At 38.1% G+C, this 72,089-nt stretch overlaps 1 protein-coding gene across 1 annotated transcript; it reads right to left on the reverse strand.

Moving 5' to 3' along the window:
• Positions 1–31,060: 31,060 nt before the first annotated feature.
• On the reverse strand, positions 31,061–31,588 carry LOC145689658 (uncharacterized). Its single transcript, XM_081763849.1, has one exon. The coding sequence runs from the start codon at positions 31,586–31,588 to the stop codon at positions 31,061–31,063; it is 528 nt and encodes a 175-aa protein (XP_081619975.1).
• Positions 31,589–72,089: the final 40,501 nt, after the last annotated feature.

Genomic DNA, 72,089 nt, shown 5'->3' on the forward strand with positions numbered 1-72,089 from the left:
GAGTGGATCGAATGTGGCGAAAGTCTAATACTGCCAATGAAAAATGTAACACATTTCTACTGTGAAACACGGAGACGAATCAGTTATGATATGGGCCTAGATATCCGCTAATGGAACTGAAAATCTGCAGTTCATTGATAGCACAATGGACAAATGGGTATACAATGAGACATTGAAACAAACTTTGAACCAAAGTGCTGTAAAATGGGATTGGGGAACAAGTTCATATTCTAGCAAGGTAACGATAGTAAGCACACGGGTGGAATTAACAAAGACGGATTAATTTTAAATGTGCGAAATAGGATTGGCAGAAACCATGTTCTTTTTGAAATAAAACCTAAAAAAACCGGTTTTTTCGTTTAAATAATTTGTTCGATGTATTTATATTACATATGGATAGAAATAAGTTTGTTTCATTCGCCATGACCCACTTCGATGACCCACCATGACCCACTACCCACCATAACACATCGTCATCATCTCTGACACATGATCCACGGCCTTTTCTCTACCGACTAAAGAGTAATAAAAGCAGATTGTGAAATTCTAACTAATCGGAGTTTGAATTTCTACGGTCAATCGCTCAAGCACCGCTCTGTTACAGGAGCTTTACGACATAAAATGGTAAAGTGCTTGCCATGAGCAAAATTACCATGGATTTCAATTAAATTATCATGGTCTAATTATTACCTTCTTGAATTATTGATACTTTTCAGTGGAAAAATGTATGAAATTTGAAAGTCCCGAATTAAGGTAAGTAGACCAACATACAGAAGCTTACATTACAAATTTTATGTCTATTTTCCTCACAACTTTATGGGTTGATTGCCCTGTGCTCTAAGCGCTCCATATAATAAACAAGATTCAGCAATTATTATAGTAGAAACCACATGGTAAGCATATATGGATATGTGATGCGAAGTACTGTATTTTATGTTTCTCAAGTAATATCGATCGTGTTCGATTATTTTTACAAATTAACCCACTATCAATTTACCATATATAGAAAGTGCCGGCCCTCACCATAAAGGTGAATTGTAAAAAATGCTAGGAGACGTTTTTCAGTAAAGAGTTAATATACTGAATTTCAGCTCCGTAAGTTAACGGCTTATGAGATATTCAATTTTTTTTTCGCAAAAATTCGGATTCCCACTATCCCTTAGGATATTATTATACTGAAAGCAATATAATAACATCCCAGTTTGGATTAAGGTCTAACTATCTATAGTGGTTTTCAAAGCTAAACCAAGTTTTCTTATCAGCAGTAAAACTGTCATATGGTTGTTAGCGGCCACATGCGGTTTGTCGACCAGTTGGATGTTGCCGGTATTACAAAAGCTTAGCCGCTCTCCCTGTCGCCAGGGTAAACAATGAAGTCTTGAACTATTCTTTCTGGGTGTTGCAAACAAATAAGCAGATACATAAAACCAGAAGAGCCATTTAAAATAGGGATAAAATACATACAGGTCATTCAACAAGTAATTTTCTCTCCTATTATTATTATTATTATTATTATTATTATTATTATTATTATTATTATTAATATGATAGTTTTTACGTCCGAGTCGTTTCGGGCTACTGTGCATTTTCGGTAATGCTCGGAAAATAGAATAGATCCTGGACCGCACGTTGGACCGATATTGTATTTTCACCCGTATCAATCGGGTTTGCCCCAATTGAACCGTATGAATGGGGTTGGCCTGATAAGCCCGTTTTTATGAAAACAAACTTATTCTGTCATGATTGTAAATGATGTGTTGTTTTACTTTATTATCGTAACACAAATTGTTTTAATTATCATGTACGAACTCATAGCAAGTCTATCGGGTCAAATGGTCCAAACAGGCCAAACACGGGTCAAACGGGTTTGTCAGGTCTAAGGATCGAGTAAACCAAACACAAGGGGTATCGTGCGGGTACTGTTTACCCGAAAAGTTGAAGCACTAATTATAGGTTAAAATCGTACTTAAGAGGCTCTAATTGTTTGCATTCACTTTTCTTTTTTTTCTTTTCTTAATTAGCCGACCAACGAACTTCCGGATACATAAATATAAATGCTTAAATCTAAATTATTGCAATGAGCATGAACGTGATTTACTATTAGGAGTTAGCGTAATGCACTAATGTTAGTCTTTTATAAATAGCATTATTATTATTATTATTATTATTATTATTATTATTTCTTGTTTATGCCCTTCATGCAACTTAGAATATATCTCAGATAAAGCACTATATCAAACCTGATTGATTATTTTTAAAATTCTCACATAAAAATAAAAAAAAATCAACAATTGGAATTTCCACTTCAAGAGTTTAAAACATGTCCTCATATTCGTTATCCTCACTTTCTGAGCAAAATTGATCCATCTCGATGACATGATCCTTGTCTCCATCAAAAACATTTTGCAAGACACGATAGCTTTGTTCAATGTCCTCGACGTGTCTTATGTAGTTTCTCCATTTTTCAGGAGTAACAGAGTCCGCTGCAGTTTTACAAAACTGAGATAAGTTCGGATTCTGGACGACCTTTTAAATTGCAAGATACAACACGCCTTTTTATTTCTGACCAAACTTGCTCTATAGGGTTGAGCACGCAATGGTAAGGTGGTAATCTTAAAACAATGTGCCCGTGCGAAAGAGCAAGTTCATCAATTACGAATTTTTTCTTTTCTCTAGGTGTTGTCTCTCGAATAAGTTTCATTAAAAGAGGTTTTATTGGAACTGGCTGAGGCACACTAATTCCATGATTTATCATGTACTGAATTATTTTTTTTCTTTTGACCACGAGGTATTAGGAATTGGGTTGAGAATTCGCGAGTGGTATCTGGCATTGTCCATCAGTATACCTGATGGCTCTTCCAATCGCTGTAACACAGAATTAACAAACCATTCCTCGAAAACCTGTGAGGTCATCGTGCCATGGTAGTCGGCTGGGACATTTAACATGTTTCGATGTGTCACTAGAAGAGCGTCTTGAACAAAGCCATTTCGCCCACCACAGTGCACAATTACAATTCTTTCTCCTTTTGACGCAGGAGTTGCAATTGTGCAATTGTCTGTGTCATCACTCCAGTTTTTCATTTTGCATGTGTTCGTATCGAACCACGACTCGTCCAAATATAGATCACTATATCCTTCTCCACGCAGTCTATTTATTTCTTCTAAGTAGCTCCACGCAACTATTTCTACAGACTCAGATCTGGCCGTTTTACGAAGAACTCTTTTATGTTAGAAACCCATACTTCGCAGTAATATTCGCAAAGTCCCGTCAGAATATGGGAACTAATAGTCCGTTCCGGCAGTCTTTTCTTTCATCGCTTTCCCTAAACGGCGTATTGTTGGTGATTCCCCTTTCATATAGAATTCGTACACCGTTCGTCGGACTAAGTCTCTCGTAAAATCATCTATCTTATCGAAGGACTACTTAATTTTATTGATTTTTTTGGTTTAGTAGGTTCCTTGTATGATGAAACATCCTGAATCGCGGAAATTTTCCTCACTGTGGTTATATTAACACCAGTTGCGTCTGCTGTAATTTTATTTATGTTTTTACTTGGCAAAATACCCCCACTTTTTGCTATATCACGCACATAATCTGTTTTCTCATTTTCGAACCGCTCCCGATCGAATATTCTTTCTTCTTGGTCGGCGTTCGTTCATTCTGATGGCTGGCACCTGAAAGATTATTTTCTTGTTCTGGCAAGGAATGCTCCTGCAACCACGGACGGAAAAATTCAGACATATTGACAGATCACACTCCACTCACTTTGTGCATCCAAAACTAGCTAAACAGAGACAAACAAACATCGTCACCTAAAGAGAGCCAAAGTAGGGACACGCCTCAGGGGTTCTCTGATATTCCCACGAGACGACATACCTAAATTGACATCTGTGCTTCTGTGTAGTCTTTGAAGAAGCGGGAAAAATATATCACTGTGTGCATATTCCCAACTCCATTCTTTAAAACATCAAGTTAAAAGTGTTTTAAGTTCCTAACTGGAATACTTGATTATACAGAAGTTACATCTAATCGTTATATATATATATCCATAAAAACAAAAGTTTCACAATTACGTTGATATTAGTTTAACTAATAACTATACCAGTGACTCATTCTGGGTCAACTTATTATTATTATTATTATTATTACTTGACAGGCCCGTGAATAATACTATAATGACAATTTAAACTTATTTTTTAAAAAAAGAAATGGTGTAAAAAGCATTCTATTAAGTATAAAGTTCCTCATATTTATTAATGTATGCGAGTTAACATCTGAGTAATAAAGCTATCATTACTAATTTCCGGTATGCACTATCCTACTTCGCAGTTTGTCCAGTTTTTATACACGTGATGCCTCAGATTAGAATGAAACTGATCAATTGTTCACCTGCCTAACTATATCATAAAGTGAGAAATAATGTACTTATGAGCAGAACAAACACACACTCAGAATCTTTATTAAGCCTACTGCTAACATTATTATTAGCAATAATAATAACTAAATTCCTGGCGCAACAGCCCTTAGGAGGCCTGGACTTATGCCACTGATTCCTGTAGGATGATGTATTGTCAGCACATTGGCTATCCTCGCCGTTAATGCTGGCTTCATAGACTGCAGTTCGCTACTTTTTTTTCTCTCTCTCGAGTGGCTTCCAAATTCAAGGGTATAGAAGCAAAATCTGGTAAATCCATTTTCAATTTTGTCACGAAACGAATAAAAAGTGACGCCCTTATGTTTCAGAATTGTTGATTTTTTAATGGTCACAGATGAGTCAAATCTACCATCAAAAAAAAAAAAAGTTCAACAATTCTGAAACATGAGGGCGTCACTTTGTCTTCGTTCTCTGGCAAAATTTAAAAAAAAAATTGGATTTAACAGGGTTTGATTCTATTCCCCTGAATTGTCCTCACGACGCTGGGTGAACGCTGCAACGCCAACACAATCTGGTGACAACGAATAGTCATACCTATCTTTCCTCTGACCAGACCTGGCACTGCTTAACTTCGCTGATCTTATGAGTAGTGATATTCCAGTGTAGCTAGGGCGTTGGTAATAAAATAATAAATGCATATTGAAATGGTGAGGAAATTTGCAAGGAAATATAAGGAAGTGCTAAATTGACTCCCTAGAGCTACGGTCCATGACGGATTGTGCCTAACCAATGGCGCAATACAACAACCATCGAGAGCTCCTCCGTGGTTAAGCGGTTAGCGTACACGCCTTTGGCGTGGGAGACCCGGGTTCGATTCCCGGCGGGAGTTCATGTGGTTCGGATTCCACGTTAATCAGTAGGTCCACGTCCCATGTAGCCTCGCTGGTGAACGGGACGTAAAACTCAAACTCAACTAAACAACCACCATCGGCTACACACTGAAAATATTCGAGATAGGAAGATCTCGGCTTTTATACTGTGTTGCTATTTCTTTACGCAGTGCTCGAAGTGGGAGATTTAAAGAAGTATATCATGCATACTCCCCCTCTTCTATTTAGAGCATTGCCTTTACGTTACTTTTGGAGGAAACATAATGCAAAAGCTTGGATCGGGAGTAGAGAAGTTTTGCTCTATTCGGTAATATTTACATGCTTCCCGACATAATTTATATCCAAGTAATTTGTATTTTAAGCTGAATAAGTAGAATAAAATAGCTTTATTCTATTTCACATGATGTGGGCTGATTGCAAAGCCTAACAACCGAAATATACGTTCTTCAATCACGCTAATACTAGCCTATATTAGTGTAAAAGCTATAGATGCCAGACGGAAGAGCCGCAATACAATGCTACTATGATAACCGTAATGGGGTTAGCCATACTGACAGCTGAAAAAAGTTCAATGTGAGTTCGAGCGGCAACGCCGGATTCTAGATACAAAGAAGGATTTATGGCAGGGACAAGTGAACCCTTCTTAGATCTTGACCTTCGAGGAAAAAATTGGTTATTTTCTGTCGCGTAGTATACCAAAAGTCCTTTCATATGACTATGATGATTAGGCACACATTTACATTCAATTTTTTATATAATTTATATATTACAGTGATTCAAAAATGTACTTTTTTAGTAGTTAGCTTCTCTAAAACTCACAGACTGTGTGTCTCGAAAGCCAAGTAGTACTATACATCCTATTGCTATTATTACAATTTCAAATATCAATATCCAAAAATGCCTCAAGTTCTTTTTTCACATAGAGTTACTCATCTCAGGTAAGTAGGCAGAAACAAATGAAAAAGGGAAATGGAGGCCTTGAAAATAAATCTTAATTCATCAGTGTTTAGTAGCATATTTTTAAAATCACGCTCGAGCCTACTCATAGGAGATAAATACGCGGTTCTGGTTAGTTGGAGTTATCCGTTTCTCGCCACGTTGCATAAATATAGCTAAAATTAAGTGCCTCTTGTTCTCAGTGTTCATGGCAGAGCATACTAGCGCCATGGGCTAGTAATTATAATTGCTTTTGGTGTGGGTTCAAACCGTTTATTTTTTTTTAATTTTCAAAATACATTTTCCATTAAAATAAGACGAAAATAGTACTCAAAAAAGTGATTACGTCACGTGTGCAGTTTTTCTATAAGAATCCACAGTATAAGTAATAGTAGGAGCGGGTTAGAAGCCCCGCAGGGCTCGTTGTGTTCCACGTTGATTGCCATGATATAAATTTAACCTTAACTGCTTCTTCATTTCTTTTCTTCAATTCCAACAAAGTGACATTATACACAAAGTGTACTATAACACACAATATATACACAGCAGAAGGTTTGGACAATCGCAAGATGCAACCAATCAGAAAGGTGTTTTTAGTTTATATGGCTAGGGTCGACGGTGAAAAAAATATGCTGTTCAAAAGATGCTGCCTACAATGCAGGGAGCAGAGTGGATCGGTGGGTCAGAGTGATTCATAGTGAGTGGTTAGTCACGGTGGGTGGTGGGTCGCAGTGTGCGAAGAATATAGCAAAAGTAAAGAATATACTTTACAATATGTATATAGTAAATTGTGTAATGAAAATGGAAAAGGCTGAAAGTGCCACAAAGTAAAATTTTCAGTATTCAATAAAAACTTCCTAAAACTGTACTTTATCCTTTAAAAATGTATAAAATTCATTGAAAATACAAAATATATTTTTATTTGTTTTTCAAGATTTGTCTTTTTATTGTACATAATATAACTTGATTTTGCATGTGAAAAGCTTAAAGTGCCATCATATCTTTTTTTGGGAAACGCTGTAAGTGCCATACCTTGTTAGTTAAAAGGCTGGAAGTCCAGCGCTCATTACACGTAAAGGATGAATGTTCATAGTGGTTTGAAAAAATACGGAATCCTTAAAAAAAAAAAAAAACCTCAAACAATTACAAACAAATGTATTTCAAAATTTAAATACAAAGTAATTTGTTAGGCCTACTTTGTTTCATTTTTGCCCTATTTATGTTTTTTACTTTAGAATGTAAAGTTTTTAGAAGATATTACAAATTAATAATCTTATATTTGAAATAAAAAAAGACTCGCATATACATATTGTCTCTCTCTTTCTTCTCTCCTATCCCCCACCTTCTCCTTCTAGTAGTCCGCTAGAAGTCGTCTTCTGCTTCCTCCTGATTGTCGTCTTCTTTTTGCTCCTCCACCGCAGGCTGCGGAGGTCCATGAACAATCGCCCTGTAGAATGCCTTGTCTTCTTCTTTCTCTAGGTATTCTATCATTCCCTCTAGATCCTTTTTCTTTTCTTGAGATATCTTGCATTTAAACTGAATTTTTGGTAACTCATCCACATCGGGAAGGTCTTCAAGATTTGCATTTTTCTTTAAAACATCTACCTTGTCCCAAGTTACCATATTATCATTTTCCTTTGCCAAAACAGATGCCACTTTTACAATACCAGCATTCTTGTGCGAAATACGAAAATGTGAAATTTTACTGATTCCAAGGTTTTTAGTGTTGAGGTACTTGTTAGCAAGCCCTATGAAGTCAATAAAATCCTCAGATTTTATCGAAACAACAGTAAAGGGGTTTTTGACACATGCAGTAGCTACAACATGTTCAAGATCTTTTGGGAACATTGCTTTGCATGTTTTGCGCCGCTTTTCAATGAGACCGAAGTCCTGGTCGCAGTTCATGTAACTATGTCCACTAACCAAGTACTTAAAATCTATCGAGCGATAAAACCCTTTTTTACCAAGTAAATTACTGCCATTAGGAGGAACTGGTTCTTGTTTTGTGCTCCACAGTTGTCACACCATAAAACTAACCTTCTTCTTGTTAACAAGGCCTCAGAAGTGGCAACGTTGAAGAAGCAAGATGATACCTCATTGGCCCCTCGACCACTAATCCCTTCGTGCCACATACACATATATGCAGACCCATGGTTACACACATGAATTCCCAAGTTGTAACATGAGAGCTGCCGGCAGTAAAAAATATCACTTTGTGTGAGCATTGGTACAAACATTACTTGTTGCAAGTCCATACATAAGCAGTTATTATTACTGCTTGGAAGTTGTGGTGATACAATGTCTTCCTTCATACACGCTTGTGCTTTTTCTGCTTTTCTATGGTGTAACTCCTGCTTTACTTTTATGGCATTTCTGGCTTTTTCACTGACAGCTGCTGCAATTTCGTCTTTAAACAAGTCACATTTTTTACAAGTGTCTGTTGCTAAACATTTGAATTTTAGTGGGGGCGCGGTGGCTCAGTGTTAGAGCGTTCACCTCCGGTGCTTGGGGTCCATGGTTCGATCCCAGCTCGCGCCGTGTGGACTTTGTGGTGGACAAACACTGTGCTCGTGGGTTTTCTCGGGGTTCTCCCGTTTCCTCCCCCTTTCTTCATTCCACCATTTCACTCATTTCTCATTATCACCGTCTCCTTTAGCCTAACCGGCATAACCGTGGGACGTTAAACTTAAAGATTTTAATTTGGAAAAGTCTTGTTGAAAAACTTGAGCATAGTATTTGTAAGTTACTTTAGTTGCTGGATTTTGGGCTTTGAAAGGTAAAAACATACGGTTTTTGTTTAGGTCCGGGGATAGAAACTCATTTGTTGTTCTGTTACGGGAATAGTGGCTTTCATACCAGGGAAACGAATTAATGTGGTGTCGAACTAGATTCCAATCATTTTCTGTGAACTTAACTTTATGTTCATGTGAATGTAGATTCTGACCTCTAGTATCTTTGTAAACCAGGCAACCCTGTTTCTTTTTTGTTTGAAGAGTTTGCAGTTTCCTGGGAGTTCCTCCGAAAATCTGACGAAATGTTTTACTACACACTTGAACATTTTTACCCGAACCATCTGGCACACAGTAAGTAAAACTACGATGACCCAGCGGAAAGTAGGCGTTCTTGCAATTTCCATGACGCCTACGGGCGACAGGTACAAGTTGTATATGGTTTAGTAAGTAGGTACCTTGGTTTTTTCATTAACTTTGTAAAAATCCATGAACAGTAACTGTTTTTGGTCATGAGTCAAGTTTTTACAAAAGTACTTACATGAGCAAGTGGCGACATCAGGGGGGGTAGGTTTACCAGGTACGTTTTTTCCTTTACTAGTATAAAGCAGTCCTTTTTCTCGTGCTTTCCTCCTCTCTTTTTGAACGTGGGCTTTCTTCGGTGGAGGGGTTTGATTTTCACTCATTTTGAAATCACAGCAAATGTAAACTTTTCACAAAATACACACTTTAACAGCAAAAGCGTACAAACTATTCGCAGTACGCGAAAACGCAGGAATTACGAAACACTTGTTATTCGCACACGCCCCTCCTACCCTGCCGGTAGAAAATGGCACATTCATCATGGCGGGAGGCACTTTCAGCCTTTTCCACGGCCAGCGGGTGCTATCACGGCGCTGCTCCTTGCGACTGCTCTAGAAACTAGTAGGAATTTTTCTGGCACTTTGGACCTTCTCTAGGTTATTGGCGATGTCGTTTACAACACATTCCATGCAAAAAATCGATTTTTTATTTTTTGGCACTTTCAGCCTTTTCCATTTCCCCTACACAATTATTAAAATACATTATTGACGAAATATATGTACAGTCTTTGTCAGAAAGTCTGACCAACCATCTCTTATACACAGCTGAAATTATTCAAAGAACTGCAATTTTCTTTCCCCGGTTAAGATTTTCATTTAAGCAAAGGTATTAGAATTTTCCACATACAGTTGTCAGAAAATGGCTTCTAAACCAAGGTTCGAGGTCAATTATTTTGAAGAAGACTGTACGTATTTAATATGTATGTATGAAATTTAAAATACACTGTCTCAAACGTAGTATGCATAACAAAAGAATATGTTTACTTACTATTTACAAAATAGTTTGACCGTCCTCTTAACTAAACATGAACAGCCTCTTTTGCCTTTCTCTCTTACCTACTAAGCCGACCACACTATCACAAACTTTTCTTTGAAATTTGCTTTTAGAGAGTTCGCTGTATCATTTCCAAATTTCTTGTAACTGTAGTGTTCGTTCCATAAACTCCTTAATATCTATAATTTTTGGTTTTTCTCCTTTCTCGATAAATTCCTGAAATACTTCAGACAAAACCTGCCTCTCACTATCAGTAAAGAATGCTCTGCCCTTTCTGATAGATAATTCAGTGGATGCGGGTGCAGCTTCCTGGACAATTGTATCTATTAGCTGAAGTGATTGCACATTCCTCATCAAGAGATGATAGCCTATATATATTCTCCGGCGTTGTTAAGGAATGGGTCATTAATCTTGATAGCTTCCCTCGCATTTTAGGAGCCTGTGAATGCACAATACTCACAGCGGTTTTAGGATTATCCTGGATGTTATGTTGCCAACACATCCAGCATTCTTCCATATTTGTTGAATTGAATGGGTAAATTGACTCACATTCAATTTTTCCCACTTTCAATTATGAGAACATAGTCATGATTTCGGCATAAATGTCGGTCGAATGTATTTTATGTAATTTTCTAGCAATCGTTTCGTTTTTTCTTCCATGTAAATATTTGCAGGACCTCTAGCAGCAGCAGTTTTATGTTCAGAGACTAGCACTACATATATTTTCCGTCTTTCACAATTTTCTGAGTCTTCCATTAAAAGATCATTATTCGAAGACAGAACAGTAATGAACGACCCCTTTTTAAATTCTTCTATTTTCATATTTACTATTCTGCAAGTCTTTGAGCAGTATTTAGTAACATGCACAACAGTAGGTAATTTCTTATGTTTATTTGCAGATAGTGTAAAATTTTTGCAGTCCCTTAAGTACATCTGCGCTGTTTGAACAATTTCGCTGTTGTCAAATTTCATAATTTCTGATGAAGGAATTGCATTTTTCCTTCTTCTATCGCGAATTTGTATCTTCTTTTCGGCTTCAAGTGAAGGACTGATTGTGCGCATTTATTTACATGCAAATTTAGTTCCTCCCTTTCAGTTGGTGTTTTCTTTTTACTTATACGTAAAAACTTCAGAAAGGTTTTCAGGGAGCCAATATATAATAACACAGTCCCAGGCTGTTTTACTTTCATCTTTGTGAAAAATTCCTCATTTTACATAGTCCCTCATTTTTAGTGTTTCGATTCTTTAAAATTATTGGTTTCGATGCTCTAGAGAGACAATTAGAAAAATTGCTTAATTGTTAATTTCGTCTATTGATAGAAATTATTTTAATTTGAACACTAACTGGTTTATTGACCGTTGTAGTTACAGATAGTATAGTGGTAGATCAGTAATCAGTAAGATATGTTATCCCCTCACGGGATACCATCTTTGCTACCCAAATCCACAGCTCAAAAATCAGAGAGAGGAGAGAAAATGACTTACCCTGTAGGTTTCAGTCCCATACTCCAGGAAGGCCAGATCTTCAATCACTTTGTATCGGGGAGACTAGCTGCGAAGAGCGGCGATGAGAGTCAGATGACCCGCTGCTCCCACCCACATTTTTCTTTGGAATTTTATCTTTGTTTTTCCCTTTTATCTAGTTACTAAAAAGCACTTTAATAGTCATTTATCTGAAGGTTGGGTGTTAGCATGCGGGGTCAGGTTCAATTCGGTTGCATACTGGTTTCCATCGTTTTCAGTCATTTCCATATCTTGAACTGTTTTTAACACTTAGAGATAACGAAGAAGAAATTTTTTTGTTTGTCCTTCCTGGCTGGTACGTGACATTACTAATTTCTTCAATAGAAGAAATGCTGGATGTATCAATTATTTTTCGTGTTTGGTTGAGGTATCATTCCCTATTCTTATTCTCTGTTATTGATCCACCATCAATAATTTTTTCCCTCGATAAATCCCTGAAATACTTCAGACAATACCTGTCTCTCACTGTGAATAAACAATGCTCTACCCCTTCTGATAGATACTTCAATTTATTCGGGTGCAGTTCCTTCTCGGGTGCAGTTCGCGTGCAGTTCGGGTGCTTCTTTAAGTAATCCACTTAGTGCAGCTGAAGTGGTCGCACATTCCTCAGCAAGAGATGATAGCCTATTAGTATTCTCCGCTGTTGTTATAAAATGGATAATCACTTATGCTAGCTTCACTTACATGTATGGAGCCTGTGAATGCACAATACTCAGTGATTTCACACATAATCCTCGATGTCATGTTCCCAACACATCCAGCATTCTTCCATATTTGCTGAATTGAATGGGAAAATAGACTTACATTAAATTTTTCCCACTTTCAGTTATGAAAACATAGTTACGATTCGGCATAAATACCGGTCGAATGTATTCTATGTAATTTTCTAGCAGTCGTTTCGTTTTTGTCTTCGATGCAAATATTTGCAGGACCTCTTGCAGCAGCAGTTTTATGTTCAAAAACTTGCATCCATAGATTTTCCCTCTTTCACAATTTTCTGAGCCTTCGATTGAAGTACCATATTCAAAAACAGAACAGTAATAAACGACCTCTTTTTAAATTCTTGTCTTTTCATATTTACTAGTGCTGCACGTTTTTGAGCAGTATTTAATTACAGGCGGCACAACAGTAGGAAATTTCTGACAGTCGGATGTTTATTTGCAGGTAGTGTCAAATTTTTGCAGTCCCTTAAGTACATCTGTGCTGTTTGAACAATTTCACTCTTATCAAATTCGATAATTTCTGATGAAGGAATTGCATTTTTTCCCCTTCTATAGCGAAATGATATCTTTTCACCTTCAAGTGATGGACTAATGTGCCCATTTATTTATATGGAAATTTAGTTCCTCCATCTCAGTTGGTATTTTTCTTTTACTTATACATAAAGACTTCAAAAAGGTTTTCAGGGCACCAATATATGATAACACAGTCCCAGGCTGTTTTACTTCTATCATCTTTGTCAAGACATTTCTCATTTTAAATATTTTCCAATCCTTAGTAATTTCTTCAATAGAAGAAATGCTGGATGTATAAATTATTTTCCGTGTTTGTTGTTCTCTGTTCTTATCCTCTGTTATTGATCCACCATCTATTGATTGCAGCCACGCATCAAAAGCATTCCAGAGTGCCATGTTTAAGTCTGTTTTGCTCCAATTTGAGCATTCATTAGATGAAGATTTTTCATTTTCCTTTGTGAAGTTCAGTTTTCTTTTCTTTATTTCAAAGAGGAGGTTCTTCTCTGTTCTTAAAAGTTTATAGTAGTCTTCACTTCCCTTCTTTATGTTATGTCTTACAGCTAAATGCTGATCAAGTCTGTACACTTTAGATACTCATCCTTCTATTATACACGATTTATAACGTCTTTTTATTTTGTCAGTGCCGTTTTTCGCAAGAGATATCGCATATTTTTTTATTTTCTTGGGCTGAAGGAATGGACATTTCGTAAATGTCTTGGTAACTTCAGGACAGATTTTGATCATACGGGACACTCTTCTTCTGTTCGTAATCCTGTAGGTAAGAAAAATATATTCCATGGAGACAAATTATGGTGATAGTGGCATTTCTTTTATAACATTTCATAATACAAATACGTAAATAAATTCTTAACGACTTTTACATCTAAGTTAGATTCTTTTAATCTTGCTTTTTATCTCTGCTTGTAAATATTCTTGTTTACTGCAAAACAAAATATACACATATCAGAAAGTGTATTTTCGTTCACACAACGACTTCACCTGGTTGAAAATATTGATTAGTTTTCTCCGTCACGTAAGTCAATTTAAAAGGTGCATTTCGCCAGCCCCCCCACCTTGGAGTTTCGAAAAAAAACCTATCCCAATCGTTTGTGCTACGTTTGTGCCGGAATGTACCGCAAAAATTTTCGTTTGTACCACTTCCGGTACGAAGTTATAATAGTTTTAAAGTGGGGGGCTGGGGAAACGGCAGCCACCCCACCTTGGAATTTCGAAACGAAACCTATGCCAATCGTTTGTGCCGGAATGTACCGCAAAAATTTTCGTTTGTACCACTTCCGGTACGAAGTTATAAGAGTTTTAAAGTGGGGGGCTGGAGAAACGGCAGCCTCCAAACTTGGAATTTCGAAACAAAACCTATGGCAATCGTTTGCGCCGGAATGTACCGCAAAAATTTTCGTTTGTACCACTTCCGGTACAAAGTTATAAGGGTTTTGAAGTGGGGGGCTGGAGAAACGCCAGCCCCCCACCTAGTAATTTCAAAACCAAACCTATGCCAATCGTTTGTGCTACGTTTGTGCCGGAATGTTCCGCAAAAATTTTCGTTTGTACCACATCCGGTACGAAATTATAAGGGTTTTAAAGTGGGGGGGGGTGGAGAAACGGCAGCCTCCAAACTTGGAATTTCGGAACAAAACCTATGGCACTCGTTTGTGCTACGTTTGTGCCGGAATGTACCGGAAAAATTTTCGTTTGTACCACTTCCGGTACGAAGTTATAAGGGTTTTAAAGTGGGGGGGCTGGAGAAACGGAAGCCTCCAACATTGGAATTTCGAAACAAAAACTATGACAATCGTTTGTGCTACGTTTGTGCCGGAATGTACCGGAAAAATTTTCGTTTGTACCACTTCCGGTACGAAGTTATAAGGGTTTTAAAGTGGGGGGGCTGGAGAAACGGAAGCCTCGAACATTGGAATTTCGAAACAAAAACTATGACAATCGTTTGTGCTACGTTTGTGCCGGAATGTACCGGAAAAATTTTCGTTTGTACTACTTCCGGTACGAATTTACAAGGGTTTTAAAGTGGGGAGCTGGAGAAACGGCAGCCCGCCACCTAGGGATTTCAAAACAAAACCTATTGCAATCGTTTGTGCTACGTTTGTGTCGGAATGTATCGCAAACATTTTTGTTTGTATCACTTCCAGTACAAAAGTATGACAGTTTTAACTAGGGGGCTGCCGTTTCCAGAGCCCCCCACCTTGGAATTTCGAGATAAGACTATGTCAATCGTTTGTGGTACGTTTTTACCGGAATGTACCGCAAAAAATTTACGTGCCTGTAGTTGGCCCCTCACCTCTTTTAAATTACACCAAACGTTGTACATCGTTAATGCATCGTTAGTGCACGTTAGTGCATTTAGAACTAACGTTAGTGCTATCAGTGTTTACGAGATATTGAAGATTTTGGTGGGGGACCAACTTCATATGAAGTTAGCCCCCACCCATCTTTATGCAGACAGATTTTCACTAAACTTAGCGCATCGTTAGTGCACTTAAACACACTAAGCACTACCGTAAGTGCTACCAAATTTTGGGATTATTCAAGATTTTCGGTGGGGGGGGCAACTTCAGAAATATTAAATTCTATACAAATAGAGGTAGAAACATGGGGTTAACGGTAATCGTTAGATCATCGTTAGTGCACTTAAACACACTAAGCACTACCGTAATTCCTACCATATTTTGGGATTATTCAAGAATTTCGGTGGGGGGGCCAACTTCAGAAATATGAAATTCTATACAAATAGAGGTAGAAACATGGGGTTGACGGTAATCGTTAGTGCACTTAAAAGCACTAAGCACTAACGTTAGTGTTATCACATTTTGAGATTTATTCAAAATTTTTGGTGGGGGCCAACTTCAGAAATATCAAATTCCATACAAAGGTTCAGTATTTTCAGGAATTAGTAACGAATGCACTAATTACTTTGTTAGTGCTTGAAGAGGGCGCAAATTCACGCTGACCACCAAAGATATTTTACTTGTAGCACCTACACTAATTAAGCACTAACGTTAGGGGTTGGTGCACGAAGAAGCACTAACGATGCACTAAGGATTGTACTGGAAATGATCGTTAGCGCTTTTTAATTTGGCAGAAATTGGACACAGTGAAAAACTCCCCTTAAATTTCTTATGTGAGTTTCCTGAGATGTAACTGGCCATAACTACACTAATAGTGAAGCACTAACGAAAACGGCTCTATTTTTTTCGTTACTGGTTGAAGTGGGGCGCCAAGTTCACGAAAGCTTCCAAAGGTTTTTTTACTTGTAGGACCTACATTAATGAAGAACTAACGTTAGGTGTTAATGCACTAAGAAGCACTAACGACTTCAGTAGAAGAGGTCATTAGTGCTTTTGATTTTGGCGGAAATTTGACGCAATGAAAAATTCCACATAAATCTCTTATGGGATTTTTGTGGCATATAATTGGCCATATCTACATCAATATTTAAGCATTAACGGAACTATGAGTGTTTTGCAGAAGCGCTAACGATTCATTAACAAATGGACTTATTTTTCGTTACTGCTTGAAGTGGGAACCAAGTTCACACTGGCCCGCAAAGGTTTCTTACTTGTAGCACCTACACTAATGAAGCACGAAACTTAGGTGTTGGTGCACTAGGAAGCACTAATGTTACAAGGAAAGAAAACTTTCGAAATTATCGTGAACTTAGCCCCCACTACAAGCACTAACGAAAAAATTAGTTTTATACGTTAGTGCATTGTTAGTACTTCTAGAAGATACAAGTAGTTTCGTTAGTGTTTCACCATTAGTGTAGAAATGGCCAATTATAAGTGTCAAAACTCCCATAAGAAACACATGGGGAATTATTCATTGTATCAAATTCCCATCGCATTCAAAAGCACTAATTACCTCTGTTAGTGCAATTGTTAGTGCATCGTAATTGCTTCTTAGAGCACAAACACCTAACGTTAGTGCTTCATTAGTGTAGGTGTTACAAGTAAAAAAACTATGGGGAAGTCAGGGTGAATTTCGCACCGAAACTTTAAGCACTAACGGAAAAAAAGTCCAATTCGATAGTGCTTCTATAAAGCACTAACAATTTCGTTAGGGCTTCACTATTAGTGTAGTTATGGCCAATTACATATCACGAGACTCACAAGAAATTTAGGCAAATTTTTCATTGAATCAAATTTCCGCCAAATTCAAAATCACTAATGATCTCTTCTAGAGCGATCATTAGTACATTGTTAGTGCTTCTTATCGCATCTACACCTAAGGTTAGTGCTTCATTAGTAAATGTGCTACAATTAAAATACCTTTTGAGGCCAGAGTGAACTTAGCGCCCCCACTTCAAACACTAACTAAAAACTTAGTGCCATTCGTTAGTGCATTGGTAGTGCTTCTGGAAAACACTAACAATTTAGTTAGAACTTCAATATTAGTTTAGTTATGGCCAATTACATGTAACGAAACACATAATAAATTTATGGGAAATTTTTCATTGCATCAAATTTCCGTCAAATTCAAGAGTACTAATGATCTATTCTAGTGCATCGTTAGTGCTTCTAGAAAACACTAACAGTTTCGTTTGTCCTTTAATATTAGTGTAGTTATGGACAACTACATGTCACTAAACTCCTATAAGACATTTATTGGTAATTTTTAATTGCATCAAATTTCCGCAAAAGCACTAATGATATCTTCTAGTGCAATTGTTAGTGGTTCTTAGTGCACCAACCCCTAACGTTAGTACTTCATTAGTGTAGGTGCTACAGGTACAATATCTTTGGAGGGCACGATGAACTTGCGTCAACTTCAAGCACTAACAAAAAATTAATGCCATTCATTAGTGTATCGTTAGTGCTTCTAGAAAGCACTAAATGTTTGTATAGAATTTGATATTTCTGAAGTTGGCCCCCATCTAAAATCTTGAATAAATCCAAAATATTGTAGAACTAACGTCAGTGTTGAGTATTTTAAGTGCACTAACGATGCACTAACGATTGCCGTTAACTATATGTTCCTATCTCTATTTGTATAGAATTTGAAATTACTGAAGTTGCCCATCCCACCGACAGTGTTGAATGAATTCCAAAATATGGTAGCACCAACGATAGTGCTTAGTACGTTTAAGTGCACTAACGATGCAATAACGTTCGCCATTAACCCCATGTTTCATCCCTATTTGTATAGAATTTGATATTTCTGAAGTTGACCACCCCACCAAATCTTTTGAATACATCTCAAAATATAGTAGCACTAACGGTAGTGCTTAGTGCGTTTAAGTGCACTAATAATGCACTAATGATTGCCGTTAACACTATGTTTCTACCTTTATTTGTATAGAATTTGATATTTCTGAAGTTGGCCACCCCCCAAAAATCTGGAATAAATCCCAAAATATGATAGCACTAACGTTAGTGCTTAGTGCTTTTAAGTGCACTAACGATTGCCGTTAACTCAATGTTTCTATCTCTGTTTGTATAGAATTTGATGTTTCTGAAGTTTGCACCCACTTTAAAACTATTATAACTTCATACCGGAAGTGGTACAAACGAAAATTTTTGCGGTACATTCCGACACAAACATAGCACAAACGATTGGCATAGGTTTCGTTTCGAAATTCCAAGGTGGGGGCTGCCGTTTTCCCAGCTTCACTTTAAAACTATTATAACTTCGTACCGGAAGTGGTACAAACGAAAATTTTTGCGGTACATCCCGGCACAAACGTAGCATAAACGATTGACATAAGTTTTGTTTTGAAATTCCTAAGTGGGAGGCTGCCGTTTCCCAGCCCCCCACTTCAAAACTCTTATAATTTCGTACCGGATGTGGTACAAACGAACATTTTTGCGGAACATTCCGGCAAAAACGTAGCACAAATGATTGGCATATGTTTAGTTTTGAAATTCCAGCGGGTGGGCTGCCGTTTCCCCAGCCCCCCACTTTAAAACCCTTTAAACTTCGTTCCGGAAGTAATAAAAAGGAAAATTTTTGCGGTACATTCCGGCACAAACGATTGGCATAGGTTTCGTTTCGAAATTCCTAGGTGGGGGGGCTGCCGTTTCCGCAGCCCCTACTTTAAAACCCTTATAACTTTGTACCGGAAGTGGTACAAACGAAAATTTTTCCGGTACATTCCGGCACAAACGTAGCACAAACGATTGCCATAGGTTTTGTTTTGAAATTCCTAGGTGGGGAGGCTGCCGTTTCCCCAGCCCCCCCACTTTAAAACCCTTATAACTTCGTACCGGAAGTGGTACAAATGAAAATTTTTAGGTACATTCCGGCACAAACGTAGCACAAACGATTGGCATAGGTTTCGTTTGGAAATTCCTAGGTGGGGGGCTGCCGTTTCTCCAACCCCCCACTTTAAAGCCCTTATAACTTCGTACCGGAAGTGGTACAATCGAAAATTTTTGCGGTACATTCCGACACAAGCGTAGCACAAACGATTGGCATAGTTTTTGTTTCGAAATTCCAATGTTGGAGGCTTCCGTTTCTCCAGCCCCCCCACTTTAAAACCCTTGTAACTTCGTACTGGAAGTGGTACAAACGAAAATTTTTGCGGTACATTCCGGCACAAACGTAGCACAAACGATTGCCATAGGTTTTGTTTTGAAATTCCTAGGTGGGGAGGCTGCCGTTTCCCCAGCCCCCCCACTTTAAAACCCTTATAACTTCATACCGGAAGTGGTACAAATGAAAATTTTTTAGGTACATTCCGGCACAAACGTAGCACAAACGATTGGCATAGGTTTCGTTTGGAAATTCCTAGGTGGGGGGCTGCCGTTTCTCCAGCCCCCCATTTTAAAACCCTTATAACTTCGTATCGGAAGTGGTACAAACGAAAATTTTTGCGGTACATTCCGGCACAAGCGTAGCACAAACGATTGGCATAGTTTTTGTTTCGAAATTCCAATGTTGGAGGCTTCCGTTTCTCAAGCCCCCCCACTTTAAAAGCCTTATAACTTCGTACCGGAAGTGGTACAAACGAAAATTTTTGCGGTACATTCCGGCACATACGTAGCACAAACCATTGGCATAGGTTTGGTTTCGAAATTCCAAGGTGGGGGGCTGCCGTTTCCCCAGCTCCCCCACTTTAAAACTATTATAACTTCGTACCGGAAGTGGTACAAACGAAAATTTTTGCGGTACATTCCGGCACAAACGTAGCACAAACGATTGGCATAGTCTTTTTTTCGAAACTCCAAGGTGGGGGGCTGGCGAAATGCACCTGGTCGTTTGGGGTGGTCCCGACATTTTGGGAATTCCGACAGCTCTAAGCTTGCAGCTCTGTAGCTCACTTGGTTTTCGAGGGAGGCAAATGAAGTTAGTAGACTCAAAAGGTGCATTCGCCTAATGTCCCCTTGGAATTCGCGTAAAATTGATTCAAATACAAAGTTCTCCTCGGTCCAATGTGTATTGTACTTATTTTAGCGGCCCATCCGGTAAGTTTCATATTTGTGGGCCTTCATATACACGGAATTCAATCATACACTACTATAACGCTCGGACACAAAATTGCTTTTAGTTTCTTTAGATGTAACTGGATATGAATGTAGGCATATGCAATACAAATTGGATCAAGTACTGCTTCTCTGACATATGTTACCCACCATGGCCACCATCTTGGATCCGACATATTAGATTCAACTTTCGGTTTGTCGAACTGTAATAAGTGCAAGTAGTACATCAAATTCATGTACTATTTTCTCCTAAATTCATGATTTGTGTCTGAGCGTTATAGTAGTGTATGATTGAATTTCGGATATATATGGAGGCCCATAAATATGCAAATCACCGGTATGGCCGGCTAAAATTAGTACAATACATATTGAGCCGCGGAGAACTTTGCATTTGAATCAATTTTGCAAGAATCCCGAGGGGACACTTCGCGAACGTACCTTGTTAGAGAAGTCCGAGTGTGTAGTAAGTTATAAGAGCAGCTAATCATTTCTAGATTGTTATCGCATCGGTAGAGGTATTTGTCAGATGAGTTGTGTAAAAATACCTGTCTATAAGGTAGTGTCATGTAAAATACGGTTTCATGTAGCTAAACGTTCACTTGTTTGATAAGAGAGAAAGGAAGAAATAATGCATAGGCGCTCTAAAGGCTAGAGTATGGCAGGTGGATGTTGCTGTTTCAGAGTTTCTATATAACAAAATATTTAACTAGCAGTGATCAGGTTGTTTCAGGGTATTCGCGATAGTCAATGTTGGGGAGTTCCGACCATAGGTGTCCAAACTCGCGAGCCCGACGCTCGTGAGCTCGGCACTCTCGCTCAATCGGGCTCGATCTCAATAATTGAGCGCGAGCCCGAGTGAGTCCGAGTCCTAATGAAGTAAGTGACCTGAGTCCGAGTGAACGTGAGCCCACTTGAGATTAGTGAGCGCGAACCCAATCGAGAGAAGTGAGTGCGAGCCCGAGTGAGCGGAGCCCAATTAACAGAAGTGATCGCGAGCCCTAGGGAGCGCGAGCCCAGCTAAGAGAAATGATCGCGAGTGCGAATAAGTGCGTGCCCAGTTGAGAGAAGTGATCACGAGCCCAGTTGAAAAAAGTGATCGCGATTGTTGAGGCTGCCCAGTTGAGGGAAGTGAGCGCGGGCCCAGTTGAGACAGATGAGCGCGAGCCCGAGTTAGCCCGGTGGAAAGTGGTCATCTATGGTTCCGACACTTCTGCAAATTTGAAAATTCGTACAACGTATTATATTAGTATCAAAGCTAAAGGGTTCAAATGAACCTATCACTATTTTACATTCATAATTCCAGCAGAATGGTACGTAATTATTAACGTAAAACTGTCATTAGGTAAAACTGTCACTCAGTTTGTCCTTAAGAAACATGAAGTACCGTTGAGGCTGCTAGAAATAAAATGTCACTAACTAAAAGACACCCCCTCCATGTAGCGGACCGTCATCGTCGGGGAAGGGGTGGAGCTGAGAGGGCGGCTTCATACGTCATTCATTTATCACCCCTCATCTTCATATCATATCATTGCATGCCCTCTCAGCCGCAAATACCGCTACCGGACTTGCGGGTGGTTGGTGGGAGTCGGGAAGAGGAAGGTCTAGTGGACGTCTTCCTCCACTTGGGGAAGACGTGCACCCACCCGGCCTGCTGTTGTGTCAGTCCAGTGTTTGTGTCGTCCGGCGTGTTGAGTCTTTGAGAATATTAAAAAAAATATATAAAAAATCCTAAAACGAAAAGCCAAAAAAATATTAAAAAAATAAAAGTAAAAAAAAAATCCGCACCTATTTTGTTTTGTTCTTCCTGGGCTGGTGGGGGTCTATCTTTTTGTTGGACAGGTTTCTTTCGTTTTGTTTCCCTTCTTCTTTTTCCGGGGCCACGCGTTTTTGTCGACGGGAATGGTTTTCTTGCACTTCCATTCCCCTTGACCGCGTTGGCCCCACGCTGATCCTAAGGTGTTGGGCGTGCTAAAGGGATTGACAGGGGGTAGCGTTAGTTCCCCTATTAACGCCCCGGTGTGACCTCACACCTCTTTTTTTCTTTATAAATGTTTACAAATAATCATATTTTTATGGGTAAAAAAACATTTCACACTGAACCGGGCTCTCCCTCACGGAAGAAGCCCAAACAAACTGATAGTGAAATTGAGGAACAGACAAGTATCGCGACCCCTGTTGTCCGATATCTTGTAGTCAAAGAGAAAGACGTTGATAGTGCCAGTACCGAGGAAAACCGTCCGAGTGCTATTAAGGGTTTATCCCCTTTTGTAATTAATAAAGTCATCACTTATCAAGCCGGACAGGTTAAAGATATAAAGAAACTACGAAACTACGAAATGGTTATTGGTGGAAACGACAGACGAGAAGCAAACGGCGAAGTTACTTAAGTTAACTTCCATTGGACCGGTGCACGTGACAGTCGAACCGCATCGTATGCTGAACGTTTCAAGAGGGGTGATATCGTGTTGGGATCTCCTCAATGCCACCGAAGAGGAGATCAAGTCGGAATTAGCGGACCAACACGTTATAGAGGTAGCTCGAATCAAAAGTAAGAAGTCAGGTGAACTTGTCGCTACTCAGTCACTGATTCTTACTTTTAGTCTGCCAACGCTTCCGGATTTTGTAAAAGCTGGTTACTATCGTTTAAAAGTTCGGCCCTACATACCCAGTCCTCTGCGCTGCTTTAAATGTCAACATTTTGGGCACACCAGTACCTCGTGTAATGCGAGTGCTGCTCTTTGTGCGAATTGTGGCCAGGGTAGTCATGGTGCGGAACCCTGTAAAGCGACCAAGCCCTTCTGTGTTAACTGCAAGGGAGAGCATTCTGCTTGGTCTCGGGATTGTCCAGCTTATCAGCGCGAGGAGCATATCCGAGAACTTATGGTCGTCGAGAAGATTTCTGCTACAGATGCGAAGCGTCGATTGAAAGAAAGCCTTCCTTCCTCGCTTTCTGTTCCCTTCGCTACTGTTGCTACTATTTCTCGGAAATCTGTCGCTACACAGACCGTCGACGTTTCCACCCAAACGGACTTGACCCCAAAGCGTAGTTCTGACTCGAAGACCCCAGTTGCAAAGATGAGCGAACTTCTTAAGAACCCCGTTGCAACAACGAGCGAACAACCCAATCCTACCGCTGTAACGCCGAGTGAACGTCCGAAAACTCCTCGCGTTACTGTTAGTAGTGGTCTTCGGCGCACTCCAGCCCATCGCCGATCACCTTACATGGCTGGCCTGAAACTTAGTCAGCATATCCGCAGGTTCAACGACACGGTTCTCTCTCCGAAGAAACCGAAATCTCCTCCAGTTCGTAAGCCACCTGCAGCTTCTCTGAAGTCTGACATGGTGGAGGACGAACTCATGGATACTGAGTGGGCTGTGATTGGACCGCGTGGAAAAGTTCGCCTTAAACGTTGATTCCTTCCAGTATGGCGCTTCTTCAGTGGAACCTGAATGGCTTCTGTACTCACCGTGAGGAATTGATACAACTGGTCTCCGACCACTCACCAGTTGTCGTCTGCTTGCAAGAAACCCATTTTAAGCCTACCCAGTCTTTCCTTCTTTCTGGGTACACTATGTATCGGTGTGATAAGCCTGATAGTGACCACGCTGCTGGCGGCGTGGCAGTCTGTGTCTCTGATTCTTTTCATTCTCGGGAGATTCACCTCGTCTCCCGCCTGCAAGCAGTTGCGGTGCGAGTATACTCCTCTCGCCCGCTTACAGTTTGTTCATTGTACATTCCTCATTCCGAAGCCTTTAGCACCGCCGATCTGCTTCAGCTCTTCCATCAACTTGAGCCGCCAGTCTTGCTTGTAGGAGACCTTAATGCCTATCACCGTCTGTGGGGTTCTGTCCGCACTGACGGTCGTGGCCGCGAGGTCACGGAATTTCTTGAGGAGAGTGGCTTGCTTATCCTTAACGATGGCAGTCCTACTCATTTCTCCACTGCCCATGGCACATATTCTTGTATCGACCTCTCCATGTGCAGTGCTGGTCTCTTGACCTCATTGACCTGGAGAGTGCATCCTGATCTTTGTGGCAGTGACCACTTCCCGTTGTTTGTTGAAGGTCTCCCTGTTACTCCTCCTTTTCCTCTCCGCCGCTTCAATTTGAAGCGTGCTGACTGGCGTAAATTCCGTGAGCTCAGTGAGTTTCATTCTCGTGATGATCTCCCTGTAGCTGTTGTGGCAGAGGCATTTGAGCAGACTGTTCTTGATGCTGCTCATGCTTCCATTCCAGAATGCGGTGACAACGTTTCCCGCCGGCGTGTTCCTTGGTGGTCTGCGGAACTCCGTGAGGATTCCAGGCTCGTCGGCTTGCTCTTGCCACTTTTAATCGTCATCCAACAGACGAAAATCTTCAGCAGTTCCGCATTCTGCGTGCTCGTGCTCGCCGTCTGGTAAAGATCTCAAAGCGCCAAAGCTGGATGAATTACGTTACGTCATTCAATAATCGCACACTTATGTCAACTGTGTGGCGTCGGGTTCGCTCCATAAACGGGTCTGCTTCTTTACTTGTCCCAGCCTTAAACGTGAATGGTGTTCTCGAGACCAATCCCTCAGAGATCGCCAATATATTGGGCCACCATTTTGCCACTATCTCTGAGTCAGATCACTACCCACCAGCCTTTGCTCGTTCACGTCGACAGCTAGAGCGCAACCCGTTAAATTTCCGTACCGCCAACCGTGAGGATTATAACGCTCCTTTCACGCTTGTGGAGTTCGATTCTGCTCTTCGCGAATCGTCGCATACTGCTTCCGGGCTTGACCGTGTTTCCTATGATATGTTGCGCAACCTCTCCCGCGATTCTCAGCTTGCATTATTGCAGCTGTATAATCGTCTCTGGGTTGAGGAGTTTTTTCCACCTGCTTGGTGTGAGGCCCTGGTTCTTCCCATCTTAAAGCCAGGGAAAGCCGCAACTAGCGCCACGAGCTACAGACCCATTGCTCTCACGAGCTGTGTCTGTAAGCTGCTAGAGCGAATGGTCAACAAGCGCCTGGTGTGGTATTTGGAATCCAATTCACATCTGAGCAAGTTTCAAAGTGGCTTTCGTCGCTTCCGCTCAACTATTGACAATCTTGCTTATCTTGAGGGTCAAATTCAAGATGCCTTCCTAAACGGAGAACATCTTGTGGCTATATTTTTTGATTTAGAGAAGGCGTATGATACCACATGGCGTTACGGTATCTTAAAACAATTATATGACTGGGGTCTTCGTGGGCATATGGCGCATATTTATCGCGAATTTTCTTCACGAGCGACATTTTCGAGTGCGTGTGGGATCTAGTCTTTCAGAGCGCTTTGTACAAGAAACTGGTGTTCCCCAAGGCAGTGTTCTTAGTGTCACGTTGTTTGCTGTCGCAGTCAACAGCGTTCTTTCGCAGATCCAGGCTCCTGTTTCTGGTCTGCTTTATGTTGACGATCTTGTCATTTTCTGTCGCTCCCGCCACCTTCGCGGCATTACCCGACAGCTTCAACTGACTCTCAATCGTCTCGTTCGCTGGTCGAATGAGACTGGATTTCGCTTTTCCACCGAGAAATCCAAATGTGTTCACTTCTGCCGGCAGCGTACCTGCGTTATTGACCCGGACTTGTACCTCGATGGCACCCGTTTGTCCTTCGTTGATACAGTCCGTTTCTTGGGTCTGGTGTTTGACCGTCGCTTGTCGTGGGCACCACATATACGGAATCTTAAATATTCTTGTCTTCGAGCTCTGAATCTCCTTCGTGTCCTTTCCCACCGCACGTGGGGTGCTGATCGTACTGTTCTACTTCGTTTGTACCGTAGTCTAATTCGGTCCAAGTTAGAGTATGGCTGTATTGTCTATGGTTCTGCTCGTGCTTCTCTGTTACGACAACTTGACACAGTGCATCACCTGGGTATTCGTATTGCTACTGGCGCCTACCGAACCAGTCCCGCCGCCAGCCTGTATGCTGAAGCAAATGAACCTTCGTTAGCGTATCGTCGCAGTAAACTCCTTCTTAATTACTCTGCGCATGTGCGTTGTATTCCAGACCACCCGTGTAGACCATGTCTCCGCGGTGGTGGGATATACGAGCGCTATGCTGCACGTCCTCGCTCTACACGTCCATGGTACATCCGTGCGTGTGAGACCTTCCTTGGCGACGATTTCCTGTGGCCCTCTCTTTCGTTGGTTCACTTTTGTGCTATTCCACCATGGCTACTTCGTCTACCTCGCTATGATTTACGTCTGTCTATACATTCGAAACAGCAGACTAGTCCCCAGGTGTATCAGCAAGAGTTTGCCGCACTGTTAGATCAGTACCCCGATTTTAATGTGTTCTTTACGGACGGTTCTAAGAATGGGGATTCTGTAGGCTGTGCCTTTGTAACCGACGAGGGCAGCTCAGAATTCCATTTGCATCGCCTGTGTTCCGTGTTCACTGCTGAATTAACTGCACTTAAGCTTGCCTTGGATCATGCTCTGACACTCTCATTACGTCGTGTGCTTGTTTGCACCGATTCTCATAGTGTGGTTCAGAGTCTACAGAATGTTTTCAGTATGAACTCTCTAGTGCAGGACATTCTCGTGAGATGCCATCAGTTGCAGCAACAGGGTTGTGTCGTCGTCGTCTGCTGGGTGCCGAGTCATGTCGGCATCCGGGGAAACGAACTTGCTGACACAGCTGCCAAACACGCCGCCTTGGCCGGAGTTGCTCTGGAGCATACCATTCCCTGCTTGGATCTTTGTCGTCATTTTTCCAGCTTGATGCGCTCTCACTGGCAAGTAGGTTGGGACCAGGCCATTGACAATAAATTGCACGCAGTCAAGCCCCTCCTAGGAGAGTGGCGTACGTCCTTATCTGCTCGTCGTCGAGATGAAGTGCTCCTGGCGCGTTTGCGTATCGGACACTCTCATCTGACGCACAGTTACTTGCTGCGGAGGCGGAACCGTCCGTATTGTGAGGAATGTATAGTCCCCCTGAGTATTCAGCACATTCTTGTGGAATGTCCTGAATAATCAGACCTCAGAGAACGTTTCAGATTGCCTTCTGCTCTTGCCCGTGCTTTGGGGGATTCCAGTGATATGGTTCGCCGGGTACTTGAGTTTGTTCATGCTTCAGGGGTTGCTCACGTTCTCTGAGCTGTTTTAGTGTGTTTCCACTGTTTTATTGCTGCTGCATTTTTAACTTCTGTTAGCTTTTATTGTTTTCTATATATTGTTATTGTTGTCTGTTTTAGCTTATTTACTCTTTTATTTTCTCTTTTTCGTTTTCTCTTCTTATATAGCAGCACTTGTTTATTGTATTTTAGTAGTTTATTGTATTGTAGTATTTTAACCTTTTTCTGTTTACGTTTTTAGTCCAGAGCAACCGTGTTAGTCGTGACGGGGACATATAGCCTCGTTGCTGACGTCCCCATTAATCCCCCCAATCATTCATTCATTCATTCGTAACTAAAAGACAGCTAGAGGATTTGATGTGCCTAGAAACACATTGCGAGAAAGGGTTTTCAAAGTAGATGGGTTCAATAATAAGAAGTTTATGGGTTATCCAACCTTGTCAGAAAAACAAGAGAAGGAGTTTGTAAAACGATTTCTGGATTTGGCCTCACTGTCACCGATTTACGTCGGTTACATTTTCTTATACTGATAAAAAAAACAAACTAAATTGAACATCGTTTCGGCAAGAAGTCGGAAATGGATGGATATGATGGATGTATAGCTTCAAAAGCTGGCATCCATCAGTGACTACGGAGAAACGTCAAGGATTATCATTTGCTAGAGTTAGAGGCCCAACAAAAGATACAATAAAATCATTTGCTAAGACTTCGGGAGAGTGTTATAAAAACAATAATTTATGGGATAAATCAGAACACATTTGTAACGTCTTCTAAGATTTTAGTGTATGAATTTGCTACTTACATATGCCACTTATGTTTATACTACCTGTATTGCTGCATTTTTTTTACCTCTTTATTTCTATTTCAATGAAGAGTGGGAACTAACAATAGCAAGTGTCGGAATTTCCCAAGAAAGCTGGGAAAACTCGACATTGCGTATCTGTAGCATTTGCGGAAAATTGAACAGATTACAATTGAAGACTTTGGGGCAAAAACAGGTTAAGTCCAAAAAATGAAAATGTAAAGGAAATAGCTTCATAACGGTTTCCACTCATCCGATTTTCTTCAAACTTGGCACATACATAGTAAACCGAAAATAAATCGAAAGGTATTTTTTGTTTCTTTCAGAAAAGAGGTTAAGGGGGCAAAGGCCCCCTTTTCAAAAATAGCCCCTCTTGATTAAGAGGGTCACATTAAAGAAACGAAACTCTGCCGATGCAAAGATGACTTCAGAGTAGGAAATACGGGTTTTGTCGTTTTTGCGAGAAAAGAGTTTCAGGGGGCAATAGCTCCCTTCGAAATGACAAAGGACTCCGCACAATTATTACGGAAATTCCTGTTATTTCGGTGAGATTGCTTGAAATCGTGATATATATGTCGTAGATGTTGTGTACCTGAGAAAAAGTCTCAATGGGCACAGCCAAAAATCATTGACCGTTTGGCCACTACAGGGCCACTTTTTTGAAAACAGCCGAAGATAACGATATTCTGGATTTCAGTAAAAATGACTGAAAACGTGATATGTTGTAGATAGTTTGATCCTGAGAAAAAGTCTTAACGGACATAACCACCAGTCACTGACCGTTTGGCCACTACAGGACCACTTTTTTGAAAGCAGCCGAAGTTAGTGATATTTTGGTTTTGATGAAAATGGCTGAAACCTGATATATTGTAGATATTGTGATCCTGAGAAAAAGTCTTAATAGACACAGCCACAAGTCACTAATCATTTGGTCACAACAAGGTTACTTTCTTAAAAACAGCCATGCGTAACGATGTTCTGAATTTCTGTAAGAATGAGTAAATTTGTGATATGTTGTAGATCTTCTCATCGTGAGGAAAAAGTCTTAATGGACACAACCATCAAGTGTTGACCTTATGGCCACTACAGGTCCAGATTTCTGAAAAGAGCCGGGTATAACGATTTTGTGATTACAGGTAAATGAATGAAACTGTGATACGTTGTAGGGGAGACCGGGATAAATTGATATAATTTACACTTTCGGATTTTTTGTAATTTATACTAATCATATTGCAGACCTTAAAGTACACACAAATTACAGCTTTATACTTAAGCTTTTCAAAAAACTTGACATCTAACCTTACACCAAATTCCTTGAAACATAGAAACAATTTTTGTTTGATAATTCGCAACGTCTCAATCTACCTCAATAGCGGGGCAAGTTGGTACAGTTCATGGGGCTCGTTGATATATTGCTATACATTAACGATATTTGAATATACTAATCATAATTATGAGCTTTTGAGAATTTAAAATGTTTGTAACTGAATATCGAAAAAGAAAGATGAACTGTCTAGTCAAATCTATTGTGGACTGCTGAATTAAAGCGGGGCAGATGAAAAGGAATATACAAATTTGCCATTTTTCTTTATCCTGTTTCTCACAAACGAAAGGAGGTAGTGAAATGTAACTTAACTTTTCTGGTTTAGAACAACATTAGGCTTATCCATATTTGAGGTAAGAAAAAAATATTTTCAGTGTTGCCATCCATAGAAATTTCAGTGTTTCCAGAATATCATTTAGAAAATATAAGTTCAGGTAGCGACAAGAAAAATGAAACCAACGGCATTTCATGACAGGCTATCTGAAGTGTATATTATCTTTTCTACTTTTCATAACAATATATAGCTACATATAATACTAAAACTAAATAAGAGTATGCCTATTCGAAATTTAACTTTTTATTATAGTTTTAACGACAGTCGTGAAATGGACCTAGCTACTTTATCATTCAGTCCTTATAAAACAGCTGTAGGCTATATTCTGTTTACTACTTTTCATAACAAAATATTTTTATATAAAGATACTAAAACTAAATAAAAGTAGGAATATTTGAAAGTTATTTGAAGACAGTTTTAGCAGTCGTGAAATGGACCTAGCTACTTCCTCACTCAGTCTTTATAAAACAACTGACTATTTCTCTTCACTGTCGGTGGATGAAACTTCCAAATCTGAGTTACAATGAAGGCACATGTATGTTGGACTGTTTTCTTCCCATTTGAGATGAGCCCATTGTTTACACGAAATGCACTGAATACATTTCTCCCCTGGCTTAGAAGCAGAGAAAGGCTCAAGACACCTCAAACACAAGCAATCTTCGTCTTCATCTGAGTCTGTTGAATCGTCATGTTGATTTAAATGTTTTCTCTCGCTTCTATTTTGTGTGAAACCATTTCCTTTACCTTTCTTCTTAGAACTCTCTAAGAACTTTGATAAATTTTTCCTTGCTGTTACCTTGCTTTCCAATCTAGTCATCTCTGGAGTTGATGTAAGAATGGATGATGTCATACGTTGTCTGTTCCTTTCACTGAGCGTTCAGTGGCCTTTGGATATGGTCGAATATCTTGAGAACTTAGGCCTACGGAAGTTGGCTTATTCGATATCTCAACGTTGTCTTTTGCACTGTTGGTGGAAGGAAGAGCTTCAAATTGTTTCTCTGAAGCCGCGTTTTCCATTAGATTCATGTTTGTGGATGTTGATTGATGAGAACTCTCAGGAACATTTTAATAGTATTTATGCCAGCATTAGCTTCGCGATTAGTTACTGAAGATGACAGAAAACCATAATCACTGAACACTTCGGGATTGAATGGTGTTATACCGGAAGCCTTGGAGCCATATAAAATAATTTTTTGTGTTAGAGCGGAAGGAAGAGCAGCATTCACAGTACTTGGAATGTCATAGATTGTCACTGTTTTTCTAGGATTGTTTGTCATCCAATTGTGCACTGCAGCGAAACAGTATCTCTTGAAAGGCCCGAAAACTGATTTATCTAATGGTTGTAAGCGATGTGATGTGTGTATTGGGAATGACAATAATATAATACCATTGTCCTTACAGAAGTTCACAACACTTACGGATAGGTGAGATTCGTGGTTATCCAAAAGAAGCAAACAAGGGCGTTCTTTTGTAGACTTCACATGCTTATGAAAGTGTTGCACAAATAACGAAAATGTCTCTCCAGTCATCCACCCGCTGTCCCAATGCATCCAGGAGGTCTACTGCTAACGAAATGGTCCTTGTAGAAAACCCGGGGGAAAGTAAACATTGGCGGAACTGAATTTCCAATAGCGTTTACAGCAATGGCCCCCGCTCATTGTTAATCCCTGCTCTGCAGACGTCACCCTACGCACTTGACAAGAACCTTTTCCAGCCACTATTTTGGCTGTATTTTGGACTGTTTGCACAGCCGTCTCATCAACATTCCAAATATCTTCTGATACTGATCTTGAGTAGTGAAGTACATACTCTTTCAGCTGAAGTTCCAGATCATCTGTAAGGACTTGTCGATGTTTAGAATAACCGACTCGAGCAATAGGTTTATTTTTCCTTTTCGTTTTGTACCTTAGTAAAGCAATTTTGTCGATACCGTAGGTCTTAGCAGCACCCCTCAATGATAATTGCCCTTCTTTCATATCAGCGTATGCTCTTTCAAATGTTTCAAATGGAATTTCTCCCCTCTTCGTTTTCACATAATTCCGAACCATCTTCTGCTGAAAAAAAGAAAGGAAAAATTAAACACTGCTTGGGGTAAGTTGATACACCGTATCAACTTGCCTCATTTTAAACGTATCAACCTGCCCCAAATGACGCCATCTTACTTGTAACGTAATACGCAAGAAACATGCTCATGAAAACAATCAACAAGAATAAAAATATCTTACATTTGAAGGGTCCAATAAGTTCCCACGCCAGTCGGTCGCCAATGCCTATGCTCCAGAAGCTGAAGTCACACGATGTGAGAACAAAAAAAAATTTACTCCGGGTTATCAAAAACAGTTTTTGCTTAGTAACACCAACACTTCAACACAACTTGAACGAATGTCAAACTCAAACTGATGGCACCTGTACAGTGTTCCTTCTTCTGGAAAACAACGAAGCTGATGGCGCGCACTATGACGTAAGAAGCAGTGTATCAACTTATACCCTGTATCAACGTACCCCGGTCTACCCTAGATGTTATGATCCTGAAAAAAAAAATTCTAGTGCTTTGCAGAGTTTTCCTTTGTCCCTCAAGATGAACATCGGAAAGTTGTCTATGCTTAAATGATGTTGGACGCTAGCTACTCTCCCCATCCCTTTTCCTGGTTGTTGGCTTCATACAATTCCACCAAAATTCCAGAATATCCTTACCTTCTGATGTTTTAAGAAATGTGGTCCCGTAGTTGCCAAATGGTCAGTAATTGGTGGTTGTGTCCATTGAGACGTTTTCTCAGGATCACAATATCTACAATATATCACGGTTTCAACCAATACCACCGAAATTCAGACCTACCTTCTGCTGTTATCAAAAAAAGTGGTCCTTACGTGGTCAAACGGTGAGTGATTGGTGGTTTTGCTCATTGAAGAAAGTTTTCCTCAGGATCCAATATTAACAACATATTATGGCTTCAAGCAATTCTACCGAAATTCAGATACAGTTACATTCTACTGTTTTCAAAAAAGTGGCCAAACGGTCAGCACATATCACAGTTTCAAGTAATTACACCGAAATCCAGAATACCGTTACCTTCTTCTCATTTAACCTTTGCAGAACGAACGGCTCACGAGTTGAACCAGCAGTTTAAATCTCCATCACTTCGCTCCTAATTAATCTAAAGAGATGATTTAGGTGTCTGTCTCTTTAGAAAGGATCAAACTTTCCAGAGGTGTGCATTTCGTTTACATCGGGAGTTTAGCAGCAGAAGGGTAGGGGGAGAAGTTAGATGTACTAGTTCCCCCTCCCCTCAGCATTAGGGGAGGGAAGGGAGACTCGCCCTCCAAAGGAGCTACAAGCATAAAAAGTGGTATCAGTAAAGATAAATAAACATCCTAACTAATGATACCCTGTGTATGGCCATTCTTGCGCACGACAAATAATAGTGTTGCCAACTTCGAGAAAATGTATTTTTATTTTATTTTTTAAATTTATTCTTCTTCTTCTTTTACGGGTTGGGCACGAGGGGCACAGAAGTTACCTCGTTGAAATTTGTCTCGTAAGCTTTCAATACAGAGAGCTAGACCTCTGTGCCAATTAGGGACGTCAGAGTAGACCAAAATATTTCGAAAAATGTGTACAGGGTGATTCTAGTAGGAAACACATTCGGAATCTTTTCTCACTTGGTATTGAACTTTCGCCCTTCACTTTTTTACATGATTATACCCAATGTCTGGCGTACACGGAAAAATATCTTTTCCTGCGTACGACAAATAACTGTGTTGCCAGCTTTTGACAAATTGCCAAAAACAAAAAAAATCTCATTTTCTTAAGAATTTTCGTCTTCTTCTTCTACGAGTTTAGCACGATGAGCACAAAAGTTCGCTCGTTGGAATTTGTGATCCATAACTTTTACAACGAGGTATAGTTCATTTCCCTGTGACAATTAGAAGGGGCCGCCAACGTAAAGGTCTGCGATTTTCTTGAAATCATTATCCGTCCAGTAAAAAAAATGGCCCTATAGTGGCCAAACAGTCAATAATGTATGGTTGTACAAATTGAGACTTTTTCTCAGGATCACAATATCTACAACATATCACAGTTTCAGTCATTTTCAACAAAATCCAGAATATCACTATTTTCGGCTGCTTTCAAAAAAGTGGCCCTGTAGTGGCCAAACGGTCAATGACTTTTGGTTGTGCCCATTGAGACTTTTTCTCAGGTACACATCTACGACATATATATATCACGATTTCAAGCAATCTCACCGAAATAACAGGAATTTCCGTAATAATTGTGCGGGGTCCTTTGTCATTTCGAAGGGAGCTATTGCCCCCTAAAACTCTTTTCTCGCAGAAACGACAAAACCCGTATTTTCTACTTTGAAGTCATCTTTGCATCGGCAGAGTTTTGTTTCTTTAATATGGCCCTTTTAATCAAGAGGGCCCATTTTTGAAAAGGGGGCCTTTGCCCCTTAACCTCTTTTCCGAAAGAAACTAAAAATACGTGCCTATTTATTTTCGGTTTACTATATATGTGCCAAGTTTGAAGAAAATCGGATGAGTGGAAACCGTTGTGAAGCTACCTCCTTTACATTTTCATTTTTTGGACTTAACCTGTTTTTGCCCTAAAGTCTTCAATTACGTTTGAGGTATGAAAATAGTATGGTTATGAGGATGAATGTATAAAGTATTACAGTGTCTGTAATCCTTTCGATGCAGATAAATTAAATCTTCTGAAGACAAAAATATGCTTAGTTTATCGGGACTACCCCAAATTACCTTATTTCTTATTTTGCTGTGACTACTCAAGTTATTAGCTTTATGATATAAAATAAAGCTCGTAATGCTATTAAGCACTTACCTGGCTTTTCATATCCTATGTTTGACTGCAATCTCATGTTTCCACTTCTATCCTTTTCTGCCCTTTCACCCTCATTTCCACTCTCCTCGTATATTTCACCTTCTTCTTTCTCACTTTCACCTTCCTTTGTATCTGGTGAAGATACTAACTGATCATAATACTCCCCAAGGAAATTCTCCATTAATCGGTGTGGATGGCTTTCTTCTCTACTTTCAGATGCTTCCTTTGTTTGTTGTTCAGAAATTGTTGGTTTTGCTTTTTCAGGATTTGTCATTTCTTTTGACTTTTCTTCAATTTGCTTTGTAAGTATTTCTATTTCATTATCTCCAGTTTCAGGAATTTGGTCGTGTTGTTCAGTAGATACGGGGTTTTCTTCGTCCATCTTGTTTGACTCAATCTCTCCTTTTTCTTCTCCTCTAGGTTCACATTCCACAATTGATTGTTTATTCTCTCCTCCCGTTTTCTTACGCTTACATTCTTCTTTCTTTTGAGCGGACTCAACCTTTATCTTTTTCTCATCTACTGCTTCAACACTTGCTACCATTTTAGCTGCACTTGTGTTTTTGCATTGAATCACTTTCACTAGTTGTGTTTCTTCTGGCGTTGTCTCTGATCTCTCCTTTTTCTCATCGTGCCTTCTCATCTTTATAATTTCAGGAGAATACTTTCCTTCGTCTTTGTGTGATCTTCTCCTTTTCTCTCCGTGTCTATTTCCACTGTGTTCTCTACGCCTTTCGCTCCTTTCTCTTTCGTTGTGCCAACTTCTTTTTCTTTCCTTACTATGTCTTTCTCTCCTATGTTTTTCATGCCGTCGACTTCTAGACGGACTGCGTCTTCTGTAATCTTCGTACCTTTCGCTGCTGTGCCTTTCATGTCTTCTTCTTCTATATTCTTCATCCCTTTCTCTCACAACCTCTTCACGACTTCTACGTCCGTGTTTTGTTCTGTGTTCATGTTTTCTTTTTCTTCTTCTCCTTCTTCTTCTATCTTCTTCTTCATATTTGTCACTTTTTGTTATTCTCTTGTAATGCGTTCTTTTAAATTTGTGCTTTATTTCACCTTCACTATCCTCTTCATAATCTTCAGTAAACACTGTTTTAGTAAGTTCATCCCAATCGTCACTTGATTCTCGTAGAACTCTATCCATGGTTTCTTTTTCCTCTCTCCGCTTTGTTGTTGACTTGTAGTTCTCCTATGCTTGAGATCAGTTTGACACGTTTTGCTCCAGAAGAATATAAGTTGTCTAGCTAAAACATAAAATTAGTTTGATCAGATTTCAAATAGACTTTTAGTACAGTGTAATGACATAGTGTAGTAAAAGAAATAATGTATGTGTACTTCTTATTGTTGTGCTCTGTATTCTAAAGGGAAATACAAGATGGCTTTAAAGTCATGAGGATAAAGAGTGTATGTGCTTCTCTTGACCAACGTTATTCTCAATACTCTTTGCAAAACGTTCCATTATGTTTCTTTGAAGCACGATATTAACAATGTAAAAGTTCAGAGCAATTGTAGTATAGGTAATCCAGATATCAAATTTTCATAACATATACATAAAAATTAAAAACTTTCCATATGATCAATTCATGGGATTGAGGTCAAGTGACTGTAATGTCCATTTTCCAATTAAACAACATAACATTTCACCAATGCATACTTCAGAAGCCAGAAACAACAAGTATTGGTCCTCGACTTTAAAACCTACCTGTATAAGGTGTTTATGTGGATCTTACCGACAATTAAAACAGTCAACTCATAGTAATTTTTATTAATATCTGTGGATTAATATCACCTTAAGAAAGTGCTAAATTCAAAAGACAAAAAAGGAGAGCAAAAATAAATGAATAAAATAAAATTAAAATAAAAAATACAAATAAAAATGCTTTATATGATTAAGTGTTAATCAGAAGCTTAGATTGTACGAAGAAGTAGGAGTTAGAAAACAAGAAAATATAGAAGAGAATGTAATTGCTAAGAAAGATCTACAGAAGGACAACAATTCTTACGTAGAAGGTAGAAGTAACTTATTAGATGCATATAATTTAAATATTGCATAGATCTTGTGGCGAAATCCCAACCAATAATTCAAACATGATATTAGTAAGCCTGAGTAGTAGCTAAAAACAGACTGTTGTGAAAATAAACGTTAAACAGAATGGAATAAAAAAATCTATTTCAATTGTGACAATACAAGCAGGAAAACAGAACAAGTGACCAGTTTTTAGATGGTTCCTGTCACCACGGCATGGCGCGTCCTCAGGTTGCGGATCGAGGAGAAGGTCTCTAGATATAGAGGTTAGCTGCGAATATACTGAATAAGCAGTCGCGGACAGACGACTAGGAATGGTCCTCCAGCTTGGGGGTTTGGGTAGGGCTAACAACCTCATCGTGTAATAAAAAAAAAAAAAAAAAAGCACTTGTTCAGAAATAAAAGCCTCGGACAAGGACTGATAACTTGGCACGACCTCAGCAAAATAAAATGGACATGAGATTTGGAACATGGAATATTAGAAGTCTTTATAGGGCAGGCGCGTTAAAATCCGTAACGAGTGAGTTAGAGAAATACAGGATGGACCTAGTAGGAGTTCAGGAAGTTAGGTGGGAAGGAAATGGATCTGTGAATTCCGGAAATTTTACGTTCTTTTACGGGCAAGGGAATAAAAATCACCAGTTAGGAACAGGGTTTTTCGTTCACAAACGAATATTACTATCAATTAAACGGCTTGAATTTGTTACTGACAGACTTTCTCTTATTACTCTTAAGGGACGCTGGTGTGATATTATTGTTTTAAATGTACATGTCCCAAATGAAGATAAGGATGACGATATAAAAGACAGTTTTTACGAAGAAATGGAACGGATATTTGACCAACTCCCGCGATACCATATGCAAATTTTATTAGGGGATCTCAATGCGAAGTTTGGACGAGAGGATATTTTCAAACCGATTATAGGGAACGAAAGTCTGTATAAGGAAAGTAATGACAACGGTGTTAGACTCGTGAACTTTGCAACATCCAAAAACCTAATCGTGAAGAGTACAAAATTCCCACACCGCGACGTTCATAAATACACTTGGACATCACCAGACGGAAAAACACATAATCAAATTGATCACGTTTTAGTAGATAGAAGAAGGCAATATGTCCGGTCGTTTAGAGGGGCTGATTGTGACACGGATCACTACCTGGTAGCAGCGATAGTACGGGAGAGATTATCGTTGAATAAAGGTAATATTCATTGTCCGAAAACGGAGAGATTCAATTTAAAGAAATTAGAAGAGAGCCAGGTAAGAGAGAAATACCAGATTGAAGTTTCGAATAGATTCTCGGCTTTGGAAGATTCGGAGTGCACTAGTGTTGAGGATTTCTGGATTGAAATTATAGATAGCATTAAAATTTCAGCAAAAGAAAAATTGGGACACGCGGAAATACGTAAGAACAAACCATGGTTCGACCAGGAATGCATAAAACTAGCAGAGAAGAGAAAACAGGAAAAATTACGCTAGCTACAAAGTCCGAATGAAATGACTACACAAAATTTCGCAGATATCAGGCGGGAAACTTCCAAAACTTTTAGAACAAAGAAACGCGATTTTCTGAAAGCTAAAATTAAGGAAATTGAAGATAATAGTAAAAATAAAAACATACGGGACATGTATAAGGGAATCAACGAATTTAAGAATGGCTATCAACCTCGTGCTGATATATTAAAGAAATCTGACGGTACAGTTCTCACAGACACGGATAGCATCTTAAATAGATGGAAATATTTCTTTGACGATTTTCTTAACACGCAACCAAAAACTAGTGAGCGTGGAGAAAAGGAGATACAAACCGCAGAACCGTATATTCCACATCCCAACCGAATAGAAGTAGAAACCGCTATAAAGAAATTAAAGAAACACAAATTTCCGGGTGTAGATGAAATTCCGGCTGAGTTAATTTTAGCTGGAGGCGAAAAATTGTGGAACAAGATACACAAATTCATTCTCCTTATCTGGAACAAGGAAGAATTGCCACAAGAGTGGAAAGAATCAATCATTGTTCTAATTCACAAGAAAGGCGACAAAACTGACTGTAATAATTATCGACGCATTTCTCTTCTGTAAACATCATATAAAATCCTTTCAAATATTCTATTAGCAAGATTGACCCCATACGCAGATGAAATTATTTGAGATTATCAGTGCGGATTTAGACGAAATCGATCAACTATCGACAAAATATTTACAACTCGCCAAATACTCGAAAAAAAGTGGGAATACAATATCCCGGTACATCAACTATTTATTGATTTTAGAAAGGCGCACGACTCGGTTAGGAGAGAAACATTATACAACGTTCTTACAGAACTTGGAATACCGAGAAAGCTAATTAGATTAATTAAGATATGTTTAAATGAATCCCAAAGTAAAGTCCGGGTAGGAAAATTTTTGTCCACGAGGTTTCATGTCGAAAATGGTCTGAAACAAGGAGATGCGTTGTCGCCATTATTATTTAACTTTGTTCTGGAATACGCTATAAGGAAAATTAAAGATAGCAACCAGGGCCTAGAGTTGAACGGTATTCACCAGGTTATAGCATATACTGATGATATAAATTTAATAGGGGATGATAGGAGAACAATAGAAAGAAATGCAGAGATCTTACTAAACGCTTGCAGAGACATGGGTTTAGAAGTAAATGCAGAGAAAACTAAATACATGGAAGTGCGTCGGGACCGGAATACAGCAAATTATAGATGCGTTAAAATATTAAATGACACTTTTGATAAAGGAGATATCTAGGATCAATATTTCAAATATCTAGGATCAATATTAACAGACGAAAATCATATTCACGAAGAAATTAAATGTCGACTAAAAGCAGGGAATTCGTGTTACTATTCGGTTCAAAATCTCTTGTCGTCGCGAATTCTGTCGAGGAATTTGAAGCTTAAAATACACAAAACGATAATCATGCCTGTTGTTCTGTATGGTTTCGAAACATGGTCACTTACTCTAAGGGAAGAACATAGACTGAAAGTATTTGAGAACAAGATCCTGAGACGAATATTTGGACCCAGGAGGAACGGGAATGGGGAATGGCGGAAACTTCATAACGAGGAACTACATAATTTATACGGTTTACCCAACATTGTAAGGGTCGTCAAGTCTAGGAAGCTTAGGTAGCTAGAATGGAAGAAAGTAGAAACGCTTTCAAAGTCTTGACTGGAAGACCAATCGGAAAACGAGCATTAGGAAGACCTAGGCGCAGATGGGAAGACAATATTAAGATGGATCTCGCAGAGATTGGAATACAAAGTAGAAACTGGATGCAGTTAGCTAAGGATAGAAGTCAGTGGAGAGCTTTTGTGAACGCGGCATTGAACCTCCGGGTTCCATAGGCCATAGAGTTAGTCAGTTAATTTTAGTAATATTACTAGTATATATCAGGGATTAGAAGCAGAACCTGCTAAATCTATTTTTCAATTTTGTCAGAAGATGAGACAAAAGTTTGTCGTTTGATATATCACTGAAAGATCATTTAAAAAGTAACTTTTGTAGGATTTCTTTTCATTTGGCACACCACTTACGAAATAGCCACCACTTAGTTATGCGTTCTTATAGTCTGATAAAACATCTAATGCTTGTAACCCACAAAATCGCTGAAAATATTAAGAAGAATATAAGGGTTGCTATCTTGGCCAAGAATTAGTTTTTGGATCAGGGACCACAACATTTTTGAACTGCCCCTAATTCGATTTGTCGTATTTTCTACGGAATAACCACATCACACTGAGTTAAGTGATAGTTTTGGTTTGGCTACATATGTAGTTCTCCAGATATAAGCCCTACAAGAAAATTTGTAATTGAAATATATTGGATCTTTTGATCCAAACATAAAAAAAAATAATAATAATGCAAAAAAGTGAGATAGGGTAAAGTTATAGAGCACATTGAATGAAAAGTGCTGTTTTCCCCACCGGGCTCTCTATCATTGGATACAGGGGATCACTCGAAAATTGTAAATGGAAACGTATTAAATTTGATATATCATTGAAAATACCATATAAAAAAAACTACTTATGTAGGAAATTATTTTACGTGTGGAGGTACTGTTCATCAAATGTCGATTATTCAAATGTGAACTCTTGCACAATAGCTGTCAATACAACATGATATTGGGGGAAGCAAAACCAAAGGACATAGCATTACAAAATTTAGACGACCACGCACAGGTGTTCAGTGTATAAGTGAATTTTACAAAGTGAAATATTAATCGCGTGGTATGACGTATAGTAAAGCATCGAAAGTGCCTAAGCGCACATACTATAGTGAAATAGGAATTCAGAAGAGAAGAAATAATATTACTGACATGGACGGGTTACAGATATCTCTACTATCCATTTATATCATAGGTAAGATCGTATGGTCTCTGTGGAAATTGGAATATTTTCTCTAAGATAACTAACTTTTGTACTTTCCTTTTCAGTGCTCATTCTAATTAAGGACACAAATCATTAAGTTTGAAAGTATCACTTTGACTTTGAGACAATAATAAAACTAAGGAGTAATACTCAAAGAAATATATATACTTACTAAATTTGGAAAATACCAAGTGTTAACACTCTCAATCGATGAATCTTCCTGGTCTTCATAAACGGTACCTCACAGGAGACAACTTTTACCAAGAAACGTTGTTTTCTTTATCATACTTTCTTTTAAACTTTCTTTAGTGATTTATCCAATCACTTAAATTTCTATCTCAAATCCTGGAGTGATATCAAGAGAACGATGGTAGGAGTCCTGTGAGACAACCAGCACGCTCCGTTCAATGCACTCTTGGACATGTCGCTATTTCACTTTTTGTTTGATCTTTCAACTTCAGCCGTTAAATGATTTATAGGGCCTGGACGTTTAATCTGACTGCAAGAACTCATATTTAAATGGTGGTTACTTCGTAAACGTTGTCCTACACCCCCCCCCCACACACACACAAACAAAAGAAGTTTCCTACAAAATTTGTTTGTTTTCTCATGATCTTTTCAATGATATATCAAATAGCATACAGTCTCATTTAAAAGTTTCGTATGACCCTTCAATGTTCCATGATAGTTTGCCCATTTCTTTAAATATTTCCTCAACATATGAAAATAATTCAAGTATAGATTTTAAAGATTTCCCTTAAACCTATTCTTCGCTAACGAAGAACGGATATTCTAACTAGTTAAAATATATAAGTTTTTTTTTTCTTTTTGTGATTTGATTCGTAAACACAATAACATGATGTGAATCGTATACAGAAGATTTATCTTCACATTTTAACCTTTATATGTAGCTTGTGCCACAAATGTTGTGTGTGTAAGGAACTTATAATGACGATATTTAAAATTAATTTCTAAGGCGATTTTATTCATAGTTCATAAAAAATTATCTGAATTAGAATGTAAAATCCACTACATTGTCAAATTCCATACACAATTATAACAATTAATTATTAAATAAAACCGAAATGACATAATTACACTGAGTTTGCATTCATATAAATTACAATTTAAATATATAATTATAAGGTAAAAGAAAAAGTATTGTCCAGGGACTAATATGTATAAAACTATTCTTATTAGAATATAAACACCTCATCTAGTTTATTTCCAGGTGGTAAAGTACCAAGGACCGACGAGGCGTTACCACGTTGGATAGAAACAGATATGCGCTATACTAGATAAGATGTGGAGCGAACTTCGCCGGAAACACAAGACATGCGTCTTCCTACCTCCCTAATGAATTCAAGACTTCTTGCATCCCAAGCACCATTGGTTTCAATAGCGATTGGAGTGAAAACAAAACTTCCGAGAAGGATTTTTTTTTTTTTTTTTGCTTTTCAGCTTCTCTGCGATTAGCAACAGTTCTAGCGTTCATTACTGATAGAGGGAGACTTAAATGAGCGTATGTATCAGCGCATGTGAAGTCCCACAATAAAACTTTTTTCTAATTTCTGGGAGGTTTGTATCTGCTAACCTTGCCCACTTATTAGAGCCTTCCTGAACTCAACCATCTGGGTACTAACAATAACCCTGTGGAAGGAAATCTTTGATTAAACGCAGAGATCCATGGTATGATGCTAAGAATGTAGGAATCGCCATATCTACAGCTCGTCGAATACCAAGACCTCCCAAGCCAACAAGTAAACATGCTTGCATCCAAGAGTCGTCATTTAAGGAGCAGTTCAGAATTGATTCGAGGCCAGTTTTCAGGACAGTATCATATTTTTCCAGCAAAGAATTCTCATGTCAAGATGGAAAGCATAGTAAAAAAAAATAGGTTAAACGAGGGATTGATAAAGATGCCAGTAAAAGAAAAAAGGATGAATGGGCTGAAATTGAGGAAAGTCGAGACAAGAATAATTCTAAATTGGATATTTTATTCAATATCACTTTCGTAAGTGCTTCCGATGTGAGAGCAGCACCTAGAAGGCAAGCATTCTGAATTGTTAGAGGACGTATGCCTGGTGCAGCCTCATTAAATCTTCTAAAGATTTCGTCAACTGTAGTTTCATCTGTTCCAAGACAACCCACCTCGCATTTAGAAAAGTAAAGATGTAAGCCAAGAAGTGATGCCATCTTATATATTTCTATTAAGGATGAAAGAACCACCTCGGGTTCACCACCAATTGTTCCATTGTCTAAGTACCAAATGTTCAATTCAGTATTCAGTGATTTAACTAAAGAGTGAATGGTTATAGCGAAAAGTGCTTGGGCCCAGAGGATCACCTTGTTGTACACCTCTGAGAAGAAATAGTGTTTCCGTCGAAAAACAGGGTTGAGCATAACATTGATAAACATACGAATAAATTGAAGGAAAATTATTCATCACTGCTGCAAGAATAGTATCCCGTCGATGCTCATTAAATGGGTTACGAAAATCCAACTTTACAACCGCCTTAGTGGCACTGTGAGTAGAAGAGAAATAAACTCTGGTTGCGTGATCAGCTGCTTCGGCCCCATTAGGAACACAAACACCAAGCTGATAGGGGGATAAAAAGTTATTAACTGGCTCACGTATTCTAAAGCAAATTATTTTTGACGATATTCTGCACCAAACATTCCCAACTGCTATAGGCCGAATACCACCATCCTTTTTTTTTCATAGCTGTAAGTTTGGCACCGAAAAACTGCGGGCGAACTTCCATTGGAACTTCTCCAGAAATAATTAAATTAAGTAGATCACAAAAGGATTTTAGGAGTTTTTCCTTAGATTCCAGTATTTGACAAGAAAGGTCTTTAAGAATTGCAGGACGATGCCCATCTAGACCTCCCGCGCTGCCTGGCAGAAAGGAGTTAATTGCTTTTTGAACCTCCATAGTCGAAACTCCTTGAAAAGTGTGTAGATCATCAGGAAGATCCGGCGCAATGAAATTGCCAGGGTGGGCAGGATGTTTCTCCAACAGAGTCTCTAATACAGAGGTATTCGGAGCCGCAACCGTATCATCAGAAATTAAAAGACGTACTGCTCCACGGATGTCACCATCGGCAAGTTTATTCTCTACAACCTTTAAATTAGAAAATTTGTGGTTTAATCGAGATGTGTTCATCTTTGTTGAAGGCCAGGTTAAAGCGTCATGGCCAATATTGCACCAGAGGCGAACTCGCTGCTTCACAAACAAAGTCAGATTCTTAACTTTATCTGATTGTTTGGGAGCACTTAAGGCAACAAATGGAAATACGCATAGGTTGATCCAGTCTTTTGTATCATTTGAAGTTGTTACAAGAGCTCCCTCGGGGCTAAGTGGTTAGCGTACGCGCCTTTGGCGTGGAAGACCCGGGTTCGATTCCCGGCGGGAGCTCATGTGGTTCGGATTCCACGTTAATCAGTAGGTCCACGTCTCATATAGCCTAGCTGCTGAAAGGGACGCTAAACTAAAATCCGCTCCGCTCCGAAGTTGTTACATGATTTAACACCTCTACGAGTGCATCAGCCACTGTTGTTCGTAGTGATGAGCGCAAGAGTCTTGGTCTTGCAGTTTTTGCAAGAGTCTTGCATGCAAGACCAGGAATCCCGGTGCAAGACCAAGACCAAGACCATACCTGCAAGACCAAGACCAAGACCAAGACTCTTGCACAAGTATAGACACTACTTGATTTTTTATAGAATGTAAAAAGGAAGGGGAAAAATCATTACATCTTTCACGTGAACTTCTTGGCTCCAGAAAAAATACAGCCGGAGTGAATGTATTCCCAGTAGTTTATGCAATCCATGTAAGTCGATCTGCTCCTGTAACATATAGCTCCAGTATGTCGTTTTTTTGAATCGGTTGTTCACGAGACGACTGACAGCATAATTCTATGAATTGTTACAAGCTATAATAACTTCAGTGTCTGATTTACTTTGGTCATCATTTGATCATTCACGACGGCCCATGATTGGATTTTGGGAAATCATACGAAGAATAGTTGTGTCCATAAGAAGTGGATAAGCAAAAATAAACTAGAGTATGTTATGGACACGGTAGTTCAGTGGCAGAGCGTTCACCTCTGGTACATGGGGCCCTGGTTCGATCGCAGCTTGCGCTATGTGAGTTTCTTTGGTGAACAAACACCTTGTGCGTGGGTTTTCCCGTTTCCTCGTACTTTCTTCATTCCACCATTTCTCATCATCACTGTTTCCCTTAGCCTCAGTATAATAATTATGGGACGTTAAAGTAGATATTTCATTTCATTTCAAAACATATTAGTGGTGTTCTTCTTCCAAAACTAAAGAAATGTAGTATTGAACATCGGCAATTCCGTACACCATACGTGCCAACTACATGAGTATGACCTTGGCTCTGAGGTTCAAGCATCCGTTGGAAATTTTTAATGTGTACTTATAAAATTAATATTGAAATAACATTTTCATGACATTGACAAAAACTTAACGCATGTGACCGCAAGTTTGACTTCATAGGTGGATGCTTATACGTTGAATGATTGCTTATCAATATAACTTATAGCCCCCTGAGGTATACGGCATATGTAGGATTCAACGATATAACATTATACAACAATAAATAATCTATATTCACAACTGAGAGTGATTTCGTACTTATTTCAAATAACTTGAAGTTTGATGCCGTTATTATGTATTTCTAATGTAGGTCAAAAGTATTTATATACATTGAGTTTACACAAAAGACAAACAGTTGAGTCGTTTTCAGTTTTTACTCAAATTATTCTAAAATATTGGGGGCCGCGGTGGCTCAGTGGTGGAGCGTTCAGCTCTGGTTTTTGGGGTCCCGCGTTCGATCCCAGCACCCGCCAAGTGAACTTTGTGGTGGACAAACACCGTGTGCGTGGGTTTCCTCGGGGTTCTCCCGTTTTCTCCCACTTTCTTCTTTCCACCATTTTCATTCATTTTTCATCATCACCGTCTCCTTTAGCCTAGGTGGCATAATCGTGGAACGTGGGACTAGCAAATTTAATTTCATTTCATATTCTAAAATATTAAAGAGGTTTAATTATTATTATTTTAATTTTTTCTCTCTTTTTTGGTCAATATTGCTAAACATATCATCATCGTCATAATAATAGCTATTCTGCCATTATTGGCAGGTCACTTGCTGCAGCTGAGAAGCTTCGATGACTGTGGTCCTCAGCTAGTCTCTTCGTCTTAACGTAGCAATTTTCTGTCTTAATATCTTTCTTCAACTATAATCTCCTTCGCCCCCTCCCTCTACCACGTTCCTCAAAATACAGTTCCTCCTCAGCCAATGTCCTCCTCTTAATTACATCTAAAATTCTTCTTTTCTCCCCTACTGCTACTATTTCTAAAACCTTCGCATTCGATTTCCGTTCAACCCAGCATTTAGAAACATACATTGTATTTCCCTCACTATTGACGGAATGTAGGATTGATTATCCCTTATATACAGAGTAAAATTTACTTATGAAAATCATAGATTTCTTAAAAGCAAAACTTGCAAGACTCTTGCAAGCAAGACCAAGACTGGTTGTTCAAGACCAAGACCAAGACCAAGACCACCCGGGTCTTGGTCTTGGTCTTGCATTTGCTCATCACTAACGAATATATAATTGTTTAATTATTAGTAAACTATAATAACAAGTCAAGTAAATACTTATGCGAAATTATTGTTTGTATACAAATAGTTTCGATGCCAGTGCCCGCAGAAAATTGCTGTCTTCTAAATCGTAGCAGCCACCATCACATTCGATTAAACCATAAATTGCCCCATCGTTTGTTTAATTTATTTTGTATATAAGTAATAATTTCATTTGTAATTTGGAAATGTTTCAATGGCTTGCACAGACTTCGATTTAAAATAAATAAATAAATAAATAAATAAAAAGTTAGTTGTAAAATATGCTAGATTGGTTTCCTTTTTCCCTCTACTTTTATAAAGCTTAATAATTTATAGTATTGACACGCGATAGATAGTCATAATGTGCATTTTAGAAAAGCGTCTGATTTCAAATAATCAGCAAACTTATTTTAATATATTAGGCCTAATAATTCTGTAAATGAAATGAAATCTTTAAGTTTTACGTCCCACTAGGGACCGCTAGGGTGATTAAAGGAAACGGTGATGATGAAAAATGAAGGAAATGATGGAAACAAAAAAGTGTGAGAAAATGGGAGAACCGCGAGAAAAGCCCTGCGGTCCACAAAAATAAGCTTAGTGATGGGTAAATTCCCGGGAAGATATTTTTTGGGAATTTTCCCTGGGAAGATTCCCAAAATGGGAATTTATGTACAATCTTAAATAAAATTTCATTCTATTACTATATTATGGTTTCAAAGTTAAGTTCTTTTTTTTTTTTTAATCATAGTAGCTAGGCCTATATTATTAGTTGTCTCCAGGCCCGTATTCAGGGGGTCTAGCCCTCCTAAATTCTGGCTGCCTAAATTTTGCTACTACTTTTTTGCGATATTCTATTCCGATGTTGTTTTATGGTTTCATACGTTAAATTACGTTACCAACATTAAATTTAGAGAGCATTGCCGAGCAAGCGTTAGCGAGTGAAGGCGGATTATAGCCCCGCAGGGCACGTTGTTTTCTTTCTTCGTTACCAACAATTCACTTTCTTTTCTCACATAAATTAGTTCGACTTACCTTTACGGTTTGTACAAATCCCCTACTGCTCTTAGAAAAAAAAATGTGTTCGATACTTTCTTGACTGCATGAACACTACTTTCAACTCATTTCTTCAGTAAATCCTCCTCCTTTCGGCTATTTTTAGCCCCCAATACTAAACAATTACTTTACTTTTTAGTGCAAATGGAAATGGAACTTAAAAAATCATACCATTAATTATATAAAGTACTGTCAAAGAATTTTAAATTTTTTAACCTTCAAATTCTTTAAAACCTAGAAGTAAATCATAAAATATTAAAATAATGTAATTAGTCATATGGTTCTTATAATTTGGAAGATAAAGTAAAGAAATGGAAATATATTCCTTCCCGGGAATTTATAGGCCAGGGAAAAACCCGGGAATATTCCCATTTTTTAAATTCCTTCCCACCGGGAATATTCCCACTGCCCATCACTAAATAAGCTCACATGGCGCAATCTGTGATCGAACTATTCACTCCTTGCACCAGAGATAAACGCTCTACCACTGACCTTGTTTTTAAAGGACTTAAAATATGGAGTAGGTTCATTAAAATGACGGATGAAAATGTACACATAGGGTGAATTTTGTTATTACATACTTCAAAATATCTAAAAAAAAAAAAAAAAAAAAAAAAGCATCAGACGAAAAAAAATTATATTTTGCAGGCAGAAATTTCTCTATGCTTTCTCATCACCGAAGCTATATAAAATACAGAGAGACCATTTAACTTCAAATGTCAATATTTTCCACCGGGAATCGAATATTTCGTATGTAGACGTTACTTTATTTATTAGTTACAAATTTTACTTTAAATAAGTTATATATATATATATATATATATATATATATATATATATATATATATATATATATATATATATATATATATATATGGGGTGGCCCATTTTAATATTTCCAAGGAAATATCTTGAAACCTTTTGAAGATAAATGAACCGAACAATAACTCAAATTGGAAATCCCATAAGGTACGTCGAATGGTATTGTCGCTGTGCCGCCCAGGGTCGCTCTTGATGGGGGCTCAGGGCCCAACTTTAAAAAATTTAAATGTAAATATGTATTCAGTAATATCTCGTTCGTTAGTTTTTTAAAAACTAAAGAGCACTGTTGCAAAAGATTTTTCATATCAGTCACCGTTTTCAAAATGGCCGCCAAGACATGGTGCCTGTATCAGATAAAACGTCAAGTACCACTAATATGAAAACTAGGGACGGGCACGAGTCGAGCTAAAACTCGACTCTACTAAAACTCGATTCGAATAAATATATAATTACTGTAGTTCTTACCATCTAGGCTGAGACTTGCACGGTCGAATTTTTGAATTGAGTTGATTTTGATTTTAACGTCCCTTTCAGCAGCGAGGCTATATGAGACGGGACCTACTTATTAACGTGGAGTCCTAACCACAAGAGTTCCCGTCGAGAATCGAACCCGAGTCTCCCACGCCAAAGGTGTGTGCGCTAACCGCTTAGCCACGAAGGAGCTCTGGTTGAATTTTTTAGCCCAATTAGAAGAAGAACCCGGATAGTGATGTCAACCGGCTCGGCTCGGTGCAAGTGAGTGAACAGCTTGAGCCGGCTCGGTTAGGATTAGCACTGGCTCGGTAGAAGCGAGTCAATCGGCTCGGTTCGACCCGGCTTAACTCAGCAGCCAATGGCTCGATCCGGCTCTGTTGGGATGAGTCATTAGCTCGGTTCGGTTCTGCTCAAGTGAGCCATCGGCTCGATCCGGCCAACTCGGTAGACGTGACATGTGAGCGGTCCTTCTGAGCTTGGCTCTGTGGTGAACAAGCCGTGAGTTGACCCATTTAAACCAATTTCACCATTAGAGTATGTAAAGTAGGCTCAGGTCATTTAACCTGATCAAATGTTTGAGTTGGTTCGCTACAGGTCAGATGTGGCTTTTATGGAAGTGACTGTATATTCGGCTCAATGGGTCTTCTTGTATCTGGGGTCTAGTTTAAAGAAATCCTTGATTCGGCTGTGAAGAAGACTATTACGAATCTAAGTTCTTGTACAGTCAGGTATAAATTTCCAACTTGATAAATTTCCTGTATATCTATCTTGATGAATTAATGGATTGAAGCTGTGTTTAGTAGCTTCAATTGGTTTATGTGGGTGGGACCATGGGTCCCTTGCGCCTCCTTTGGGTATGACATTGGTGTTCTAAATGGTCTCTTTCTGCGCATACCGTTTGATGGAACCGAGGCAACAAACTTCCTGAGAATAGACAAACTTGATGCAAGGTAATGCTTTGAAATTTAAAAGTAACTTAATCAATATTGAACTCTCTTTAGACAAGACATTTCATGTTTCTGTCAAATTATCTTTTGATATCAATAAAATATTTTTTTTTCATTTTGATTTTACTGTGCCCATATTATTCAAACTTACCCTATTTCTAGTCAAAAGATTGGCCTACGTTTTAATAAAATTCATTTCTGATCATTTATGCATCTTCGCGCGTACACTTTGAAGGCTGAGAGAACCTCAGCATGTCGCTGGTGTCCAAATTGATAATGATTAAACACTTTTACTGATATCTCCAACAGCCAAATCCAATAACAATAAAGAAAATGTGAGTTGAGTTGAGTTGATTTTAACGTCCCGTTCAGCAGCGAGACTATATGAGACCGCGACCTATGACTAACAATTTTTGGCTCGATCCTGAATACTTGCTCGTCCGGAACTCAAACCATAACCTCGTGAACGACGTCCTTACCTCTTGAAGACTTCTAGACGACCGAGGTCGACAGTCAATCAATAAACAAATTATATAATTTTTAGTATTCAGATATTTTTATACATGTTGTTCTATTATTATTATTATTATTGTTATTATTATTATTTGTATTATTGATAATAATGACACTATGTAACTAAAAAAAATCGTTTCATATAACAAGATGTGCGGTATCATATGTGTGCATAACACGATGGACAATATTTAGTGTTGCCATGTTGAGGAATATCGCGGTGTAAGGATTTTTGACGTGGTCAGGGATTATGGGAAGATTCTGGTAAAGCGTTTGAAATATAGGTTGAGTTTAGTTTATTTGGAGTTTAACGTACCGTTCAGCAGCGTGGCCATATGAGGCGTGGACCTACTGATTAACTTGGAATCCGAACTACATGATCTCCCGCCGGGAATCGAACCCTTGTCCCCCATGTCAAAGGCACATACGCTAACCGCTTAGACACGAAGGAGCTCTCTGAAATATAGGGATTTTCTGGTTACCTTACGCTTGAAGCATGTATTTTACTTCAAGGAATTTTTAAATCGGGTTTATTTTTGCTTTCGGTTTCGGTTTGTTGTTTTCTGTGAGGGCAGGGTTGTTTTACAGTAGAGTACGAATCCCAGGGCGTAATTTTTTTCTATTTTGTTTTAATCCCTTCCAAAAACAAAAAACTGCAACATTGATTCCTCACAAAGCAACCAACTATCTCCTGTTAGGAATTATTTTATCCTGATTGATATTGAAGTAAAAGAAATAAAAATACATGTAAGGTGGATAATGTTAAAATTGATTCTATTGTTACATGTACAAAAACAAATACTTACGCACTCCAGAACTTGTGGGACTATGTTTATGCCGTTTTTCTTTTATTCTTTTTTCCCTTTTCTTTTGTTTTGTGATTAGGTAGCGTATAACTTTGTTCCCGTGAATTGCAGTAGGGTGTAGAAAATCCAGATTCATGAGCCATAGTGGTCAGATTCATGGGTCAATATTTTGATGGTGGGCCAAAGTTCGCCAGTCCACCCCTGCTCTGTGATCATTAATTCTAAGTTCTGATTTCGAATCCATTACATTACCTTCTTTTTCAATGAAACATTTCTTTCCAGTTTTTTATTATCCTTCTGTGGAACATTTTAATTACATTTATATTTGCTAAAGCAGGGCTACCAATATATGAAAATTATTGTAAGGCGAAAGGGGAATTCCCGTTTTGCCTTACGATAACAAGTCATTAAGTACCAATTTTTGGTTGACGTTTCCTGTGATAAGAATAATAAAGCAAAACGGGAAAAGGCGAACAGTGAAGACACGATTGGGATCACTTCTCCATCAACTACTTGTATCGCCTGGATTTTTTTTTATTTGTACTTACGTATCTAGTTGTGTGATATTTTTATCTATCTACATACATACAAAATACACACACGTTATATATATATATATATATATATATATATATATATATATATATATATATATATATATACAGTGGCGGATCTAAGGGGGGCTATACCCCCCCTCCTTGACGGTGAGGTATACACTGGATAAAATGGGCTTCAATCCCGCTTTACACTAGATAAAAAGGCAAAATATAGTTTAGCCCCTCCCTTGATCATATCCTGGATCCGCCCCTGTATATATATATATATATATATATATATATATATATATATATATATATATATATATATATATATATATAACGCATCTGTGTATTTTGTATGTTTATTAATAATAAGTAAACTTAAACTCAAAATTTTCAGTCATTAAGAAATTAAGTAAGTACTATAATTTTAAACATATGTAATAGTCAAAATATATTCTGGATTTCAAGTACAAACATTAAACCTATTCTTCACCTCTATCGATCAATATTAAAAAATTCGCAAAGAAGGTCCCTTCAGAGCTTCCGTTACATTTCATTTTTTTTTTTTTACTGTAAAACAATCAAAATTAAACTCTTTTTTATGTGGTCACATACAGAATAAAATTACAAAAATTTACAATTATTACTGGAAATTGATGCTCTTACCCATTTCGAACATTCCTTTAAAAACACAGTTTCAAACATATTAAAATTTCATTTCTTACAGATAGTATGGAACGTAAATATTGTAAAGGAGGTGGGCGGATAAGGGCCATTTTTCGCCCATCAGACAACTGAAAAACGAAGTGTCCGATTCCGACAAGTTTGCAATGTATTTGTATACTAGAAGATATGTTGCATATGTACAGATAATAGATACGTGATAAAGAAAATAGTAAGTCATAGAAATGAGTGCCCAAAAAGAGGTCGTTTCAGCGTTTTGCGACATTTTGGTAATGTTTGCTGTCTTTGATGGAGACTTTTAGGAAGAAGGAGTCGATGAACCAAAATAAATCTGACACGTCATAATATAACGCTGTGTAACCTTTGATGTGAGTACTAATTGATTTTGGTTCAGTGTGTCCTTCTACCTATTAGAAAACAAAATGTATTGCGCGAGAGTATAGAGCGATGACTACCGTTTATACGCTGTAATGTACGAGTTCAACTGGAGACTCCAGCTCTGATGTTATTTACCGATTGTGACTGAAAATATATGCTCAGCATGTCAATAAAATATATAAAGAAAATGTATTGTTTGCGCGGAAGTGTGTGTAGGACAGCAAAAATAGAGACAGCACGTTATGGAGTATTGAGAAAGCGTGTCATTTCTGAAAGTGGTATGAGTAAAAGTGCGAGCAGGAAAACCAGTCGCAGAATGGCATGAATTTCTGCAATATATATATATATAAGAATCATACATACCACGCGTCAATGAAGTACCTATGGGAATTCATTGATACGCTATATTGCAATATTGAGGGAAAGATGAAAAACAACGACCAACAATAACTACCTGATGTATCCGATCCAAGTTAATACATACCCATACCCACAAACTTCCCACCCCATATATATATAGCCAATCCTACACTCACGAGCACTTAAGTGACGAAGGTATGTACTCTGTGTACATACATAATGACGATGCTTCTGTTCTCCGAGTTCAGTTACGATCACGACACATAAGATTTAAAACCTATAATATTTGGATCAAAACAGAGCAAAGCAACATCGCACACATACAGTGGTACTGTCAATGTAAAGTAGGCGCACGGGTCGTCAGATGTTGTGCGCATGTTGCTTCCGTACTATGGTTTCTGGCTTACTGGCGCCACAATTCCACCGCAGTTAAGAAACCAAGTCTAGAATATACTCATACACTACAAGATGACGCCTGGAGGATGGACCAGTGGCGATTCGGATGACGATAGCAAGCACGATGCCTAATCTACAAACTAGCTACAAGTGTCTCCAGGTGTCTGATTATTATCTATGCTTGATTATTTCCGATGTAATATATTGATCTCATGGTCGTAGTAGACTTCATTCTTCTTATTCTTGCCGTTAGTGTTGTATTTACTATTGCTTTCTCGGATTACAACTCATGACATTAGTATTTACGTTCCTTCATTAACACACGACTTACCTCTTTGTTTATTTTTTTACCTCTTACTTGTAGCGCTTTCCGTTAAAATATATTTGTTTTCTTATTTTTATGAGGTATACTATTGAAAACCATGCATTTCACATCTCGGGCCTGATTTGCGAAAAATGGCCCTTATCAGCCCACCTCCTTTTCATAACTGTTCTCAAAGTGGATTTGTGTACAGCCAAAGGCAGTTTTGTAAGTTCAACAAAAAGTCCAAAATAAGCCTATTGAAAACAGCTTTTATTTGTAAAAGAATAGAGAATGAGCACTTTTGGTTGTTGCAATAGCTGTGTAAGCAGCTTGATAAAAATTCAATGTAGCATAACAACAGCTGTTTCTTTTATTTGCAAAAAAAAAAGAAAAAGAAAAGAAAAAAGAAAAAGAAAGAAAGAAAAAGAAAAAGCTTGATAAGGTGAATGTAAGGGCGAGGAAATCTCTAGCGACGGCTCTGTTTTTCATCCCCCTTCTAAACATTTGTCTAGTTTATAATTAGATTGTGATATTCCTAATTGTTGTAAAAAAAAATATATATAGAAAATTTTTCGAACTTTTAACATTTCCCCTTCACCGGACGCAAATTCTTATTAATTAATACACTGAGAAAAGTCCGTTGTTCGGACAGCGGTATATTGTACAAATATACGGAATCATTATGTTTACTACATAAATCTGCAAGTAGCACACGTTATCCATATGCTACAGACTTTCCTCACTTAGATGTTACATCATGCCGTTTCATGGTGTATGATATCTAACAGTCTTCCATATATCACATACGTATAGGTATGTTACATACACCAGCTGTATTTTATATCCGTATATCTGTATGTGAGATCCTGACCACTTATATACAGTTCTTTCGTTCGTACAGAAAGTACGTTTATTCGGAACATTTATACGTAAAGTATGTTTTAGTTATACTTTTTTTAGTTGTACCTTAAGTCCAAAAACTACACGATTTATACATGTAACCTACGTTTTTATGTACGCCACACACATTTTTTCCCCAGTGTATAATTTCACAATACGCCCTATGTCCATCTCTCATGTTAGTGTATAAGATATAAGAAATTTACAGCATTCAATGTAAGGTCTACTGAAAACCTTTTGACACAGTAAGCAGACACTTTGGATCGACGTAAACCAACTTTTAAATTAAAAAATGATTGATTCTAATGACTGGACCAAACCACATGTTCAAATTAAATATAACAAATTTGGTGTTTTTAAAAAAATTAATTTAGTTAATTATAAACAAATTAATTTAAGTTGTTTGCCAATGTAATGACTGTTAGTGACTATTCTATGTTTGAACGCATCGTTGGATGACTAACAGTTAATAAAAATATAATGAAACTAATTGTATATCTGAAGTGAAGTGATTCAAATAAAAGCGTATAGATATAATTAAATACTACTAAAATTATTCCTGAAAATTGTCTTAAAATTCAGTTAAATTGGGAATATGACAAGTGTGTTGTCCATCGGCGATTAGGGGCGTGGAAGTAATTGCTTCCCCCACTTTTTTGGCTTCACACTATAACCTAATTACATGGCCCTTTTACATTAGTATTGTTTTGTGCCACTTTTTACTGTTCATACCCAATTTCCGTACTTTCCATTACAAGCGAATGCATCTGTGTTTTTGCGCAACTACAATTGATCACGGAAAGTAATATAAATTTCACGCTTTATTAAAATTGTTACAGTTATTTAGTATACTAAATATTGAATTTCTCTAAAAAGACAGGTTTACCCGTGTATATGGGAACAACATATAATAAAATGTAGTGTTGTTACAAATAGAAATGCGCACGAGCCGAGTCGAGACAGAAGTTTCCTGAGAAAATTCGAGTCAAGACACAGCTCTTCCAATAGAAAAATATACGTTTTTCGAGTCAAGACATCACTTTTTCAGCAAATTTTCGAGACGAGACAGTCTTAAATCTTGTCTCGTACGCATCCTTAGTTACAAATGATTGGAGTTGTTTCATGAATTTGGCGTAGCTATGATATTTGGCATATTATCACGAAGCTTTACCATAATATAGAATTTAATTTTTTTTTTTATTTCGAACTTATAGTAGTCAAATTTGGTCCAAACAAAACCTATTCACAACTCTCTATCCTCCAATTCAACTCAGATTAGGTTATTTTCAAACGAAGTTAAACTATTCTGAACTACTAGTTTGTTTAAATTTTACTACATGGTACAAACATCAAACTGCTTATTAAAATGAATTGAGAACTACTCAATCTTGGTTCAGATTTTTTTGTTCAAATGATTAAACTGTTATCTCATTAAAGACACTTTGAACCAAATCCGTTCGTTCTTTTAAATTTATTTTTTTACTAAATTTGTTTCACAACTTATGAACCAATGATTTGAAGCAATCCAAGTCGGAAGAGTTTCCATAATGGTTCAGAAAATAAAGAGGTTTGTTTTATTTTAAATTTTCATTTCTCTCGGTGTAAAGATTCCGTCGAATTGTATGTTTTTAATACTCATAGTTCTTATATTCATTACATAAGGCATATTTCACTGTAAGAAATCGTACTTATAAGGAATTAAGCAGAAAGTAAAAAGAAAAATGTAACAAACTTGTATGTTATACGAAACTGAAAACAATTAATTTCGACGCTCTAGTAGTTAAAATACCACTAAAATAACACACTATTAAATAGGAAGTTCCGTCAATTATTATATAAATTATCCTGACAGTGATGGACATGCTACTTATAAACATAGTAAAACGATATAACTTGAGTTGATTTTGAGTTTAACGTCCCTTTCAACAGCGAGGCTATATGAGACGAACCCGGGTCTTCCACGCCAAATACACGTGAAAAAATAGTGACTTACTGAACCCATTTTGCTACAAGTTCTTGTAACATTTAGAAGGTACTTAAAATAACAAGCAGCAGGTGCTCGAAATAGCAAAAACTTTTCCGCGAATTTCGCTACTCAAACGCAATTTTTTGCTCAGTTTTATCAGCCAGATATCGAGATAGTATCTTGTGGAAGGTCGGGATTATTACTTTTTATCTTAAATATACCTAGTAGATACATCTAGCCTCTATGCTGTTGACGATTTCTTCTAAAAATATTGTATGGGTAGCGTGGGACAAAACAAAATATCAGAAAGCTGCACTTGGACATTATTTGGTGAAGGAGTGTTCTTCACAAGAGTGAAATGTAATTTATCTCTGCTATTGGGGACGTTTTTATTCATATTCGGAGAGAACCAAGTGCCCGAAAGTATGTCTGGAAGTAACATTGCCCTAACCTTCCTTCTTTCTCTTCTCTTGCTTTCTGTCTCTTTTATAAATAGCGTGACACTTTCAGTTTGGCGAGAATTGGTCACACCCTATTAAAAGTCATGTTATACTTCTCTTTTTAATATCAGAACATAAACAATTCTAAAGGTGTGACTTCATCTTTATAACCATCTCGACCACTGGAAGGGGGGGGGGGAATAATATGCAAATATTAAATTTAATGTTAAATTCGTAGTCGAAAGACATCATGTTCGATTGGATTGGGTTGGAATTTAGCGACCTCTTAAACAGCGAAGCTATATGAGAAGTGTGATCCAAACTGCATGAGTTCCTGCCGAGAATCGAACAGGATGTCCTGCGCCAGAGAAGCGTACGCTGACCATACAGCCACGGAGAAGCTCTCATCATTTGCGAATTCTGATTAGGAAGTATTGGATTTAAATACTTTTTTCTCTATGTACTAAAAATTAATTATGAATTTTAATTCGGAAATAATATCTCGTTTTGTGCAATAGAAAATACTAATTTAGCAGAAATCATGCATTGTATAGAAAGACTGAAACTAGATAGGAATGATGATTTCTGGTGAGTCTACCAGCAAATTTCACCAACGATTCGCGAGGACAACACAAGAACAGGTTTTCTCTTCTGAAAACAATAAAACCAGACAGGGCAGAAGGCCTGGAAAGGGCAAGAGACCACACGCTGCTCGAAAACTCTTTCATCCGATCCGTTTTTACGCGCAGTATTTACGCTCGAAGTTAAAAGCAGCCAGACTTTTCTAGCGTATAAAAATTCGGTACGTAAACTTACGCCAGGTCCCATGCACTAACGTATTGACAGATGCTAACAAGACTAGCGTATGAAATTTTATGGTTGCGACCGAAAAATACGTCAATGTATGGCCGACCTTAGAGTAAAAGCTATGACAATATTCTTCTTTCGAGGAAAGTCCACGAAATTCACATTCGCGGAATCACCACTTTGGAGAATAACCACTAAGCCTCTATTTTATTTTTATTAGCTTAGTTTGCAAATATGATTTTTTAAAATTTATTTTATTTGATAATTTTTATTTACATATAGGCTACCTAGGTAGTGTGGTCCTAGTTGTACAACATATTTTGTTTTTAGTTTGGAAAAGACAGTCGACAATTTTATGACGTATTCTTATATTTGAACTTTGATTTTGCTTAGTAATATAATGTCACAAGTTACATACAATGAGCTCAATTACATACAATAATTACAATTTCTTTCAATTCGGATATCAGTCTTTCGACTATTGTAATGACTAAGCCTTTTTCTCGTAATTCTCAATTGATTTTATTTGCATGATGTAACTGTTTAAGATTACACTGCTCTACAATGATTTTGCTGTTTGGAAACTATTAAGGTTTTCTTAATGTTTTTGACCTGAGAAGTCCAAAAATGTTGTTAGTTTTGCCCTATCACGTACAGTTTTCTTAAAATAGAGGGGAGGGGAGAGGAAAATAGCCGTATATATGTATATTTCGGAAGAACTACGGATTATAATTACAAATATAAAAATATACTTTCTATGCCATATCCTTCTTATCATCATTGAATTTGTAATAAAAGTTGTGCAGTTACTTATTCTGCTAACATTGAAAACCCCTCAGCATTGCTAACTAGTCCCACATTAAATGTGTCGTTTACCATCATAAAATTTTATGTGGAAAGTAATCAAGAGTATAAAATACATTTATTTTATAAAACAAATACGTGTATCCTAAAATACTATCCACAGAGGAGGGACTCTATATATTGACTTATTCATATTATGTTCACAAATTACTGTACAAGAAGCCTACATTATTATTCTATATAAGCTAAGAATTAACTTGTAATTGCATGTTTACTTTCATTTTTCTGCTCTACTACATATTTTATCTTATTTTGTAATTCTGCTATCACCCCTTTTCTATATTTGTCATTACAATTGTTTGCTTCAGTATAATTACGTAATTTAAATATATGAATACATAAAAATAAATTCCATTTGTTAATTGGTAGTGAAATAAAATTCAGAAATCTTATGACGCTGAACGGATTAATGAGTGTTACAGTTACAGAAGTAACTAAATATGTTACTTACAGTATATGGTAGTATTACAAAGTAGTTTTTCCTGTTCTTTACTATTGCTGCTAATAATGTATTTCTTTTTTTATCTTGAAATGTAGCCTAGTGTCGTTTCAATGCTTTTATCTTCATATCTTTCCACCTTTCTCTTTCTGATCAATCTGATTATTTTATTATATTTGCAAATGCTTACATGTCTTTATACTTCGTTATGTAATCTGCAAACTGTGGATGTATATTTTTTTTAGTGTCTTCGCCTTCAATTCCAATTCATATGTCAGAACATACAACATACATTAAACTCTCTCTCTCTCTATGGCCTATGGAACCCCGAGATTCTATGCCGCGTTCACAAAAGCTCTTCACTGACTTCTACCCTTAGCCAACTGTATCCAGTTTCTACTTTGTATTCCTGTTTCTGCAAATGAATGAGGAAAAAAATTAATGCTTCAATAGTATGTACGGTTAAAGATTACTTGTACAGTACATGTTAAATTTTTTCGGTATCCCATTATGAAAATTGTCGATTTATTATTATTATTATTATTATTATTATTATTATTATTATTATTATTATTATTATTATTGGTCAAATCTAAAAATGTCATTTTTAAAGTAACCCTAACAATCTGTCTTTCATTTCACTACAAATTATTGAAACCACTTATAAGATTAAATAGTATATCTTAGAAGCGAGCGCCTCTGAAGCTTTTGCTATGCGACACGATTGTCTTTTTTTTTTTGGTCTGTCCTATCTATTTGTCTAATCATTTCAATTGCTTCCAGTTGAAATTAGTCAATATTGAAGGAGCACATACTTTCCAATTTTATATAAAATATATCCCCAACAAGATTTTTTTAACTAGATAGACATACTAAATAACTAGATAACTAGAGCATATATTCCAAACTATTCGAAAAAAAAAATAGTAAGTTTAGACTTTTCGTTTTCATTCAATAATTAGTTATTCGTAACATGAAAATTGCTCTAACATAACTATAGTATGGATGTGAAGTCGTGTGCTTATTGATTCTATGAAATTACGATAGTTACGTTCGGAGGGAGGGAACTCAACGTAAAGAATATGATATTCAAAAAGATATGACATTCATTTGATTAATTAATTATTCATTACGTGAAAGGCACTAATACAAATATAAAAATATAAAGATGTATATCAGGAGATAAATTAATATCCATATAAATTTCATTGGAATGGAAAATGAAATCAAGGCGCATCTGAAGTTTTATGAAAATTCCGTAACGTTTACAATAGTTATCGTTGAACATGTGTATGTACAGACACACAAATGCCAATCGAGTCCTATAGTAGATGCCTCGCTAAATTTGGCTTCAATTAACAGAGGAAATAATGTGCCTTTGATTACTTTTCATACTTTGCAACATTAGGGAACTTTTAATTTAGTCCTCTTCTCATTAATACCCTTCACAATCTATACTATGTGACGTGATGCCTACTACTAAATGCTGGATCCTACGAATTTTTAATTCTTTTATCATAAGTTGTGTACCCATTGGGCACCAAATTCTAAAAATGAAATAAAACTGAATTTCAAGTTCTACGTTCCATATTATGTCCTTCAGGATAAAGAAGATATATGATTAATGAACATGAATGATACATATCGAATCTGTGGAATGATAATGTGGAAGAAAGGTGGACAACCTCGACAAAAGAAACTAAAACAATGTTGTACACGAACTCAGACTGCGATCAAACGTGATAACGCTAGATATCCTAATCGTTAGATTATATTCATTTATTACAGTTCAGTGTTCCGTTCAGCAGTGATGCCATATGAGACTTGGACCTACACATTATGTTTCTTAACAATGGGATCCGAACTCATGAGCTATCACTGGAAATCATACTCGGGTCTCTCGCGTCAAAAATGTGTATCATAACCATATAGCCAGAGAGAGCTCTGTCATCAGAGATGACTGCTGTATCAGTGCTGCCGATAAAAAGTAGAAACCGTGTTAACTACATCCAACCATTACTAATGCCATTCTTTAAAGATCCGAATAACTTTATACTGCGGAGTAGGCTTGTTTTAGTTCTTCACTGTTCTTCCTTACCTCCCTAACTTCTTTCAAATAATAAAGTTAACGTGATAATATAATCGGAATCTGTGATAATATAATACACGTTGTTGTACATTTTGTCATAAATATACTCAACATCCCAAGATTATTTTATATAAACTTTAGGCCTTCTTTTTTCATATTGGTGAGTTGTTAGACTGCTTGTCAGACACTATTTTCTTTTGACAGTTACATTTCCTTCTGTTAGTCTTCTTTTCTAAGATGGAGATTTATTACACTTCATTTCCTGTTTTTTTTTCTTTTTGGTTAGTGCTAATAACTGAAGCTCCAAACACATGTTACAGAGACACTCCCTACGGACGTAGCCGATAGAAAGATTCCCTCACACATCATTACAGTAGGTATAATCCAACCAATCGTAAGTCTATGACATTGTCAGTTAAATAGTGCCTACAATAACATCATTTCGTTTGCTTCGTATCTCATCTCAACACATTTTATTTTCACCTTGCAATGTGCGCGGTAATTCGTAATTATTTGGGAATCGGAGACTCCCACATGCTACGCGTTTTTGAGTTCGAATCAAAAATTCGTATTAGGAAAGATGGTATGCTTTCGTATTTTTTAACCTAATTTTTAACTAAATTGTTAGGTTATAGTCTACATGTATATCACTCGTTACTACGTGGACAGGGCACTGTAGTCGCCTTTGGCGCAGGAGACTTTAGTTCGATTCTCAACGTTAGTAAATGTTGTATCCCACTTTAAGCTGAGCTCCTCCGTGGCTAAGCGGTTAGCGTACGCGCCTTTGGCGCGGGAGTCCCGGGTTCGATTCCCGGCGGGAGCTCATGTGGTTCGGATTCCACGTTAATCAGTAGGTCCACGTCTCATATAGCCTCGCTGCTGAACGGGACGCTAAACTAAAATCAACTCAACTCAACTCCCACTTTAAGCTATAGTTGTACATCTCACATAACCTCACTTTACATTAAACTAAATCAATATTATTTACATATTTTGTTGCTGCTTCTCGGTAGCGTGTGTCTGTAGTTCATTGCTTCATAAATTTTTCACTATGTGCGTATTATAATATCATTAATGATACATTTGGCGAAGAATTTGAATTTAGTAATAGATGTTAAAGTTCTTACCTTCATGAAAAGTGTCTCTTCTAAAAAGCATCCTAATTTAGAAATATCGAAATAGAATTATGTTCGTTTTCAATAATTGACAAATAAAATATATTTTTTAAAGATTATTATTTAAATTAAACATGTGTTTCTTTCACAGCAAGTGGTGTCCGACGAGTTGGGTTATGCCAAAGTGGAGGGACATCAGGCGCTGTATTAAATCTAATGAAGGAAGATCCACCAGCTAATAAATCATTACTAATTATGGTGGGAACCAATAATTTTCTTAAGGTAAGACTACGGGTTCTCATTACTATAATGCACCTTCAGATAACCTTACTGCTGCAGTTACAATTAGCATGTTACAATTAGCATTAAAATGTGTTAATTTCTTCTTCATTTCGATTAATCTTCTAGGCTAAGATACGTTGATTACGATCATGAACAAAATGATGTGACTAAGAACCTGATTTTATGGAAAAACCCCAAAAAAGTCCACGAATATGGTGCTTCTTTACTACAAACCCCATTTGACGAGAGCGGAAAAAAGTCGTTGTATTATTCCTTACTTTTGTCTTCAATACGTTCTCTTATCATACCTGTAACTTACATTTTATAGATAATTGCATGATTCACTGGAAGAAGGGCGTATTCCACCATTTACTGATTTGTAGGCAAATGCAGTTAACGTAGTTTTGATGTAGAAAAAATGTAAGTAACGTAGGTACTTTAGTTTGTGGGAGTAGATACAGAATACTATTGCATATCCCACAATGCATTTAGTTCAGTGAGTAACACTAGATGATACCATCTTACACTCCAGCCACAAAACTTATTTTTCATGTGGGCCCAATAGTGTCCCATATGGATGGTATCGAGACGAGACGAGACTAGACTTTGTACAGTCTCGTTTGATAAATAGCGGTCTCGGTCAGGATATCGTCTCGAATCAAAAACCGCCGTCTCGGTCTCGGTCTCGGTCTCGACTCTGTTAATAGATGCTTGTGTCGATGTCGGTTTCGATCTCGAGGACCAAGTCTCGGTCTTGTCTCGAAAGTCTCGAAGTTTATTATTGTACAGTCTGTCATTTCCGCTTCTTTTTTGCCTTCATTTTTGACTTAGAATTATGGTACGGTGTGCGTCTTCATAGCTAATTGCAAGCGTTAATGCTTTTCATGCGTGTATTTCATGTTCAATCATCAGCATGTACATCATACCGGGCATAAAACACTATTAATAACCCATATTTCACTTTCAGCTGTAGACTTTGTCTCCTATAGCCTAAGTACTCCCTTTAAACTATATTTAATTAACTCCAGTATTATACAGTACTTTATTTCCTTCCTTCGAATCAAAATTGTTCAATTCATCCCAACGGATAACGCATCACGTAGCAGCACGAATTTATTAAATCATCCCGAAATTGAAATTTTACAACTTCTCGTTTATTATCCAATATATTCTGCTTTGACTGTCATTTTAAAAACAGAATATAATGTTCATTACCTTAACAACTAGGATTCATTTTTACTACAATAAATTTTGTTTCAAATTGATCAAATGCTTATTTACCGCTCACATCTACGTACTTTATTGACACTTTCTAACCCGAACTTCCTGAACCTTGTGGTGTGAGCTACGACACTCATGTTTGCTATATATGGTCTCAGGTTGGATTACCTAGTAAGTTAGATTCAAAGTCCGATGTTTCGCATAGTTCGCGTCTCATTTTAAGTATATTTAGTTTCTTATACAAGTTCATAAGGTCGTAATACAGTATATAAGCATACATCTAGTGTCGTAACTAGGCAGGAGAAACTGGGACAGTGCTCAGGCACCCTCACCCATAAAGGCCTCGGAAAACTAGTCCGGTTTACAAAATTGCTACTCTCAGAATTGAATAACGGATAATACGAAAGAATTTGAAGAATTTAGTGCTATAATTTAAATAAATTGTCATTGATACTGCAAACCTATATGTTTGTACGCTAGGAAATATGTCTCCCCTCGTTGGCGACGAAATCAGCTTTGGGGGCCACATGCTAGGGCGGCTAAAAGGAACGTGGAGTTACTAATGATAGCGAAATCTGAAGCACGTCAGTCGTTCTTCTGTACCCACACAGGGATTCGAACTCGGTAAAGTCTGTGGCCCCCAAACCTGATTTCGTCGCCAACGAGGGGAGAAATCTTTCCTAGCGTACAAACATATAGGTTTGCAGTATCAATGACAATTTATTTGGGAGGTGGTCCAAAACTTTTCGGGGTAGTTCAAATTCAATATGAAGACAAAGTGTATTAAAATTTGTAAAATCGCCCATAAAATTAGGTAAAATTTACAGAAATGTCGGGATTTCAAGGGAGGATAGAGTTTGGACCCGCAGGACCTACCTCCTGCTCATTCCTGATGTCATGTATCTTTTCATTTCTATACATGTGGTCTGCAAATACTTCAAATTCGCTACTTATGTAGCACAGACACACTACTTTTTGATCTTCAGATATGGTAACAATGACTAAATGATGTAAATCAACGCAATGTTAAGTACCCCCATTTGGTCTAGCGGCTAGTACTCCTGACTTTGGTTTGCGTGGTACCGAGTTCGAATTCCTGTGTGGGTACAGAAGAACGACCGACGTGCTTCAGATTTCGCTATCATTAGTAACTCCACGTTCCTTTTAGCCGCCCTAGCATAATTAGTGCTTTTTGTTAAGCCCGGTTTTAATCTAAAGCATACACCAGACCTAATGCATAGGCGGAACAACTTGTGTTACTGAAAAGTTAACAGTTACATTTCATTTAAGTAACAATTTACATTAACATTTATTGCTGGAACGAAAACTTTGACATTAATATTACAAGTAACCCAAAGACTATGACAAACGTCGACTTTTGAAAACATTTTTGCATCCTAAAACAATTTACGAGTAATTTTAAAATATTTTGCAGTTCACCTACGTTATTTGTACTATTTTTTTCTATATTTAGAATAATATGTAGCAATTTATTTGAGTGGGAAACATTGCTTACAATAATGTAACTGCGATTTGTTGTAATTTAAAACCACAAAAAACTATTCTTGTAATGCTATAGAAGCAACGGAAAGCAACAATCATTATAAAAATTTAATACAACTACGTCATTTTAAGCAGTATAACAATCACTACCCTTGTATTTTGTAGCTCTAAAACGGTTTGAAATAACAATTGTTATACGTAAATGGTATTATGATCATTTCAGTCTTTTGGAAGCATCTACATGATCATAGGTGATATGTTACCACGTTTTCGAAGTAAAGTCTTAAAAAAAAAGTTAATTTCCCATGTTTTGAAATTTTTTTTCGGCCTATGCTTAGCAGAAGGGGTACAGCTCTTTTCTCTAAAAAAATGTTACAATTTTGCTAATTTCTGTTCACATTAGGTTAGTTTAGGTTAGGCTCGGTTCGTTTTTGTTAGGTTAGTTTACATTAAATTAGTGTATGGGTCTAGCATAATTTTCCAAATAGGGATGCGCACGAGTCGAGACATGTCTCGAATCTCGACTCGACTCGACTCGAATTCGAGTCGAGACACACATTGTAAAATTCGAGACGAGTCGAGACAAACGTATTTCTCGACTCGAATTTTCGAGTCGAGACAGCTGGTAAAAATCTCGACTCGACTCGAATGTCTCGAAAATTTTTCTATAATTTTTAAAATTATTTTGAAGAAAGTGCTCGATCAGAAACACGGCATGACAATTTCGGAAACTGCAGGACTTGTCAGGTGTTCGTGGAGTGCTATGGTGATTGTCTTCAGCAAGTGGCGAAACCAAGGGGAAAAGACGTCCAAATGTCAAGGAGTTGGGTGCCCCCACCTCATTACAGATGTCGAACGTCGTAGGCTGGGCAGACTGGTAAAACAGAACAGGCGGCGAACTGCGTCGGAACTAAGCAGATCAGAGTTTAATGCTGGGCAAAGTACAAGTGTGTCTGAACTAGTGTTGTCAAATTTCCGGAAATTTTGAACCTGTTTTTTTTTTAAGTTTCTTTCGATTTTCCAGAAAAATTGAAAAAATAAATATGTTTGTATTAGGTTAATTTTACTAGTAATGATATCTCTTTTTTTTTCAAACACGCGAAAAATTTAAGTTCAAAAATTTCAATATTGCGAATATTAAAAAATAGCACTCGAAAATAAAACTATTCCAATTATTATCTGTATTTTAAAATACTAGATATACACGTATATGTTTCTCCTCACTGAAAAGTTTATATGTTTGTCTCCAATCCTTTCAACAATGAGATCTCGAACCCACAAGTGCTAGAAACATGCAGTTTTCATTTGTCGATTCCAAATTTTATGTAAATTGTTCAGTTCTAATTAAATATTTTTATATTAAAAAAAATGGCCATTAGTTTTTTATTACATTTATAGGGGTACACAAGAAGTACTGTGGGGGCGCGGTGACTCAGTGGTAGGGCGTTCACTTCCGGTGCATGGGGTCCCTGGTTCGCTCCCAGATCACGCCGTGTGGACTTTGTGGTAGACAAACACCATGCTTGTGGGTTTTCTCGGGGTTCTCCCGTTTCCTTCCACTTTCTTCATTCCACCATTTCATTCATTTCTCATCATCACCGTCTCCTTTAGCCTAACCGCCATAACGGTGGGACGTAAAACTAAAGGTTTCATTTCACTAGAAGTACTGAAATTTCTGAAAAAGTAAAGCATTATACCCTACGAGTTATATATTCCAACATCACAAGGTTGTATATAGGGGTTGTATATCTGTCAGGCGTTTGTTTCATGGCCAAATGATAATGAAAACGAAGGATAACCATTTCTCCAGTCTAAGATTAATCTTCATTGTTTACAGAGGTTTTTTTTTTTCAATAAACACCGTTTATCACTGACATAATTAATTGTGTGTGTACTTTATTTACTTATTAAATAATGCATGCAGAGGCATGCATACAGGGTATGGGCATTCAGTAAATGGATACTTGAATATTTGAATTCAATTACCTATACAAGCCGGTGTGCTGCCCACAGTTGAAGCTGCCCATGCATTACCGGGGGGTACAAGATGAGCAGCCAAAAACTACCCCCCAATAAATCATATTGACATCCGCTTTTATTCTTTCCTTCTTGTGGAACCAGATATATTACCAAAAGGATACCGTCTTTTAAGTTGGTTTCAGGGTTGCCAGTAATATAAAGGTACGAGTAAGGGACAGGGTGATCATTCAGCGAGTTCAAGTAGTGCTTATACACAAAGATTACCCCCCAATAAATTATTTTGACAAACGCATGTAGTAGCTCTTTCTTCTAAAAAGATATGACTTTCACCAACAGGTGCCCTCTATGAATACCAGTTTTAAAGAAAACCGAAGATTGACAATAAAATTTTGTGGTACATTCCGGTACAAACGTAGCACAAACGATTGGCTTAGGTTTTGTTTTGAAATTCCTAGGTGGGGGGCTGACGTTTCCCCAGCCTCCCACTTCAAGACAATAATAACTTCGTACCGGAAGTGGTACAAACGAAAATTTTTGCGGAACATTCCGGCACAAACGTAGCACAAACGATTGGCATAGTTTTTGTTTCGAAATTCCAAGGTTCCAGGCTTCAGTTTCTCCAGCCCCCCACTTCAAAACCCTTATAACTTCGTAGCGGAAGTGGTACAAACGAAAATTTTTACGATACATTCCGGCAAAAACGTAGCACAAACGATTGGCATAGGTTTCGTTTCGAAATTCCAAGGTAAGGGATTGCCCTTTCCCCAGCCCCCCGACATTTAAACTCTTATAACTTCGTACCGGAAGTGGTACAAACGAAAATTTTTGTGGTACATTCCGGCACAAACGTAGCACAAACGATTGGCTTAGGTTTTGTTTCGAAATTCCAAGTTTGGATGCTGCCGTTTCCCCAGCCCCCCCACTTTAAAACCCTTATAACTTCGGACCGGAAGTGGTACAAACGAAAATTTTTGCGGTACATTCCGGCACTAACGTAGCACAAATGATTGGCATAGGTTTTGTTTTGAAATTCTTGGGTGTGGGCCTGCCGTTTCCCCAGCCCTCCCACTTTAAAACCCTTATAACTACGTACCGGAAGTGGTACAAACGAAAATTTTTGCGGTACATTCCGGCACAAACGAAGCACAAACGATTCCCATAGATTTTGTTTCGAAATTCCAAGGTTCGAATCTGTCGTTTCTTCAGCCCCCCACTTTGAAACTTTTATGACTTCGTACCGGTAGTGATACAAACGAAAATTTTTGCGGAACATTCCGGCACAAACGTAGCACAAACGATTGGCATAGTTTTTGTTTCGAAATTCCAAGGTTGAAGGCTGCCGTTTCTCCAGCCCCCCACTTTAAAACCTTTTTAACTTCGTACCGGAAGTGGTACAAACGAAAATTTTTGCGGTACATTCCGGCACAAACGTAGCACAAACGATTGGCATAGGTTTTCTTTCGAAATTCCAAGTTTGGAGTCTGCCATTTCTCCAGCCCTCCCACTTTAAACCCTTATAACTTCGTACCGGAAGTGGTACAAAAGAAAATTTTTGCGGAAAATTCCGGCACAAACGATTGGCATAGTTTTTGTTTCGAAATTCCAAAGTTGGAGTCTTCCGTTTCTCCAGCCCCCCACTTCAAAACCCTTATAACTTCGTACCGGAAGTGGTACAAACGAAAATTCTTGCGGAACATTCCGGCACAAACGTAGCACAAACGATTGGCATAGTTTTTGTTTCGAAATTCCAAGGTTGCAGGCTTCCGTTTCTCCAGCCCCCCACTTCAAAAACCCTTATAACTTCGTACCGGAAGTGGTACAAACGAAAATTTTTACGGTACATTCCGGCACAAGCGTAGCACAAACGATTGGCATAGGTTTCGTTTCGAAATTCCAAGGTCGAGGATTGCCCTTTCCCCAGCCCCCCGACTTTAAAACTCTTATAACTTCGTACCGGAAGTGGTACAAACGAAAATTTTTGCGGTACATTCCGGCACAAACGTAGCACAAAGGATTGGCTTAGGTTTTGTTTTGAAATTTTTAGGTGGGGGGCTGCCGTTTCCCCAGCCCCCCACTTTAAATCCCTTATAACTTCGAACCGGAAGTGGTACAAACGAAAATTTTTGCGGTACATTCCGGCACAGACGTAGCATAAACGATTGCCAATGGTTTTGTTTCCAAATTCCAAGGTTGCAAGCTGCCGTTTCTCCATCCCCCCACTTTAAAACCCTTATAACTTCGTACCGGAAGTGGTACAAACGAAACTTCATGCAATACATTCCGGCACAAACGTAGCACAAGTGATTGGCTAAAGTTTTGTTTCGAAATTCCAAGGTTGGAGGCTGCCGTTTCTCCAGCCCCCTTCTTCAAAACCCTCATAACTTCGTACCGGAAGTGGTACAAACGAAAATTTTTGCGGTGCATTCCAGCACAAACGATTGGCATAGGTTTTGTTTCGAAATTCCAAGGTTGGAGTCTGTCGTTTCTCCAGCCCCCGCCACTTTTAAACCCTTATTACTTCGTACTGGAAGTGGTACAAACGAAAATTTTTTGCGGTACATTCCGGCTCAAACATAGCACAGACGATTGCCATAGGTTTTGTTTCTAAATTCCAAGGTTGGAGGCTGCCGTTTCTCCAGCCCCCCACTTTAAAACCCTTATAACTTCGTACCGGAAGTGGTACAAACGAAAATTTTTGCGGAACATTCCGAGACAAAAGTAGCACAAACGATTGGCTTAGGTTTTGTTTTGAAATTCTTAGGTGGGGGGCTGACGTTTCCCCAGCCTCCCACTTGAAAACAATAATTTCCTACTGGAAGTGTTACAAACGAAAATTTTTGCGGAACATTCCGAGACAAAAGTAGCACAAACGATTGGCATAGGTTTCGTTTCGAAATTCCAAAATAGGGGATTGCCCTTTCCCCAGCCCTCCGAGTTTAAAACTTTTATAACTTCGTACCGGAAGTGGTACAAACGAAAATTTTTGCGGTATTGGCATAGGTTTTGTTTCGAAATTCCAAGTTTGGAGGCTGCCGTTTCTCCAGCCCCCCCCACTTTAAAATCCTTATAACTTCGTACCGGAAGTGGTACAAACGAAAATTTTTGCGGTACATTCCGGCACAAACGTAGCAAAACGATTGGCATAGGTTTCGTTTCGAAATTCCAAGGTTGGAGTCTGTCGTTTCTCCAGCCCCCGCCACTTTTAAACCCTTATGACTTCGTACTGGAAGTGGTACAAACGAAAATTTTTGCGGTACATTACCGCACAAACGTAGCACAAACGATTGGCTTTGGTTTTGTTTTGAAATTTTTAGCTGGGGGGCTGCCGTTTCCCCAGCTCCAGACTTTAATTCCCTTATAACTTCGTACCGGAAGTGGTACAAACGAAAATTTTTGCGGTGCATTCCAGCACAAACGATTGGCATAGGTTTTGTTTCGAAATTCCAAGGTTGGAGTCTGTCGTTTCTCCAGCCCCCGCCACTTTTAAACCCTTATTACTTCGTACTGGAAGTGGTACAAACGAAAATTTTTGCGGTACATTCCGGCTCAAACATAGCACAGACGATTGCCATAGGTTTTGTTTCTAAATTCCAAGGTTGGAGGCTGCCGTTTCTCCAGCCCCCCACTTTAAAACCCTTATAACTTCGTACCGGAAGTGGCACAAACGAAAATTTTTGCGGAACATTCCGAGACAAAAGTAGCACAAACGATTGGCTTAGGTTTTGTTTTGAAATTCCAAAATAGGGGATTGCCCTTTCCCCAGCCCTCCGAGTTTAAAACTTTTATAACTTCGTACCGGAAGTGGTACAAACGAAAATTTTTGCGGTATTGGCATAGGTTTTGTTTCGAAATTCCAAGTTTGGAGGCTGCCGTTTCTCCAGCCCCCCCACTTTAAAATCCTTATAACTTCGTACCGGAAGTGGTACAAACGAAAATTTTTGCGGTACATTCCGGCACAAACGTAGCAAAACGATTGGCATAGGTTTCGTTTCGAAATTAGAGGGTAGGGGATTGCTCTTTCCCCAGCCCCCTCACATTAAAACTTTTATAACTTCCTACCGGATGTGGTACAAACGAAAATTTTTGCGGTACATTCCGGCACAAACGTAGCACAAACGATTAGCATCGGTTTTGTTTTGAAATTCGTAGGTGGGGGCTGCCGTTTCCGCAGCCCCCCACTTTAAATCCCTTATAACTTCGTACCGGAAGTGGTACAAACAAAAATTTTTGCCGTACATTCCGGCACAAACGTAGCACAAACGAT

The sequence above is a fragment of the Thermobia domestica genome, chromosome 7, assembly GCF_964235325.1.
Source record: "Thermobia domestica chromosome 7, izTheDome1.hap1.1, whole genome shotgun sequence".
NCBI classification, from domain to species: domain Eukaryota; kingdom Metazoa; phylum Arthropoda; class Insecta; order Zygentoma; family Lepismatidae; genus Thermobia; species Thermobia domestica.

Coding starts and splice junctions, on each gene's coding strand:
- LOC145689658 (XM_081763849.1), bottom strand. CDS start 31,588: ATGCATTGGGACAGCGGGTGGATGACTGGAGAGACATTTTCGTTATTT.